Source organism: Eleutherodactylus coqui, chromosome 13 (genome assembly GCF_035609145.1).
Source record: "Eleutherodactylus coqui strain aEleCoq1 chromosome 13, aEleCoq1.hap1, whole genome shotgun sequence".
In the NCBI taxonomy this organism is placed as follows: Eukaryota; Metazoa; Chordata; class Amphibia; order Anura; family Eleutherodactylidae; genus Eleutherodactylus; species Eleutherodactylus coqui.
Genome location: NC_089849.1, coordinates 122298196 through 122370284, shown reverse-complemented (window position 1 = coordinate 122370284; position 72089 = coordinate 122298196). Strand labels below are relative to the sequence as shown.

General features: G+C 46.8%; 1 protein-coding gene across 1 annotated transcript; it reads left to right on the top strand.

The window, feature by feature from the left end:
* Positions 1 to 29211: 29211 nt before the first annotated feature.
* Positions 29212 to 56232, top strand: LOC136588111 (gastrula zinc finger protein XlCGF26.1-like). Its single transcript, XM_066587080.1, has 4 exons — positions 29212 to 29713; positions 40538 to 40635; positions 44099 to 44207; positions 54890 to 56232. Exons 1-4 carry the CDS (start codon positions 29572 to 29574, stop codon positions 55996 to 55998), a joined length of 1458 nt encoding a protein of 485 aa, XP_066443177.1. The 5' UTR covers positions 29212 to 29571; the 3' UTR covers positions 55999 to 56232.
* Positions 56233 to 72089: the final 15857 nt, after the last annotated feature.

Sequence of the window (72089 nt, the reverse complement as noted above, 5' to 3'; positions counted from 1 at the left end):
ACAGAGAAGTTACAAAGCCGTGTGATTGGCAGCACCGCCCATCGGTGGCATATGGGCGCATGCGCCTCTTCGGCTGAGCACTATCCATACAATAGAGCTCAGAACACAAAAAGAGAAGCGTACAGAAGTATACAGCTGCATGAAAACGTTATTGAATCTACAAACTATCACCGCTGGGTACAAGTTCTTATTAGTGGTCATCGTTTCATCTGCGATCGCCCTTCATCAGGCAAGATTTGAACTCCGAGAATGCAAAAAGTGAACGTAAGGAAAAAGAGCACTAGAATTTTTTTATAATTCTTTATTTTTGTTCTGTTCAAAACTTCTGCCGTCGCTTTGTAACCAGTTGATCCCGATGGTCGGTATAATTACGGCTAGGGCACATTTCTAGAATGATTTTGTTGTATTTTACTAGTTTTGATAATGAAAACCTTTTTCATATAATTTTTTTCCTTTTTACATCCCCAGAGATCAGTCACTTTTTTCCCAGCAGTGCGATAAGATGGCGCAGATACCAGCAGTGCTATAAGATGGCGCTGAGCTGGCGCGGATACAAACAGTGCTATAAGATGGTGCTGAGCTGGCGCGGATACAAACAGTGCTATAAGATGGTGCTGAGCTGGCGCGGATACAAACAGTGCTATAAGATGGTGCTGAGCTGGCGCGGATACAAACAGTGCTATAAGATGGCGCTGAGCTGGCGCGGATACAAACAGTGCTATAAGATGGCGCTGAGCTGGCGCGGATACAAACAGTGCTATAAGATGGTGCTGAGCTGGCGCGGATAGCAGCAGTACTATAAGATGGCCCTGAGCTGGCGCAGATACCAGCAGTGCTATAAGATGGCGCTGAGCTGGCACGGATACCAGCAGTGCTATAAGATGGCGCTGAGCTGGCACGGATACCAGCAGTGCTATAAGATGGCGCTGAGCTGGCACGGATACCAGCAGTGCTATAAGATGGCGCTGAGCTGGCGCGGATAGCAGCAGTGCTATAAGATGGCGCTGGGCTGGTGCGGATACAAGCAGTGCTATAAGATGGCGCTGGGCTGGCGCGGATACAAGCAGTGCTATAAGATGGCGCTGAGCTGGCGCGGATACAAGCAGTGCTATAAGATGGTGCTGAGCTGGCGCGGATAGCAACAGTGCTATAAGATGGCGCTGAGCTGGCGCGGATACAAGCAGTGCTATAAGATGGCCCTGAGCTGGCGCGGATACAAGCAGTGCTATAAGATGGCGCTGAGCTGGCGCGGATAGCAGCAGTGCTATAAGATGGTGCTGAGCTGGCGCAGATACCAGCAGTGCTATAAGATGGCGCTGAGCTGGCGCAGATACCAGCAGTGCTATAAGATGGCGCTGAGCTGGCGCAGATACCAGCAGTGCTATAAGATGGCGCTGAGCTGGCGCAGATACCAGCAGTGCTATAAGATGGCGCTTGTTACCATGCAGGGCGGCGCTGGTTCCCACGGCCGGCGCGCGGCGCTCCGATGTCGGCTCCGGCGTCCCAGAGCTCTGCTGTCGGGGCTCTCCCGGCGGCGTGGAGCAGCCAGCGTGCAGCGGCGTGGAGCAGCCAGCGTGCAGCGGCGTGGGCGTGTCCGCCCGTAGGGTGCCGCCCGCTCTCCTCCACCTTCCTTATGCAACAGTGGGAGAGTCGGCTCCTCCCACTCTCCGCCCCTGGGCGGAGGCTTTTAGTTAAAAGGCTGGCAGTGACCTGAGCTCACTGCCAGTTATTGGTTCTGCTAGCCTCTAGTCAGGTCTGTCCCAGTATGTGCTAGTTGCTCGTCAGTAGCCTGTCTGTTTACCTGTGAGCTCCATCTCCAGACTTACTCTGCTTGTAAGTTTTGTTGGTTTGTTCCACCTGCCTCTTCTGTCGGCACTCTGTCCCCTGTTAGTAGTTCCATCTTGGTAGTCGCCAGGTCCCTAGCCAGCGCAGGGACCGCCGCCCAGTTGTCCGCCTGGGGTTAGCCAGGACCGAGGCAATTAGGCAGGGACAGTGGGGTGCGGGAAGATCAGGGCACCCCACCTGGCGCTCTGGGGGGCAGAGTGCCGTAACATAATAACTGGCCACCAGAAGTGTCTGGAACAAAGCTCCAGGGTCCCCTGGAACCCTGGATGCCCGGCGAGAACCGACGAGTGAGACTCATCCATGACTCTAGGGCGTAGGGTCTCAGGCACAAACCATCTGCCCTCCGGCACCCCCGAAGGAGCGTCCTGCTGAGCATCCTGTAGTTGAGGGACGAAGTTAGACTCCACAACTGCCACCACCACGCCGGGGGCTAAGATATTCTCGGGAGTCATGGTCTCACTATCCGGTACCCCGAAACTCCGTGACAGGGCGTCCGCCTTCACGTTCTTCTCTCCTGGGATATATGTCACGACGAAATTAAACCTGGCGAAGAACAGCGCCCACCTGGCTTGACGAGCTGTGAGTCTTTTAGCATTGGCGAGATATACCAGATTCTTGTGATCAGTATATACGGTAATTGGGTGTCTAGCACCCTCAAGATGATGTCGCCACAGATACGCTTCAGGGGGTATGGAAAGAGGTACAGAGGAACTTGGAGGCAGCGGGGGCCCGTATGCAGTTGCGTAGTGGGAAGAGTCTGTCTGTGTCTGAACCTTACAGGGTGGGACAGAAGGTATACCTGTCTTCTAAAAATCTCAAATTGCGGGTTCCGTCCTTGAAGCTGGCGCCACGTTACGTAGGGCCGTTTGCCATCACGCGTGTGGTGAACCCTCTCGCCTACGAGCTGGGGCTGCCACCCACATGGAGGGTTCACAGGGTATTCCATAAGTCGCTATTGAAACCTTTTGTCCCTTCGGTGATGCCAGCGTGCATTTTCACGGCGATGCAAGGTGTTTTCTAGCAAAAACTCCTCCCATCAGTTCTGTGACGTAGCGATCCTCTGGCGCGGCTTTCAGGTGCTTCGGAGGATCAGCAAGTGTTCCTATTGTTTTCATTGGGAAACCTTGCATTGCACTCGCATGCACGCGTTCTGAGGCACACGAAAAGATGGGGCACGCATCGCTCATGTGTACAACCCTATTCAAAAGAATAGGGTTCATATTCGTGCTCCTCACGAGTTTCTCGGCTATGTGAAACTGGTCTTAGATGAATGAATCATTACATTTTAGATTACTCCCAGAGTAATCCATGACCCCACCAAGTGAATCCTCTGACCTGCTGGAGTGCAGAGTGCTCCACCAGATGCAACGATGAACAAGTGGAGCACCAGCAGACAGATCGCATATCATGTGACCAGAAGTGTGAAGCAGATGTAACCTCTTAGGGCTAATGCTAATGCTACTTTGCTTCCATTAGTAGTGGTGGAAATGATCCTGTAATGTCAGGTCCTGCAGCAGCCGCTGCTATCGATGAGGACCTCTACCGTTATTTCCCACACACTTGTAATAAGCTACATGAGAGCAGCGGACAGAGGCAGAGAGGATGATGTTGCACAGTAGAACCAACAGACTGCAATCAGCTACGGTCAGTCTGTGAGGCAGCTTGCAAGTGTGGACATAAACTCCCACTATGAGACCTGTGCTGTTCCATATACTGGGGGTGCATATCAGATATGGTTAATCCGAGCTCAGAGAAGCTAATAAAAGACACACCATCATAGTATGTGAACCATAGGACATCTGGTTTTATTTGGCTGCAAAGAGCTAATATTGTCACTGAAAGGAAGGTGTGACATTCAGGTATATTACAACATATTATGTGCTGATAGGTCATTATCATGGGAGTGGGTATGATGTGATTATAAATATTTAGCTGTTTTGCATACTGATCCCATTTTCACATCTATTCTGTGAAATGGTCACTGGAATATAACAAAGAAAGCCCCGACTATAATCGCCAGTCTGTTCTCTTTTTCAAAATGTATTTATTGAGGTTTTCTTTAACAAATCACATTCCGTACAAAAAGTGAATAAATGAATAAAATTCGTTTATCAAGGTTACAGAAATATGCGCTGTCTTGATGAGTAACGTGTGGAAGGTCACAGTCTATTAACAAACCATAGGTGGATAAAAGTAAGGATTAGATTTAGGGCATTGAGAATGCTGATCCTGGATGCGAACCGTTAACTGGTTAAAGCCTTGAAGACTCAGCAATAAAATTCTAGATTAAGTAGCGGAACATATTATAATAAACATGGGCGTGAGCCATGCGACCTGCGGGCCCCCATCTCTCCGGGAGGCCGTCTGGCGTCCCCTCTAGTGTTAGGCTGTGTGACCCTATGGGTAATTTAAGAGGTAAACCCCGCACCCAGGGAGTCAGAGGGGTATAATTAGGAGCGGGAGCGTATGTATTTATATGGGCCCACCTGTAGCATACCTCTGGACTCTTATAACAAATTACAAAAACAACTTTCGAGCAAAGAGAGGAAGAAGAAATGGAGAAAAGTAGGAAAGAGACAGGAGAAGAGGTTAAATTGAAACCTGAAGGAGGGAGGAGTAGGGTAGGAATTAATTCTCGTCCCGGTCCTACACCTATTAAAGTTGAAATAGGGCCCCGACCCAAGATCAGGGAGGCACACAATGCGAACTCCTATGTTGAGCCGTCAGCAAGCCACCTAGCGAAAGCCGCGGAGCCCTTATAATCTATCTACACAGTTCAGGTGTTGGAGAAGTTGCCTGCCTCCCGGTCTCCCGTGGAGTCGGAGCTCCTGAGCTCCTCCATGTACCTGATATATTTTAGTGACTCTGTCCACATGGCCCTTGTTAACTCTCCTCTGCGCTTCCAGTGTAGGGGGATAATGTGACGCATGGCCATTATAAAATGTCTCAAGAAACCCTTTTTAACTTGAGAGATAGGACCTGGAAACATGGACAGTAGAGCTATCTCAGGCGTGAGGACCAGGGATGACCTACACACCACTTCATACAACCTAGCAACATTGCTCCATTGTGGAGCGATTAGTGAGCAGCTCCACCATTATGATAAATAGTTCCCGTCTCTGAGCCGCACCTCCAACACTCCCCAGGAGTCGTTGGGAAAATTCTGTGTAGTTTGTCCGGGGTCCTGTACCATTGCGTCACTATTTTATCATTTCGTTCCTGCACTTTGCTCAAGATGGACAATTTGTGTAGGAGGGTGTAGGACTTAGTCCAGAGCTCTCCGGAAATACCTCTCCTGAGCGCCTACTCCCATCCCGTCTCCCATCTCAGCGGCACCTCCCTTTTCTCAGAGTCGATCAACAACCCGTACAGCAGAGAGACCACATGAGGGGGGGCCTCAGGGCCACGCATAGTCTTTCAAAAGGTGTAAGTTCCATTCTCAGTAGGTCGGGGGACTTTATTGAACCAAGATAGTCCATCACCTGCAGGTACTGCATCTACGCTCCAGTTTTGTTTCCTGACCTTCTGCAATGTCTCTTAAAACGCGCATCCCCTGTGAGTCCAGGACATTGCGGGCATGTGGCCTGGGTAGATTAGGCAAGAATAACAGTACCTCCGTTGTCGCTGTAGCGCTAGTCTGTTCTCTGACCATATCGGTCTATCAGCCGCCCAGTTCACACATCTGGGGTCATTTATATGTGGACATTCCAGATGTTGGCGTTCAGTTCCGCAGATCTCAGAAACATTTATTTTATGTGTCACCGGCAATTCATATTACACAATACATTACCGTGTATCCCTGGAAATAAGTCCCACTCTGTTTTTTAATTTTTTGGTGTTTGTTTTGGGGGGAGAGGGAAGGGTTTGAAATATAAGCCTTCCCCTGAAAATAAGCTCTAGCTACACTACATGAAGAAAAAAAAGCAATACTCACCTAGTAGGCAACGTCAGGGTCCCTCGCTCTGGTCTCCGGCGCTGCTGCAGGCTTCTGTATACTCCTGAACGCTGACAGAGCATTTCTTCCTCGTAGCGAGGCTTGAATACCCCGCTTCCCTCAAGTGATTGCTCTGATTGGTTCATCGAGCGCCGCATCAGCCAATCAGAGCCGTTTTTCAATTAACCAATCACAGCTAGAGATAAGCGAGTATACTCGCTAAGGGCAATTGCTCGAGCGAGCATTGCCCTTAGCGAGTACCTGCCCGCTCGGGAGGAAAGATTCGGCGGCGGGTGGGGAGCTGCGGGGAGGAACGGAGGGGAGATCTCTCTCTCCCACCCGCTCCCCCCTGCTGACTGCCGCAACTCACCTGTCACCCGCGCCGGTAGCCGAACCTTCTCTGCCAAGCGGGGAGATACTCGCTAAGGACAATGCTCGATCGAGCAATTGTCCTTAGCAAGTATACTCGCTGATCTCTAATAACAGCCATTCATCGAAACAACGGCTCTGATTGGCTGATGCGGCGCTCACCAACATGCGATTTTGCTACAGTGGAGGATCGCAGAGTTACTCCCATTGTAACGCGTGCACCTAACACGTGGCGTGATGCTGCCACCAGCCCCATTAAAAGCAATTGGAAATGTGATGTGAGAGCACTCCCATGGATAGGACGTGCCGCAATGCGGGAAAAAAAATCAGATCTCGCATGATTTTCTCGCCCATGTGAAGACGGCCTAAAGGTTAATTGCCAAGGCTCCCTTTTTTCTGCTCAGTCACATGCTTTCTTGTTTGTTGGTTGTCTGTTTTACACAGTCAGGTGCGCCGTGTTCATACAATTTGACCAAGGCCATTTTCACATGGCCAAGAAAATTGCACAAGATTTGTGCGTTTCAAGATGGACAATTCTTGCACAAATATAAACCCCATTCTTTTGAATGGGGTCAAACACATATCCAAATTTCTTCCTGCAGTGCGGGAAAATAAATTGAGGCTTTGTCTATCTTTGCCTCGGAACGCCTTGCATCACCCATTGTTTTCAATGGGGAAAGCACAGCATTGCCAAGCGTGCGAGGAGCACGTGAATGTAATGCAGGGTGTACCCATTGAAAACAATGGGAAATACTCTGCGATCTTCTGCCACGGATTGTAGGATCGCTACTTCCTTAAAGTGGAAAGGCGGTTTTAACACAAAAATGGCTCGCATCCGTGGGGACATCGCATGTTGGCAAGCACAATATCGGGCTGAGTTTCATGGCCTGATATCGCACTCACCAGTGTGAAACAGCCTAAGAGCTGCTGAGACAGCGTGAAATGCGGCAGTTGGTTGCGCGATTGGATGTCCTTTCTATTTAGATTTTAATATGTGATTTTATGGATGCCGGATCCTTTTTTTTTGCTGTCTTCTGCTCTTTGCATCCTCTCACAATAATAGTGCCCCTCAGTAACTCCTTACAGTACCAATATACCGGTATTATTGTATATTGTCACCAACAGAAGTGTGGGTCTTGAAAAGATACAGGCCGCTTGATAACCTGGCCACGCCCACAGTTTTTAATTGGCTGCAGGACTGCCCCCCTCCCCCCGCTCCGGCTCTTAGGTCCTTTCAGTGACTAACAGAGGCTTCCCCAGGGGCACAGCGACTTCTTCTCTTTATCCAGCGGCGACAGTGGCTTCCCTGGTGGCATCCCTGCACTGGCAGCACACGTGGGAGCAGAGAGTGGGGGCGAACAGTAAGGGAGTGGCATCAGGCAGTCTTACAGCAGTGCCTTCGCTCCCCTCCTGCCTTCCCCACAGCATCTCTGTCCCCCTTCCTCATTCTCACCCAGCGCTGTGGTGTACAGTGCCCGATGCCGCGCCACCGCTCCCTCAGTGTCCGCCGCGGCTTCGTATCCAGCCGTGACAGCGCCTTCCCTGACGGTCTTCCTGCACTGGGAGCACACCTGGGAGCAGAGAGCAGCTGCACGGAATCGGGCCCGCCTGCCCCCTTTCTCACTGTCACCCAGCGCTTTCCGCAGGGGAAGCCGCTATAAGTCACTGCTAGGACCTGAGAGCCGGAGCAGGGGCAGGCAGCCCTGCAGCCAATTAACAACTGGGGGCGTGCCCAGGCTGTCAAGCAGCCTGTATCTTGTCAACACCCACACTCGCAGTGGTGACAAGATACAATAATACCCAATATACCTCTAAATATTAGTGATCACAGGTAACATAGCTGATTTGAGTAGCTAAGTAAATCTTACTACATAGACACAGTAACAGAACCGAACTTAGTACATAAATTTGGTACCTCAACTGACCTTATAACATAGATACAGTACTAGAAATGAGCTTACTACATAGATACAATAACAGAACCAAACTTACTACATGGATATGGTAATAAAACAGACCTTACTACATACGCACTGTACAACAAATAAGCTTATGTTTGCCTCAATTCTCGCAGCGGGATGCGGACCCGTGCCCCTGCAAAGACCTGCGGCTCACCGGCTCCCGTAGTCTCCTCTTCTCTGTGATGTGCCGGCAGCCGCCCAGCCAGCGCATGCGCAGAGCAGAGCCGGCGGGTCTCTACTGACATTTCTGTGCGGGCCTCTCTGAGACCTGCACAGAAATAGAACATGCCACGATTTGTTTTCCGCGTTGGTTTTCACGCGGACAAATCGCGGCTGTGTGCATAGGATTGTATGCAATCCTATGGCAGCGGGCACGGGCGGAAATTCTGCGGGAAATCCCGCTGCGGAATTTCCGCCCGTGTTAGGGGGCCCAAGTTAGGGTGAATGCAGACGGCCGGGTCGGATCCCGCTCCAAGAATTCTGTGCCCCTGCAGTGACCCACGGCTCACCTTCCCCGGCGTCTTTTCTCTACCCTCCAATGTGCCAGTTGGCGGACAGCCGCACATGCGCAGAGCACAGCCGGCGCGTCAGTGGTGACGTTTCTGTGGGGCCTCCGCAAGGCTCGCACAGAAATAGGACATGCCGCAATTTTGTTACCGCGTGAGTTTTCACACAGTCAAATCGCGGCTGTCTGCAAAGGATTGCATAAGCCAATGCAATCCTATGGCAGTGTGCACGGGCGGGAAATCTTGACACGGAATTTCCGCCCATGTGCATTCACCCTTAGACCGCATGCACACGGCCAGGTCGGATTCCGGATCCCACACCAGAATGCAATCCTGTTCCCCGGCGGTGACCCCTGTGTACCTCTCATTTCTTCTCTTCTTCTGTGCTGTGGATGCGCCGGCCGTCGCGCATGTGCAGTACAGGGTTACCCGCGCTGACGCAGATCCCATAACCCTTCTGCAGTGCTCACTGCGGAAGGGCCAGGGACGGACGGCTTCCATTGACTTCAAAGTAGCTGTCCATGCGAGGCCTGCACTAGAATAGAGAATGCCGCAATAGATTTCAACTCGTAGGTAGGAAAAAGCGATTTTGGATAGCATGTAAAATAGCATGGTATTCGCTGCGGAATCCGGGGGTGGACGCCAGCCTCAGATTCTGCACTGCAAATACATCCATGTGCATTGGGCCTTAGGCTGGGTTCTCATGTATTGCTATTTACGTTGTTTGGATTTGTTAAATGAGTCAAACAACGAAAATAAGTGACATGCCTGATACGGCAATTAAAGGGTTTTTCGGGAATTACACTATTGTTGACCTATCCGATCAGGTAATTTAAGAGACAAACATGCTCAGGTGAGCGCCAATGTCACTTCAGTCCATGCCAGGCACAGTGCCATACATTGTATTGTGGCTGTGCCCGGTATTGCAGCTCAGTTCCATTCACTTGAAAAGAACTAAGCTGCTCTCAGACAATGTGAGCTATAAACATGATGTCACTGGCCTGAAGACACATAGGCATACCTTCACGTCCATACATTTCACGTAGATGCATACAAATGCAGAATTCTACACACTCAGGTACATACACACCCACACTCCCTGCATGGATGGCAAAGTGCTCGGGACTGCAGTGGAGTCAGAGCAGAATCAAAGTGGCTCAGATGTAGCATACAGCAGGCAGGGTTAGTGCATCATCGCAGTCTGTGCTCCACATAAAAAAAGAAACAGAGCAAGGCTAACTTCACACTGGCGAGCGCGATATGAGGCCGTGAATCCCGGTCCGATATCGTGCTCCTCACCATGTGTATTTCCAGAGGATGCAAGACGTTTTCATGTTTAAATAGCCTAGTATCACTTTTGGGAAGAAGCAATCCTCTGCCGCGGCTGTCAACCGAGGCAGGAGGATTGCGGAGTTTCTCCCATTGCTTTCAATGGGAGACCTTGTGATGCTGCTGCCGGTCCCATTGAAAACAATGAGTCCTGCGAAGCGAAGGAATGCAGAAAGGTAGAACATGCTGCGATTTGTCTCCTGCGTCACGTTGCCATGCAGGAAAGCATCGCTCATGTGCATGACCCTATTCAAAAGAATGAGGTTCATATTTGTGCGTCTCGCAATGCACACATCTCTCTAAGAGAGAGATGAGCGGACCGTGTAGGAGGACTGTGGCAGCAATGTGATGCTGCAATGTATGACTTATAGTGTAAGGGAGGAATCCGACTAATTGCCACTGCAGTGCCAGCACAGAGCGACAGGACCGCACTAGGCACAGTCTTCATGTCTAAACTGTCTGCTATAATATGGGGCGGGGAAGGGGGATCGTGGACCACGCACAGGGAGAGGGTCGGGAGCTGGCCAGGACATTCAGTAGACCTCCTGGGATAGTGGGATACCAGCTAAACAACAAAACTGCCAGATCCAGGACGGTTGGGATGTACGGATTTGTCAGACTGTTCCGTGTCATAAGGATAATTAATGTAGAAAAACAGTACCCTGTATGGCTATGTTTCCCACAATATGGCTGCATGAAAGGGCTCTAATCAGCTCCAACAACTAAGGCTGTGTTTCCACATGGCACTGGTAGCACTATTTTACTATTTTACTGTGTTTCTTGTTTTGCATGTTAATTGCACTCAGAAATGCTTTCTGAAAACAAGCTTGATATCCCGTTCTTCACCTGTACTGCAATGCATCATCATAGCGATCAGAGCTTTTCTGATTCAAGTCCCTTAGAAGGACATAAAAAATGTATAAGAAAAGTTGTGTAAAAAAACACTTAAGAAAATTCACAACACACACCCTTTTTGCACACTTTCTCCTCTTTGTATGAAAAAGATTAGAACATTTTAAAATACCAACATATTTGGTATTGTGGGGGGTCACAAGGGGACCCGTCAGCTGATGCTGTCTGCTTCCCAATCAGTTGAACATGCGAGTATACTCGGAGGAGATCAATGGACACCACACCGTATGTGCTAACCAAAGAAATGCCTGTTTAATGTACAATGTATTCAATCTTTATACATTTCTACGAAGCGAGTGGCTTTATGCCAGATACAATTAAAATTAATAAGCACATATATTGATTTAAAACATCTCAGCCTCTTATCAGTATGTCCTCCTCAGGTGGGTGTTAATCGGGAGGTACATTCCTATAAGCTTGTTAGTAAATTTCAACAACAATTATCTAAAGATGAGAACAGGACAGAAACCTTGTGATATTCCAATTAATATTTCCAGGTAGGTTATTCAGACTGAGATCTAACATATTTCTAGGTGAAAGTTGAAAACCATACAGATATATATATGTATTAAAGCAGACAAGCAAAGAGGCAAAATGGAGTCTCTGTAGTCTATTTTTAAAGCGTCAGCCCTTACACGTATAAGCTTAAACCTTTAGCAGAAGACGCAAATTATAAACACATAAGTATTCTGTGAAATACACTTATCATTCTCTATTTAAAGGCATAAACCTGAATTAACCCCTCACAGTATCATTGTATCCCTAAGGGCTTATTCAGGTGGGTGTATTTCGGTCGGGTTTTCATGCCCAGCCGTTATACGCTGCCCCTCTCTGCAAGGAAAGGAGGCGGGACGGGAGCTAGTGCACTGAGCTCCTGCCCCCTCTCCACCCTTTGCCACTGTTTGCAATGGGAGGGGTGGGACGGGGGCGAAGCTAAGTTCTGCCCCTGTCCCCTCCCATTGCAAACAGTGGCGAGGGGCGGGAGCTCAGTACCTCACTACCTCCCGTCCCATCCCGCCTCCTCCCCTTGCAGAGAGGGGCAGCGTATATTGGTCAGGCGTGAAAACCCGACCGAAATACACCCACCTGAATAAGCCCTTATACGCCCATCTGAATAAGCCCTAACTTTTTATACAATAAATTGAACACACAATTTATCCTGCATGGCAAAAATAGATTAAAAAATCTGAAAAACTGAGGTAGAATGCTTTTCTTGTTAATTTTGCCTCCCAAAAAAAAGCAATAAAACTGATCAAAAAAGCTGCATGTACCCCAAAATGGTACCAATAAAAACTACAGCTCATCACACAAAAAAACAAGCCCTCACGGAGCTCCATCCATGGAAAAATAAAAAAGTTATGGGACTTTTAATGCAGCGATGAGAAAATCCAAGAAAGGGGTTTATTGTGCAAAAAAGTGAAAAAAAAATTGTGGTATTGTCATAATCATACCAATCCGCAGAAAAAAAAATTGATCATTTAATTAATGCTGCATGATTAACACTGTAAAAAAATGACAGAATTGGTGTTTTTTTTTCTCCCTGTCCTCCCAAAAAATGTAATAAAAGTTTTACAATACGTTATGTAGACTCAAAAATGGTGCCACTAAAAACTACAGTTCGCTATGCAAAAAACAAGCCCTCATACAGCTGCGTTGATGGAAGAGTAAAAAAAAGTTATGGCTTTTGAAATGTGGAGAAGAAAATCCCTCAAAAATTGTTGCGTTCTTATGGTCAAAATAGGCCACATCCTTAAGGGGTTAAAGATGTGCCAATGTCCAAGATCAACCTATGGCTCTTCTCAGATACTTGAAAAGACTTGAACAAGTTTATGGGGTGACCTGGTTATATTTGGAGGACTATCTAGCTAATGGAAGTTAGACATTCAGCCATGCGTGAAGAAGAAATAAATAAAAGGAAGCAGGAGCCTGATGAAGCAGGTGGACGGCAAGTGACGGCGTGGTGGTGACAGGCAAAGGCAGAGGCAGCACAGTTTTATTAAAAAATTACTGAAGAAAAACAGTATTTACATTAGGGTGCTCCATAGGAGGCTTCGTCTACTTAAACACTACGACATAACTCTCGTAATCACTGTCTTTAAGCAACAGTAACGACGTCATTTTCATTACCCGGAATAATGCACTAGCACATACATCGGCTGTACACCCCTGCAGGGGGCAGCAGCAAGGCACATAACTGTCCAGGCCTCTCCCAATTATGCTTCACTGGAGTGCAACACAACCATTAAACTGAGCTTCCTCATCTGTAGACCCAATACCTATAGCTCCGTTTATACTGAACTGTTAGCATTCAGATAATCGTTCAAACAAAACGGAACACTAATTGTTCAGTTTAAACGTGATTCTCGTCGCTCATTCAGTTCCGGTTGGCATGAAAATCAATGCCGACTCGTGCACTGATCATGGCGTTTAAACACTGATTGTTCATAGGAATGTGAAACGCTGAATCATATGTGCCCAAGGACTGAACGATTCTCAACAGAAATCGTGCTGTGTAAACAGGCTGCCCGAGCGTGAATGAGCCGATGATGATGAGGATTGCAGATTTATTCTGGTAAAAAGTAATTGAGCTGATGTAAGTGTCACTGATACGGAGGGGAGAGATGATCGCTCTAACTGTGGATTTGTCACGACAGAGTCCGATCACTCTAACGAGATAGCAAGTGTGGAGTCGCCAGACTGCAGGTGGATTTGCAACCAGCTTTTACAGGGTCCTGCCACATGCAGACCAAATGCACAAATCACCCCCTGATCCAGTCTAACGCACTCTCGCACTCCACAATTCCGCTCATATACACGCTGCCACCACCAACTTTAAAGGTAAACTGGAACCCAGGCTATGAATTATGAACACAATCTCTTCGAAGTTATGGTACATTTTAAAATGGTCAAGGCTCGACTAATAAATTGCATACACACACACAGTGCCTCTGACAGTCTCCTGTGTCTCAGCTTTGCTTTATCTGCCAGGTTATCCATCTGCCTCGGTCTGCTATATTTTCTGTTGGTTTATTCATCTGCCCTTCCTGTCGTTATCCTACCCTGTTCCATCTTGGTACGCCAGCGTCCCTCCTCGGTCCCTAGCGAGTGTAGGGACCGCCGCCCAGTTGCCCGCCTGGGGTTAGCCAGGAGTGGAGGCAAGTAGGCAGGGACAGGGGTTGCGGGTAAGTTCTAGGGCAACCCGGGCTGGCGTATTATCGGGTAGGATACCGTAACAAGTAACATTTCTGTAGCAGAAGTATAGGTAGAACCCAGTAACATTTCTGTAGTAAAAGTCTAGGCGGACCCCAGTACCATTCCTGTAGCAGAAGTATAGGCAGACCCCAGTAACATTCCTGTAGTAAAAGTATAGGCGGACTCCAGTATCATTCCTGTAGCAGAAGTTTAGGCAGATCCCTGTAACATTCCTGTAGCAGAAGTATTGGCAGACCCCAGTAACATTATTGTAGCAGAAATATAGGCAGACCCCAGTAACATTTCTGAAGTAAAAGTATAGGCGGACCCCAGTAACATTTCTGTAGCAGAAGTATAGGCAGACCCCAGTAACATTTCTGTAGTAAACGTATAGGCGGATCCCAGTAACATTTCTGTAGTAAAAGTATAGGCGGACCCTAGTAACATTTCTGTAGCAGAAGTATAGGCAGACCCCAGTAACATTTCTGTAGTAAACGTATAGGCGGATCCCAGTAACATTTCTGTAGTAAACGTATAGGCGGATCCCAGTAACATTTCTGTAGTAAAAGTATAGGCGGACCCAAGTAACATTCCTGTAGCAGAAGTTTAGGCGGACCCCTGTAACATTCCTGTAGCAGAAGTATTGGCAGACCCCAGTAACATTCCTGTAGCAGAAATATAGGCAGACCCCAGTAACATTTCTGTAGTAAAAGTATAGGCGGACCCCAGTAACATTTCTGTAGCAGAAGTATAGGCAGACCCCAGTAACATTTCTGTAGTAAAAGTATAGGCAGACCCCAGTAACATTATTGTAGCAGAAATATAGGCAGACCCCAGTAACATTTCTGAAGTAAAAGTATAGGCGGACCCCAGTAACATTTCTGTAGCAGAAGTATAGGCAGACCCCAGTAACATTTCTGTAGTAAACGTATAGGCGGATCCCAGTAACATTTCTGTAGTAAAAGTATAGGCGGACCCCAGTAACATTTCTGTAGTAAAAGTATAGGCGGACCCCAGTAACATTTCTGTAGCAGAAGTATAGGCAGACCCCAGTAACATTTCTGTAGTAAAAGTATAGGCGGATCCCAGCAACATTTCTGTAGTAAAAGTATAGGCGGACCCCAGTAACATTTCTGTAGTAAAAGTATAGGCGGACCCAAGTAACATTCCTGTAGCAGAAGTTTAGGCAGACCCCTGTAACATTCCTGTAGCAGAAGTATTGGCAGACCCCAGTAACATTCCTGTAGCAGAAATATAGGCAGACCCCAGTAACATTTCTGTAGTAAAAGTATAGGCGGACCCCAGTAACATTCCTGTAGCAGAACTATAGGCGGACCCCAGCAACATTTCTGTAGTAAAAGTATAGGCGGACCCAAGTAACGTTTCTGTAGCAGAAGTATAGGCAGACCCCAGTAACATTTCTGTAGTAAAAGTATAGGCAGACCCCTGTAACATTCCTGTAGCAGAAATATAGGCGGACCCCAGTAACATTTCTGTAGTAAAAGTATAGGCGGATCCCAGCAACATTTCTGTAGTAAAAGCATAGGCGGACCCCAGTAACATTCCTGTAGCAAAAGTATAGGCAGACCCAAGTAACATTCCTGTAGCAGAAGTATTGGCAGACCCCTGTAACATTTCTATAGCAAGAGTATAGGCGAACCCCTGAAACGTTGCTGTACCTTGAGTGTAGGTGAAGGCCGGAAAAATTAGTTAGATAACAGTATAGGCGAGGGCCAGAAAAATTGGTGAACCAAGAGTACAAGTGCACCCCTGAAAAATTGCTCAACCGCGAGGGCAGGTGAAACCCATAAACATTTTTTAAAGAAACAGCTCGCTGTTGCTTAAATTGTAACAGAGCTTGGAGGCAGCCCTGTGAAAACAATTGGTTTCTGTTAAAATATCAATACTTTTGAAACTTTGAAAAATTGTACAAAAAATTATAAACAGAGCCTTTTGGGCCTCAGAAAAATTGACAGTTCAGCGTGATGACATGCTGTTTTAGGAGGAGGAGGAGGAGGAGGAGGAGGAGGAGTAATAATATCCGAGAGTGATTGACAAAGCTAATTCCCCTTTTTTTCTGGTGATAGAGAATGCTTTTTTCTCCTGTTGCAGCGAAAAGACTCATTAGGTTCCGCTGCTTTCCGCCGGTGGAGAAGAGAAGTCTGGGGAAATCCAGCCTTTGTTCATCTTTATGAGTGTAAGCATGTTGACACTGGCAGTTGACAGGTGGGTACGCTTTAGGGTATACACCCAGTAATCCGTGTTGGCCAGAATGCGTCTAACGCGAGAGTCACGAGAAAGGCAGCCTAACATGAAGTCAGCCATGTGTGCCAGGGTACCAGTATGCAACACATCGCTGTTCTCACTAGGAAGATGACTTTCAGGATCCTCCTCCTACTCTACAGCCCATACACGCTGAACAGATGAGAGGCAAGCAGCATGGGTACCCTCTGCAGTGTGTCCAGCTGTCTCTTCCCCCTCCTCCTCTTCCCCCTCCTCCTCATCCTCCAAAACGCGCTGAGAAATAGACATGAGGGTGGTCTGACAATCAAGCGACATACTGTCATTCCCCGATTCCTGTTCCAACCGCAAAGCGTCGATCTTTATGCTTTGCAGCGAACTTCTCAGCAGGCAAAGCAGCGGGATGGTAACGCTAATGATTGCCGCATCACCGCTCACCATCTGGATAGACTCCTCAAAGTTTCCGAGGACCTGGCAGATATCTGCCATCCATGCCCACTCCTCAGTAAAGAATTACGGAGGCTGACTACCACAAAGCCGCCCATGTTGTAGCTGGTATTCCACTATTGCTCTACGCCGCTCGTACAACCTGGCCAACATGTGCAGCGTAAAATTCCAGCGTGTGGGCACGTTGCCCATCAGTCGGTGCTCTGGCAGCTGAAATTGATGTTGCAGGGTCCTCAGGGTGGCAGTGTCTGTGGTGGACTTGCGGAAATGTGCGCAGACGCGACGCACCTTGCCAAGCAGGTCAGACAAGTGGGGGTGGTTTTTCAGAAACCGCTGAACCACCAGATTGAAGATGTGGGCCAGGCATGACACGTGTGTGAGGCTGCCGAGCTGCCACCAGGTTACGGCCATTGTCACACACGACCATGCCCGGTTGGAGGCTCAGTGGCGAAAGCTAGAGGTCGGTCAGCTCTGTCACACCCTGCAACAGCTCGGGGGCCGTGTGCCTCTTGTCACCTAAGCTGATTAATTTTAGCACGGCTTGCTGACGCTTGCCCACCGCTGTGCTGCCGTGCCGCACACTACCAACTGCTGGCGACGTGCCCACACTTCTTAATTGAGAGGTAAAGGTGGCCGAGGAGGAGGAGGGGGAGGGTTTGCAGGAGGTGGCATAAAACACCGCAGATACCAGCACCAAGGCAGGACCCGCTATTCTGGGTGTGGGTAGGACGTGAGCGGTCCCAGCCTCCACCAAATTCACCCAATGGGCCAACAGGGAGATATAGTAGCCCTGCCCGCCAGTACTTGTCTACGTGTCCATGGTTAAGTGGACCTTCTCAGTAACCGTGTTGGTGAGGGCACGATTTATGTTGTGGGAGATGTGCTGGTGTAGGGCGGGGATGGCACACTGGGAAAAATAGTGGCGACTGGGGACCGAGTAGCGCGGGACCGCCACCGCCATCATGTTTTTGAAAGCCTCCGTTTCCACAAGCCTGTACGGCAGCATCTCCAGGCGGATTAATTTGGCAATGAGCACGTTTAAACCATGTGCGTGCGGGTGGGTGGTGGGGTATTTGCGCTTTCGCTCCAATGCTTGTGTTAGCGACAGCTGAACACTGTGCTGAGAGACATTGCTGGATGGAGTGGAGGACGGTGGAGGTGAGGGCGTGGGTGCAGGCCAGGAGGCGCTCGTGCCTGTGTCCTGGGAGGGGGATTGGATCTGTGTGGCAGGTTGGGGCACAAGGGAAGAGGCAGTGGTATGACCCGGAGGCGGTGAATGGCCCTCGTCCCACCTTGTGGGGTGCTTGGCCATCATATGCCTGCGCATGCTGGTGGTGGTGAGGCTGGTAGTGGTGGCTCCCCGGCTGATCTTGGTGCGACACAGGTTGCACACCACTGTTCGTCGGTCGTCCTGCACGGAGGCTTGCCGCGAGGGGGTGCTTTGGAAAACAGTTGGGGGATTCTTCGCTCTGGCCCTGCCTCTACCCCTGGTCACTCCACTGCCTCTTCCAACCTGTCTTGCTGCTGCACTTGCCTCCCCTCTAAAGCCCTGTCCTCAGTAGGCCTAGCAAACCAGGTGGGGTCAGTCACCTCATCGTCCAGCTGATCTTCCTCTGAATCCTCTATACGCTCCTCCCTCGGACTTACTGCCCCTACTACTACCTCGCTGACAGACAACTGTGTATCATCATCATCTTCACCCACAAAAAGCTCTTGAGACAGTTGCCAGAAGTCCCCAGCCTCATCACCTGGACTCTGGGAACTTTCCAAAGGTTGGGCATCGGTCACGACAAACTCCTCAGGTGAGAGAGGAACCATTTTTTCCCACTCATGGCAGGGACCCGAGAACAGTTCCTGAGAGTCTGCCTGCTCATCAGAATATGTCATTTTCATGGAGTGGGGAGGCTTGGAGAAAGGAGGAGCAGCAGCCAGAGGATACAGAGTTGCAGTCCCTAGGCCGGGAGTAGTGGACTGCGTAGAAGTGGAATGCTGGACGCATTTTCTGCCATCCACGACAGGACCTGCTCACACTGCTCTGTTTGCAATAAAGGTCTACCACGTGGACCCGTAAATTGTGATATAAAGCTGGGGACCCGAGAAACTTGCCTCTCTCCTAATCCCGCAGCAACCGGCTGTGATTCACCGCGACCAGGAACTCGGCCTGTGCCCACACCCTCACTTGGACGTCCGCGTCCTCAACCCTTACCCCTACTCCTCATCATGGCGGATTAAGAATAGAGCAGGGCCCAAATAAATTACCCCACTGTACAGCACTGACAACTGGGCCTTAATTCACCGCACACAGAGACTTGTAGATCGCGGAGCCTCTATGCTGTGACTTGGAAAAATTAACCCGCTGTCTGCGCTGATACCTAGGGGTAATTTACTGCTCGCAGAGACTTGTAGATAAAAGAGGCTGTGTGGAGGGGGAGAAGACTCTAAAGCCAGTGGATAGTGCTGGTAACTGCGGCTATCTCAACCCCACCAAGGAAAGGGTGTTGTGAGACGCTCTGCACAGCGGCTGAGCTGAAATACTTTGCAGTGGCCGAGGAGATATTACAGTACTGTTTAGCGGTGAGACCTCTACATAATGCACTGCAGACTGAGAACGGTATAAATGAAGTAGTTCGCAGCAGGCTAGGAAATATTAGAGTGCAGTTTCATGGTGAGAGCTGGTTGTACGGCACTGCAGGCTGAGAACGCTATTACTGAAAGGGTGGGAACAGGCCTAGATGCGTAATAAAAAAATGGATGCACTACAACTCCCCCCAGGCCACAAGTATAATGCACACGGTCAGATGTAGCCCAAAGAAAGAGCTTTGGGATTTTTGCACGGAGGATCCGGACTGTATAGTGTATATAACTTTCCCTATATAAGTCGCTGTGTTCTTACACTCTGTGTTATGCACTGCAGACACAGAATGGTATAAATGAAGTCATTTGCAGTAGGCTAGGAAACATTAGAGTGCAGTTTCACGGTGAGAGCTGGTTGTACGGCACTGCAGCCTGAGAAAACTATTACTGAAAGGCTGGGAACAGGCCTAGATGTGTAATTAAAAAATGGATGCACTACAACTCCCAGCCAGCCCCAACTATAATGCACACGGTCAGATGTAGCCCTAAGAAGGACCGCTGGGGTTCTTGAAGACAGGATCCTACTCTAACACTTTCCCTATATCAGCAGCAGCTCTTTCCCTAAACTCTGCATAATACACTGCAGACTGAGAACGCTATAGATGAAATGGCCTGCACAGCCCGAGATGAAAAAAAAAATGGTGCACTACTGCTCCCAGCCAGCCACAACAGTAATGCACACTATGAAGAGTGAATAGCCCTAAGAAGGACCGTTGGAGTTCTTGAAGACTGGATCCTACTCTAACACTGTCCCTATATCAGCAGCAGCACTTTCCCTAACCTCTGCCAGCATGTGTCTGAGGCGAGCCGCGGGCGAGCCCAGTTTAAGTACTCAGCGGTCACTTGATCGGCCCAGCCACTCACTGCTGTGGGGTGGGATAGGGCTGGCACGTGACAGCAGGAAGTGGTAATGCCTTCCCCACATGTCTATTGGCTAGAAAATGGCGCTAAACATGCAGGGAAGGAAATGCAATTGACTCGAGTACCGCGTGGTGTTCAACTCGAGTAACGAGCATCTCGAGTACCCTAATGCTCAAAAGAGCATCAAGCTCGGACGAGTGTGCTTGCTCATCTCTAATGGTAACGATCTCAGCTATCAGTTAATTCATACATTTTCAGGTGGAACAACAAAGATAAAAAACATGTTGTGTTTAGCCACGCCCCAAACGTCACCACTTTTATCTTGGCCTGTATTTTCTTGAGTAAAAGCGAAGCAAATGAGTGACTAAATTACTTCTAGCCCTTGTTCACCCCTGAAGAAGCCTGTGAAGGGGAAACATGTTGGGGCCTATTGTATCTTTTCTTTTAGCTTTAGGTTGGACGCTGATTCCTATACTTTACCTGGGGGTCCTGCCTGCAGCTCGTCCCCCTAGTGCTAAGTGTCCTCTGTGTACTTGGGGACATTCTGGGACCTTTGTCAAAAACACATATCTATCTAGCTCTGATTTATGAGACTTTTCAGTAGTTGCCCCTTCCTACTTGAAATCTAGTTCTTTACTGCACTTTCCCACAGGATCATCATCAAAGGATACTTTCTTACCCTGGAGCAACTTTTTTGGTTCTTATTACTGTAAGTGGACATGTCTGGGGTAACATTACTAAGAGGCCACTTAGGGAATGCAATTGCCAAGAGACCACATTGGGAGCACTATTACTACAAGGGGACACTAACACTATGTGGGGGCACTATAGGTCACAGTAGGGGCACTATTATCACTATAAGGGGTCACAGTGGAAGCACTGTTACTATGTGGGGGCACTGTTATTACTATAAAGGGTCACAGTGGAAGCACTGTTACTATGTGGGGCACTATTACTACTATAAAGGGTCACAGTGGGGTCACTGTTACTATGTGGGGGCACTTTTATTACTATAAAGGGTCACAGTGGGGTCACTGTTAGTATGTGGGGCACTATTACTACTATAAAGGGTCACAGTGGGGTCACTGTTACTATGTGGAAGCACTGTGGGTCATAGTAGGGGCACTTTTATCACTATAATGTGGGGCACTATTACTACTATAAAGGGTCACAGTGGGGGCACTGTTACTATGTGGGGCACTATTATTACTATAAAGGGTCACAGTGGGGTCACTGTTACTATGTGGAAGCACTGTGGGTCATAGTAGGGGCACTTTTATCACTATAATGTGGGGCACTATTACTACTATAAAGGGTCACAGTGGGGTCACTGTTACTATGTGGAAGCACTGTGGGTCATAGTAGGGGCACTTTTATCACTATAATGTGGGGCACTATTACTACTATAAAGGATCACAGTGGAAGCACTGTTACTATGTGGGGACATTATCATTACTATAGGGATATAGGGAGCCACTATTATAACTATTAAAGGGGTTGTTCGAGTTATACTTTTGTTTTAAATTAATGTTCCCCATGCCTGAAAATAATAGACTATCCTATACTCGCCTCTCCCCGCAGCCCTGTTCCCCCCTATGACAGTGTTCACAGCACCCCACTGTGTGATTGGGTGCTGCAGGCGGTGAGCCCCCTTACGCAGGCGGAGTGTGGCCTGTACACACTGTGATAGGAAGGACTGCAGGAGGTGGTGCTGCAGCTGCAGAGACACAGGAATGCAAAGGATAGGATATTTTATTATTTTCAGGAATGGGGAATATTAATGAAAAAATAATGGTACATTGGACAAAAACAGTAAGGCTGGGTTCACACGGGACGAAATTGCCGTGGAATTGCTGTGCGGCAATTCTGCCCGCGGCTCCTAATCATGGGATTAGCCAGCCATGTTGACGAGATTTTGCAAAAATCTCGTCCGCACGGGGCGGCCAATCTGTTACGGCAAAGCCTGGCGGAAACGAACATGTGGCGCGAAATTTTAATCCACGGCATGCTATTTTTTTTCCACTGTGGCCCCACTCCTCTCTATGGAGAGAGAGAAAGCTACAGCAGAATGCCGGGGCTGAACCTCTCCAAAACCCTCGGCGAAATACCACGGGTTTTGAAGCTGCAGCCGTGATAACCCAGCCTAATACAACACTTATGGTGCTATTATTAGTCACGGTGTGGTAATAGTATCCAGGCACAATTAGCTGGTATTATCCACAGTCGGTCTGTCAGTGATATCTAGTCCAAGTACAGAAGTCTTATTTAGTTACAGTGCGGTGAAACGTGTTCGCAGTGGGGTTGTATATAAGTAATGGTTTACTAGTGGTATCTAGTCCACGTACTGGGGTAATATTTAGTCACGGTGTGGCAGTGTGTAATCGCTGTGTGGTGGTATTATCCAGTGACAGTTTGCTAGTGATATGTAGTCCCAGTACTGGGGTATTATTCAATCACGGTGTGGCGGTATCTATTTGTGGTGTGGTGGTATATCGGTGACAGTCTACTAGTGACATCTAGTCCCAGTACTGGGGTATTATTTATTCACGGTGTGGCGGTATGTTTTCTCGGTGTGGTGGTATATCGGTGACAGACTGATAGTGATAGCTAGTCCCAATACTGGGGTATTAGTTAGTCACGGTGTGTGGTATATGTTCGCGGTGTGGTAGTATATCGGTGAAAGTCTGCTAGTGACAGCTAGTCCCAGTACTGGGGTATTATTTATTCACGGTGTGGCGGTATGTGTTCGCGGTGCTGTGGTATATCGGTGACAGTCTGCTAGTGACAACTAGTCTCAGTACTGGGGTATTCTTTATTCACTGTGTAGCAGTATGTTTTCTCGTTGTGGTGGTATATCGGTGATAGCCTGCTAGTGACAGCTAGTCCCTATACTGGGGTATTAGTTAGTCACGGTGTGCGGTATATGTTCGTGGTGTGGTGGTATATCGGTGACAATCTGCTAGTGACAGCTAGTCCACGTACTGGGGTAATATTTAGTCACGGTGTGGCAGTGTGTAATCGCTGTGTGGTGGTATTATCCTGTGACAGTTTGCTAGTGATATGTAGTCCTAGTACTAGGGTATTATTTAGTCACGGTGTGGCGGTATCTATTCGTGGTATATCGGTGACAGTCTGCTAGTGACAACTTGTCTCAGTACGGGGGTATTCTTTATTCACTGTGTAGCAGTATGTTTTCTCGGTGTGGTGGTATATCAGTGACAGCCTGCTAGTGATAGCTAGTCCCTATACTGGGGTATTAGTTAGTCACGGTGTGCGGTATATGTTCGCGGTGCAGTGGTATATCGGTGACAGTCTACTAGTGACAACTAGTCCCAGTACTGGGGTATTATTTATTCACAGTGTGGCAGTATGTGTTCACAGTGTGGTGGTACATCGGTGACGGTCTGCTAGTTAGCTCTAGTCCCAGCGTATTATTTAGTATGTGTTCTGGGGGGGGTATGTGTCCGCGGTGTGGTGGTATACAAGTAATGATCTGCTAGCTCCAGTACTGGGGTATGTTAGTCACGGTGTGGTGGTATATCAGTAACGATCTGCTTGCTCCAGTACTGGGGTATTATTCAATCACGGTGTGGCGGTATCTATTTGTGGTGTGGTGGTTTATCGGTGACAGTCTACTAGTGACATCTAGTCCCAGTGCTGGGGTATTATTTATTCACGATGTGGCGGTATGTTTTCTCGGTGTGGTGGTATATCGGTGACAGACTGATAGTGATAGCTAGTCCCAATACTGGGGTATTAGTTAGCCACGGTGTGTGGTATATGTTCGCGGTGTGGTAGTATATCGGTGAAAGTCTGCTAGTGACAGCTAGTCCCAGTACTGGGGTATTATTTATTCACGGTGTGGCGGTATGTGTTCGCGGTGCTGTGGTATATCGGTGACAGTCTGCTAGTGACAACTAGTCTCAGTACTGGGGTATTCTTTATTCACTGTGTAGCAGTATGTTTTCTCGTTGTGGTGGTATATCGGTGATAGCCTGCTAGTGACAGCTAGTCCCTATACTGGGGTATTAGTTAGTCACGGTGTGCGGTATATGTTCGTGGTGTGGTGGTATATCGGTGACAGTCTGCTAGTGACAGCTAGTCCACGTACTGGGGTAATATTTAGTCACGGTGTGGCAGTGTGTAATCGCTGTGTGGTGGTATTATCCTGTGACAGTTTGCTAGTGATATGTAGTCCCAGTACTAGGGTATTATTTAGTCACGGTGTGGCGGTATCTATTCGTGGTGTGGTGGTATATCGGTGACAGTCTGCTAGTGACAACTTGTCTCAGTACGGGGGTATTCTTTATTCACTGTGTAGCAGTATGTTTTCTCGGTGTGGTGGTATATCAGTGACAGCCTGCTAGTGATAGCTAGTCCCTATACTTGGGTATTAGTTAGTCACGGTGTGCGGTATATGTTCGCGGTGCGGTGGTATATCGGTGACAGTCTACTAGTGACAACTAGTCCCAGTACTGGGGTATTATTTATTCACAGTGTGGCAGTATGTGTTCACAGTGTGGTGGTATATCGGTGACGGTCTGCTAGTTAGCTCTAGTCCCAGCGTATTATTTAGTATGTGTTCTGGGGGGGGGTGGGGTGGGTGGTATGTGTCCGCGGTATGGTGGTATACCAGTAACGATCTGCTAGCTCCAGTACTGGGGTATGTTAGTCACGGTGTGGTGGTATACCAGTAACGATCTGCTAGCTCCAGTACTGGGGTATGTTAGTCACGGTGTGGCGGTATGTGTTTGCGGTGTGGTGGTATATCGGTGACAGTCTGCTAGTGATGTCTAGTCCCAGTACTGGGGTATTATTTAGTCACGGTGTGGATGTCTGTGTTCGCGGTGTGCTGGTATATCAGTAATGATCTGTTAGCTCCAGTACTGGGGTACGTTAATCACGGTGTGGCGGTATGTGTTTGCGGTGTGGTGGCATATCGGTGACAGTCTGCTAGTGACAGCTAGTCCCAGTACTGGGGTATTATTTAGTCACAGTGTAGATGTCTGTGTTCGCGGTGTGCTAGTATATCAGTGATGATCCACTTATGACATCTAGTGCCAGTACTGGGGTATTATTTAGTCAAAGTGTGGATGTCTGTGTTCCCGGTGTGCTGGTATATCAGTAACGATCTGCTAGTTCTAGTACTGGGGTATGTTAGTCACGGTGTGGCGGTATTGGTTTGCGGTGTGGTGGTATATTGATGACAGTCTGCTAGTGACATCTAGTGCCAGTACTGGGGTATATCGGTGATGATCTGCTGGTGACGTCTAGCTCCAGTACTGGGGTGTTATTTTGTCACGGTGTGGCGGTATGTGTTTGCGGTGTGGTGGCATATCGGTGACAGTCTGCTAGTGACAGCTAGTCCCAGTACTGGGGTATTATTTAGTCACAGTGTAGATGTCTGTGTTCGCGGTGTGCTAGTATATCAGTGATGATCCACTAATGACATCTAGTGCCAGTACTGGGGTATTATTTAGTCAAAGTGTGGATGTCTGTGTTCCCGGTGTGCTGGTATATCAGTAACGATCTGCTAGTTCTAGTACTGGGGTATGTTAGTCACGGTGTGGCGGTATTGGTTTGTGGTGTGGTGGTATATTGATGACAGTCTGCTAGTGACATCTAGTGCCAGTACTGGGGTATATCGGTGATGATCTGCTGGTGACATCTACCTCCAGTACTGGGGTGTTATTCAGTCACGGTGTGGCAATATGTGTCCACAGTGCGGTGGTATATCGGTTATGGTCTGCTAGTGACATCTACTCCGAGCACTGGGGTATTATGTAGTCATGTAGTCACGGTGTGGTAGTATGTGTTCTCGGTGTGGCGGTATGTGTCCGTGGTGCTGTGGTATATCAGTAACAATCTGCTAGCTCTAGTACTGGGGTATGTTAGTCACGGTGTGGCGGTATGTGTTTAGGTGTGGTGGTATATCGGTGACAGTCCGCTAGTGACAGCTAGTCCCAGTACTGGGGTATTATTTAGTCAGTGTGGATGTCTATGTTCGCGGTGTGCTGGTATATCAGTAACGATCTGCTAGCTCTAGTACTGGGGTATGTTAGTCACGGTGTGGCGGCATGTGTTTGCGGTGTGGTGGTATATTGGTGACAGTCTGCTAGTGACATCTAGTGCCAGTACTGGGGTACTATTTAGTCATGGTGTGGATGTCTGTGTTCACGGTGTGCTGGTATATCAGTGATGATCCGCTAGTGACATCTAGTGCCAGTACTGGGGTATTATTTAGTCACAAGGTGGCAGTATGTTTGCCGTGTGGTGGTATATCAGTGACGGTCTGCTAGCTCCAGTACTGGGGTATGTTAGTTACGGTGCCGTGGTATGTGTCCGCGGTATATCAGTGTCTGTGCTAGCTCCAGTACTGGGGTACGTTAGTCATGGTGTGGCGGTATGTATCCGCAGTGCGGTGGTATATCAGTGGCGGTCTGCCAGCTCCAGTACTGGGGTATGTTAAGTCACAGTGTGGCGGTATATGTCCGCAGTGTGGTGGTATATCAGTGACAGTCTGCCAGCTCCAGTACTGGGGTATGTTAATCACGGTGTGGCGGTATGTGTCCGCGGTATATCAGTGTCTGTGCTAGCTCCAGTACTGGGGTATGTTAGTCATGGTGTGGCGGTATGTATCCGCAGTGCGGTGGTATATCAGTGGCGGTCTGCCAGCTCCAGTACTGGGGTATGTTAAGTCATGGTGTGGCGGTATGCGTCCGCAGTGCGGTGGTATATCAGTGGCGGTCTGCCAGCTCCAGTACTGGGGTATGTTAGTCATGGTGTGGCAGTATATCAGTGTCTGTGCTAGCTCCAGTACTGGGGTACGTTAGTCATGGTGTGGCGGCATGTATCCGCAGTGCGGTGGTATATCAGTGGCGGTCTGCCAGCTCCAGTACTGGGGTATGTTAAGTCACAGTGTGGCGGTATATGTCCGCAGTGTGGTGGTATATCAGTGACAGTCTGCCAGCTCCAGTACTGGGGTATGTTAATCACGGTGTGGCGGTATGTGTCCGCGGTATATCAGTGTCTGTGCTAGCTCCAGTACTGGGGTATGTTAGTCATGGTGTGGCGGTATGTATCCGCAGTGCGGTGGTATATCAGTGGCGGTCTGCCAGCTCCAGTACTGGGGTATGTTAAGTCATGGTGTGGCGGTATGCGTCCGCAGTGCGGTGGTATATCAGTGGCGGTCTGCCAGCTCCAGTACTGGGGTATGTTAGTCATGGTGTGGCAGTATATCAGTGTCTGTGCTAGCTCCAGTACTGGGGTATGTTAGTCATGGTGTGGCGGTATGTATCCGCAGTGCGGTGGTATATCAGTGGCGGTCTGCCAGCTCCAGTACTGGGGTATGTTAGTCATGGTGTGGCGGTATGTATCCGCAGTGCGGTGGTATATCAGTGTCTGTGCTAGCTTCAGTACTGGGGTATATTAGTTATGGTGTGGCGGTATGTATCCGCAGTGGGGTGGTATATCGGTGTCTGTGCCAGCTCCAGTACTGGGGTATGTTAGTCATGATGTGGCGGTATGTGTTCGCGGTGTGGCAGTATATCAGTGTCTGTGCTAGCTCCAGTACTGGGGTATGTTAGTCATGGTGTGGCAGTATATCAGTGTCTGTGCTAGCTCCAGTACTGGGGTATGTTAGTCATGGTGTGGCGGTATGTGTCCGCAGTGCGGTGGTATATCAGTGGCGGTCTGCCAGCTCCAGTACTGCGGTATGTTAGTCATGGTGTGGCGGTATGTGTTCGCGGTGTGGCAGTATATCAGTGTCTGTGCTAGCTCCAGTACTGGGGTATGTTAGTCATGGTGTGGCGGTATGTATCCGCAGTGCGGTGGTATATCAGTGGCGGTCTGCCAGCTCCAGTACTGGGGTATGTTAGTCATGGTGTGGCGGTATGTGTTCGCGGTGTGGCAGTATATCAGTGTCTGTGCTAGCTCCAGTACTGGGGTATGTTAGTCATGGTGTGGCGGTATGTATCCGCAGTGCGGTGGTATATCAGTGTCTGTGCTAGCTTCAGTACTGGGGTATGTTAGTCATGGTGTGGCGGTATGTGTCCGCAGTGCGGTGGTATATCAGTGGCGGTCTGCCAGCTCCAGTACTGCGGTATGTTAGTCATGGTGTGGCGGTATGTGTTCGCGGTGTGGCAGTATATCAGTGTCTGTGCTAGCTCCAGTACTGGGGTATGTTAGTCATGGTGTGGCGGTATGTATCCGCAGTGCGGTGGTATATCAGTGGCGGTCTGCCAGCTCCAGTACTGGGGTATGTTAGTCATGGTGTGGCGGTATGTGTTCGCGGTGTGGCAGTATATCAGTGTCTGTGCTAGCTCCAGTACTGGGGTATGTTAGTCATGGTGTGGCGGTATGTATCCGCAGTGCGGTGGTATATCAGTGTCTGTGCTAGCTTCAGTACTGGGGTATGTTAGTCATGGTGTGGCGGTATGTGTCCGCAGTGCGGTGGTATATCAGTGTCTGTGCTAGCTCCAGTACTGGGGTATGTTAGTCATGATGTGGCGGTATGTGTTCGCGGTGTGGCAGTATATCAGTGTCTGTGCTAGCTCCAGTACTGGGGTATGTTAGTCATGGTGTGGCGGTATGTGTTCGCGCTGTGGCAGTATATCAGTGTCTGTGCTAGCTTCAGTACTGGGGTATGCTAGTCACGGTGCGGTGGTATTATCTAGCAGAGGACCGAGCAGCAGGGCCCGAGCCTGTTACTACACCCTGGTGAAGCTTTCCACAGGGAGAGGCGGCACCCGAAGCCGCCAGGTAAACTTAGAGAAGACAGCGAACACCTCATAGTGGGTCATCAACAAGTCGGAGGAGCGCCCAGTCCGTGGGAACAACCTGCCCGCCGCACTCGCCTCACAGCGGTTTTGTCTGAGGGGGAGGAGCTTCTTCAGCTTCCCGCCGTTTAGCCGGTGACGTCACTCTGCGTTGCGAGGAAGAGGAAGGTGCTATTTGCGGGTCACACGCCGGAAGTGACGCACGGCGCCGCACCCGGAAGTCGAACCGTCAGCAGCGGCTTGTGTGTTTGCTCGGTTTCCTGATGGCCAAGCACCGCGCCTCATGCTGCAGCTCTCCGTAAACGTCCTTGCTGCACGGAGCGCACACACTACACATGGGTCACTCGTCATCTAGGGAACCCATGTCCTGTCCCTCCATTACTCCTCATGTCACGTGACTGTCTGCCATCGACATCCTATTGCTTGTGGAGATCATGTCAGATGTGTGTGGGGATCGTATCTCCCTGCAGTAGAGCCCCCATTACTTGTCATGCTGTACATTCTCTAGCAGCGCCACCTACAGGCTAGGGGCGGCCATCATGTCTGGGGTAGCGTAACCCTCCATGTCTGGGAGATCCCAACATCACTTGACTGCTGTTCCTCTACAGACGGTGATCATGGAGGAGGGCCGGACGCACCTGAAGAGTGAGGCCATGGAGGGGGACTCCACGGAGCTGAAGGACGAGCGCCCTGCTGTCTGTACAGGTGCGTAGTGACCTCTAGGGCATCGGTGAGCGACCGCTCTGAAGGCCAATGCAGCAGCGTATGGGGGATGCAGGACCTGACAATAGGACGAGGGGGAGATGGCAGCGGTCCCTCATGCCGGGGGACCACAGCAAACGTACAGTGCTACCTGAAAGACACCCCGCAGCGTTTAATTACTGCTGTCAGAATTGGCAGTGCATTTAAAGAGTTAACAGCTGGCAGCGGGTTGGCTGATTCCCCTCCCCCCCCATATTGTAACTAGGTGGCGGATCGTTGAGGGGAGAACGGACCCCCTTCTTGCCCTGAGCGCTCTCGGAGCAGCGGGTAGCTCTTACTTCAGAGTTCCTCCAATACCTCCATCTCTACACCATGACTTTGCCTGATGTCCCACGTCTTTCGGAAGTATCCCACTCGTCTGAAAGCCCCCGGGATGTTTTAGGGTGCATCCTGGTATTGTTTTGTTTTTAAATATTTTTTTTTTTGTAATACCTGTATTAAAGGGATCTTCCCATGGAATAAGCGGAGCAGGCCGCGGGGGTCCGGAGCAGGCCGCGGGGGTCCGGCTCTGTCCTTTCACTTCCCTGGGAGTCGTCTTATCCAATGGTTGGGATCACGGAAACTGGCTGCTCCATGCCGATTCTGAAAAGTCTGTATAGGTGAATGTGAGTTACAGAAGCGGCCGGCACAACAGTGTGTTAGCCTGAAGGGAGACAATGTCCATCTAGTTCAGCCTTGTTGATCCAGAGGAAGGCCAAAAAAAAACCCCAATGAGGCAGAAGCCAATTAGCCCTTTTGGGGAAAGGAATTCCTTTCTGACTCCATAATGGCAGCCAGAATAATCCCTGGATCAACCTCTGATAGATCCTACCTGTCTGTAAGACCCGGAACTACAACCCCGCTGATCCCCCAAATGTCTATATCCTGTAATATCCCAGCGCTCTAGAAAGACATCTAGTCCCCCTAAAACTCCTCAATGGATTGTGCCATCACAGTAATAGACAAACTAAAACTACAATACCTTATTAATATAATGGCCTACACAAACAGAATCACATATATCACACACAAAGAAAAGAGATCTCTCACCCCGATGGTTAAACTGACATCTCAAGGAGTCTTGGAGCGATTTCAGATATTATTGGTCCAAGCACATGAGGGGAACAGCTGTTAAATAGAAGCTATGGCCATCATGAGTATACGAGAGTCTGATTAGAACTGTCATTATCCGTACAGAGATTGATCAAAGCTCTGCCAGATATAAGAGCCGGAGAGCGTATTGCTCAATCACCAACTACAGGGTGATGGTCGGTAGATGATTGACCCGATCACTCCTACACAGTGATGGTCGGTAGATGATTGACCCGATCACTCCTACACAGTGATGGTCGGTAGATGATTGACCCGATCACTCCTACACAGTGATGGTCGGTAGATGATTGACCCGATCACTCCTACACAGTGATGGTCGGTAGATGATTGACCCGATCACTCAGAGTGGGTATAGCTTGATAAAACACTGTTCCTCCGGATATTTCATTTAAGTGAATACTCCCCCTCAGTGGTAAGACAGGATGTTCACTCAGTACAACTATGGAGGGGGTCTATTCACAATGTTCTAGATGATAGGTCACACATCATGAATGATGACTTCATTTAGGTTCATGGTTCTTAGTCTAGGTTCGACGCGTTTCCATTTCTGATGTTGACATTTCATCAGGAACCTCACAGTAATGATGTCAGTGTTGGATCTGGATATTGACAGCTACAGTATGAGGGGGTAGGAACTGAGATGGCGATTAGTAATTAAATACGGACTGACAGAAGTACTTGCCAGAATTCGATAGATTGGCACATAGATGGCAACTGGATGCTGATACCTAACACCACCAGAGCCAGATGTGTTTTATGTTAGCAGTGCCTGTAGGTGGCATAATCTGGGCATGTAGTCCCAGAGTGGTCCAAATCTCAGTGCTGAAAACTCTAAATTAAGTGCACTGTTATTGATAATGACTGACATAGTCCAGGCACATAGTCCCAGAGCGGTCAGGGCTCAGAGAGATCCTTGTATCGTCCCCTCATGTATTTATACATAGTTATCTGATCGCCTGTTAAAGGGGTTGTCCCGCGCCGAAACGTTTTTTTTTTTTTTTCAATAGCCCCCCCGTTCGGCGCGAGACAAACCCGATACAGGGGTTTAAAAACAAACAAACCGGATAGTACTTACCCGAATCCCCGCGCTCCGGTGACTTCTTACTTTCCTTGCGAAGATGGCCGCCGGGATCTTCACCCACAGTGGACCGCAGGTCTTCTCCCATGGTGCACCGTGGGCTCTGTGCGTTCCATTGCCGATTCCAGCCTCCTGATTGGCTGGAATCGGCACACGTGACGGGGCGGAGCTACGAGGAGCAGCTCTCCGACACGAGCGGCCCCATTCAGAAGGGAGAAGACCGGACTGCGCAAGCGCGTCTAATTGGGCGATTAGACGCTGAAATTAGACGGCTCCATGGAGACGAGGACGCTAGCGACGGAGCAGGTAAGTGAATAACTTCTGTATGGCTCATAATTAATGCACGATGTACATTACAAAGTGCATTAATATGGCCATACAGAAGTGTATAACCCCACTTGCTTTCGCGGGACAACCCCTTTAACCGTCTTTTTTCCAGGGTAAATAATCCCAGTTTTGGTGCCTCTCTGGGTATTCCAGTCCCTTCATTTCATGTATTAGTTTAGTCGCTCTTCTTTGAACCCCCTCATGCACTGTAACATCTTTCCTGAGCACCAGTGACCAGAACTGTACACAGTATTCCATGTGAGGCCTGACAAGTGCCTTATATAGTGGTAGGATAATGTTCTCATCCTTCGCCCCTATGCCTCTTTTAATGCACCCCAAGACTTGATTAGCTTTTGCAGCAGCTGACTGGCATTGATTACTCCAGTTAAATCTACAGTCCACTAGTACCCCCAGGTCTTTTTCCATATCACTTTTCTCTAGCAGTACCCCATATAGTGTGTATTGGTAAAATCCGTTTCTCCCGCCCATGTGCATAACCTTACATTTATTAATATTGAACTTCATTTGCCATTTTTCTGCCCAAGTCCCCAGCTTATCTAGGTCCGTTCGTAGCCGCACATTGTCCGCCGTTGTATTAATTGTTTTGTATAATTTTGTATCGTCTGCAAATATTGATATGTTACTGTGCAGCCCCTCTATCAGGTCGTTGATAAATATATTGAACAGAATGGGGCCTAGTACTGAGCCCTGTGGCCCCCCACTAGCACTGGTGGCCCAATCAGAGTACAGGTATTATTGTACCTTGTCACCACCGGTAAGCTAAGGGTTTGACAGGGCTTGCATTGAGTAATGCCCCTGTCACACCCCTAGCTCCCGATTGGCTGAATGCCGAAAGAACCTTGAAGGTGCTACTGGAAAAATTATGCGTAACTGTCCATGCCAGGCAAAAAGCGCAGTATACTTTGGCCGGGGAATATACATCACTGCCAACACTTTGCTTTACCATGCTGCGGCTGTCAGCAGTGTGCGTGCTGCAATGGCGCTCACATGTCACGACCGATGGATCTCTCAGCTGCCTTCTCCCCCACGGAATTAGGAGCCGGATGGCCGACAACGGCCCAGGAAGTGGGAGACTACAGGTGGCGGGGACAGTTACAGCGCGGCCAGTAAATGGGACATGGTAAGGGGAGATGGCCGCCAATAGTGACAGCAGGCGCCGACGGTAACACTCAGAGTGGCAGGGGAGATGGCAGCGGGACTCTCACATGGTATTATGCGCAACTCTGTGTCTGGCACCACTCCCAGCCTCCCCGCTGTCTTCAGTGCCCCGTGTCCTCCGACTCTGCCTCTGGCTGCTCTGCCTGCGCCGCCGCTCCGTGCCTCGCCACTGTCCTCCTTCCCTGTCAGAATTTAGTAATGGCCCCCAGCCAATCCGAAGCTGAGGACGTTACTAAATTGTTTGATATATGGTACCTTGTCACCACCCCTAACTTCCGGTGGTGACAAGGTACAATAATACCCAGAGTACGAACCATTTATTACCACCCTCTGTTTTCTATCTCTGAGTCACTTCTCTACCCTCTGATACACACGTTTTTGCCCAGTCCGAGCTGTCTCATTTTATATATCAGCCTATTATGCGTCACGGTGTCAAATGCTTTAGAAAAATCCAGATATATAAGATCAATAGACTCTCCCAGGTCCAGCCTAGAAATTACTTCACTGTAGAAGCTGATCAGATTGGTCTGACATGATCAACCCCTCATGAACCCATGCTGATAAGGAGTTATACCGTTTTCCTTGAGGTATTCCAGGATGGCATCTCTCAGAAACCCCTTGAATATTTTCCCAATCATTGAAGTGAGACTTACCGGCCTGTAGTTACCTGGCTCCCTTTTTGTATATTGGAACCACATTGACAATACGGCAGTCCAGTGGTACAACCCCAGTCTCAATAGAGTCCCCAAATATAAGAAATGGGGGTCTATCTATGACGTCAGTTAGGACTAGAGATGAGCGAACGTACTCGGATAGGCACTACTCGTCCGAGTAATGTGCCTTATCCGAGTACCGCTGTACTCGTGCTCAAAGATTCGGGGCGCTCCGCTGCTGACAGGTGAGTCGGAGCGGGGAGCGGGGCAGAGCGGCCGGGAGAGAAGGAGAGAAAGATCTCCCCTCCGTTCCTCCCCGCTCTCCCCTGCAGCTCCCCGCTCCGCAGCGCGTCCCGAATCTTTGAGCACGAGCAGAGAGGTACTCGGATAAGGCACATTACTCGGACGAGTAGTGCCTATCCGAGTACGTTCGCTCATCTCTAGTTAGGACCCTTGGATGTATTCCATCTAAACCCGGTGGGTTTTTTTTTTGCACCTCTGCACCTCCTCCTGAGTTAGGCAGGTGATATTTAGCAGAGGGTTCATTTTATCCCCCTGCATTTGATGTGACATTTCTTTTTCCTTCGTGAATACACTTGAGAAAAAAAACTAATAGATTCGCCTTAGGGTTATTTTTGCTCTCTTTGGCAATCAGTCTTTCTGCCTCCTCCTTGGCAGTTTTGATCTTTTCCTTTTATAGTTTGTTTTTTTCCCCTGTACGTTTTCAGCGCTTCTTCGCTGCCTTCCTGTTTTAATAATATAAATGCTTTCTTTTTTTTCACTTATTGCTCCCCTTACAGTTTTATCGAGCCATACTGGTTTCCTTCTACTTGTAGTTCTTTTGTTTTTGCAGGGTATAAACTGCTCACAATGGACGCACTGTTCTACAACTTCTACTTCATAGAATGGTAGAGTTGGAAGGGACCTCCAGGGTTATCGGGTCCAACCCCCCTGCTCTGTGCAGGATTCACTAAATCATCCCAGACAGCTATGTCCAGCCTTTGTTTGAACACTTCCATTGAAGGAGAACTTACCACCTCCCGTGGTAACCTGTTCCACTCATTGATCCCCCTCACTGTCTAATATCTAATTTGTGTCTTCTCCCTCGCGATTTTATAAGAGTTCTGGGTAGCACCTCAAGAGTTCTGAAGAAAACTCTGAATGCTCGAAGCTCTGGAACCAATATTTACAAAGTTCTCGCTGATTTTCAAATGCCAGATCCAAAAATTTCAGTTATGTATAAAAAAAATTTGGGGAAATCCCGCAATTTTATAAGAGTTCTGGGTAGCACCTCAAGAGTTCTGAAGAAAACTCTTAATGCTCGAAGGTCTAGAACCCATATTTAGAAAGTTCTCGCTAATTTTTAGATGCCTGATCCAAAAATTTCAGTTATGTGTAAATAATTTTTTAGGAAATTCTGCGATTTTATAAGAGTTCTGGGTAGCACCTCAAGAGTTCTGAAGAAAACTCTTAATGCTCGAAGCTCTAGAACCAATATTTACAAAGTTCTCGCTGATTTTTAGATGCCGGATCAAAAGAATTTCAGTTATTATGTGTAAATATTTTTGGGGAAAATCCCGCGATTTTATAAGAGTTCTGGGTAGCACCTCAAGAGTTCTGAAGAAAACTCTTAATGCTCGAAGCTCTAGAACCAATATTTACAAAGTTCTCGCTGATTTTTAGATGCCAGATCAAAACAATTTCAGTTATTATGTGTAAATAATTTTTTGGGAAATCCTGCAATTTTATAAGAGTTCTGGGTAGCACCTCAAGAGTTCTGAAGAAAACTCTTAATGCTCGAAGCTCTAGAACCAATATTTACAAAGTTCTTGCTGATTTTTAGATGCCGGATCAAAAGAATTTCAGTTATTATGTGTAAATATTTTGGGGGGAAATCCCGCGATTTTATAAGAGTTCTGGGTAGCACCTCAAGAGTTCTGAAGAAAACTCTTAATGCTCGAAGCTCTAGAACCAATATTTACAAAGTTCTCGCTGATTTTTAGATGCCAGATCAAAACAATTTCAGTTATTATGTGTAAATAATTTTTTGGGAAATCCTGCAATTTTATAAGAGTTCTGGGTAGCACCTCAAGAGTTCTGAAGAAAACTCTTAATGCTCAAAGCTCTAGAACCTATATTTACAAAGTTCTCTCTGATTTTCAAATGCTGGATCCAAAAATTTCAGTTATGTGTAAAAAAAAAAAATTTTGGGAAATCCCACAATTTTATAAGAGTTCTGGTTAGCACCTCAAGAGTTCTGAAGAAAACTCTTAATGCTCGGAGCTCTAGAACAAATATTTACAAAGTTCTCGCTGATTTTTAGATGCCAGATCAAAACAATTTCAGTTATTATGTGTAAATAATTTTTGGGGAAATCCTGCGATTTTATTAGAGTTCTGGGTAGCACCTCAAGAGTTCTGAAGAAAACTCTAAATGCTCGAAGCTCTAGAACCAATATTTACAAAGTTCTCGCTGATTTAGTAATATCATTTTTGGAAGTTAGCACCGCAGAGATACATTTGTTGATTTTTTTTGCCTAATTTGCTAGAACTATTTTTAAAATTAATTGGGAACTCTAGAACTCTTTGGGGTGCATCCAGAACTTATAAAAAAATTAACTTTTTTGAAAGATGGGGTGCTGACTTCACAGAGGTTAGGTGTTTACATCATTCAATAGTCTGCCACATGTTTGATCAAAGTCCATTTCATAATACCTAATATTTTCTATTCTTCAGCGGTTTTTGCTTTATTCTTATGAGAGACTAAATATTTAACATTTAGCATTTCATAATGATTCAGCATAACTATTTATCAATACATGTTTATCTTTTATGGCTTTATTTTAAGGTAAATTTATTGCTTATACCTGTTACAACCTGGTACATTTAGCCTTTATCAGCTTATATCTGTACTTCACCCATCTCCTGACTAGTCACCAGTTATGGTTTATTGCTGGTTAAGTCAAGCTGACATTCTAGCAAGGCCTAAGGCTAATACAAGAAATTATTTCTCTGAAACAGTAGAATCTAAAATAATATCACAAAAGCTGGGGTCCTGGGTAATTTCCCCCACAGGATGTAATTCATCTGGACCTTGAGATCAGTTGATGTTCCATCTACTTTCTGAGAGAAAGCAGATACAAAATAGGAATTTAGAAGTTCATCCTTCTAAACATCATTCTTAACCAATTCACCATTTTCATCTTGTAAGCATCTAATAGCATCTTTGACTTTTCTTTTGCTTTTGATATACCCCCAAAAACCTTTTTTAAAGCTATTGGCCTCTGTTGCAAGCCTTCATTATTGGCTTTAGCTTTTCTGACGCTTGCCCTACAGTTTCTGCAGACCACATTATATTTTTCTTTAGATATGCCCCCTCTTTCCATTTGATAAACATATTTTTCTTCCTTTTTAGCATATATTTTTTTTCCTTCTGCGTTCATCCATCCTGGTCTCTTTAAATGCTTCCCATTCTTCCTTCTTTTAGAGATTAACGATTGTGCTTTGAGAATCTCATTTCGCAATATTTCCCAACCTTCTTGAACATTTCTGTCCTTAAAGGGGTTGTCCCGCGAAAGCAAGTGGGGGTATACACTTCTGTATGGCCATATTAATGCACTTTGTAATGTACATTGTGCATTAATTATGAGCCATACAGAAGTTATTCACTTACCTGTTCCGTTGCTAGCGTCCCCGTCTCCATGGTGCCGTCTAATCTTCAGCGTCTAATCGCCCGATTAGATGCGCTTGCGCAGTCCGGTCTTCTCTCTTCTGAATGGGGCCGCTCGTGCCAGAGAGCGGCTCCTCGTAGCTCCGCCCCATCACGTGTGCCGATTCCAGCCAATCAGGAGGCTGGAATCGGCAATGGACCACACAGAAGACCTGCGGTCCACCGAGGGTGAAGATCCCGGCGGCCATCTTCACAAGGTAAGTAAGAAGTCACCGGAGCGCGGGGATTCGGGTAAGTACTACCCGGTTTGTTTTTTTTATCCCTGCATCGGGTTTGTCTCGCGCCGAACGGGGGGGCTATTGAAAAAAAAAAAAAAATGTTTCGGCGCGGGACAACCCCTTTAAGAACATCCTGCCATTGGATTCTTCCTATCCTCTTTCTGAGTTCATTGAAATCTGCCTTTCTGAAATCCAACCTTGAGGTCTGAGTTTTCTCAGGTCTTCCTCCCCTTTGTATCCAAAATTCAAGGATAGCATGATCACTGCCTCCTAAGGTCCCAGCCACCATTACTTCCTCAACCATTAACTCCCTGTTGGTAAGAATTAGGTCCAAGATAGCAGATCTCCTTGTTTTCTCTTCTACCTTTTGGAAGATAAAGTTGTCAGCAAGAGCAGATAAGAATTTGTTGGATGCATTACTTTTACCTGAGAGATTCTCAACAAATGTCTGGATAGGTAAAATCTCCCATGATCACTATGTTGGGCTTTTTTTGAGAGCTTGGCCCTCTGATGTAGAAAGAGTTCATCCATATCTTCTGCTTGTCCAGGTGGCCTATAGTAAATGCCTACAATGGTGTCCTCTCTGTTCTCTCCTTGTATTCTTACCCAAACAGTTTCTACAGAACTACCAGCTCTGAAGCTTGAATCTTGGAGATTAATGATTTCCTAAGATACATTAAAATCACAGAAATGAGAGCAAAAAGCAAAAACATGCACTGAAAAAGCAAAAAAATGCAATATCTGATATGCTGCGAGCAGGCGCAATCGCCGTAAACCCTAGTGGAATGCATTCAGCTAGACTATGATATGGAGGAGCAAATTGTTCATTGCCGACTAATGCCCTATGCCGAGTGTGCCTGCCCTATGGCAATTGTGCCTGTGGCGACTGTGCCTGCTCTGCAGCTTATCAGGTATTGCATTTTTTTTGTTTTTTTTTTAGTGAATGTTTTGATGTTTAGTTTCTTTTGCTCTCACCTCTGTTATTTTAATGTAGTTAATAGTGAGATAGCGTAGGCATTGAAGGATGCGTGATGGCCTTGACGTGGCCTGTCAGCCTATGCTTTTTGGCCAAAATGCAGAACACCTGCATTTATTAGTATGTATCAGTATTTTTTGTATGCAGTTTGCTGAAGATTTTGGGGGAGCCCAAGATGTCAGCTAGTGTGGCCCACTTTGTAGATGCAGGGCAACCCACTGCTTGTCCGTGAGAGTTGCTTTCCTGTATGATGGGGCACACCCATCTTTGGCCGGCTTCTTTGGTATAGTTCACATTGCAGACTAGGTTTGTTTGCAGTCACTCCTCCCCAATCTGGGCTGGGTTGAGTGGGTGACTGCACATTAGTCGTCATTGAGCAATTTGCTCCTCCATATCATAGTCTAGCTGACTGCATGCTACTAGGGTTTATGGCGACTGTGCCTACTCTGCATCAGGTATAGCATTTTTTGGCTTTTTCAGTGAATGATTTCCTAACGTACAATACCTCCACCCCTTTTCTTAGGTCTGTTTCTAATAGATAAGTTGTATCCTCAAGCCTTGTATTCCACTCATATGTATCATTCCACCATGTTTCCGTGATGCCTATGACATCATTTTTCTCTTCCTGTGTTAGGAGCTCCAATTCTCCTTGTTTCCCATGCTCTGTGCATTTGTGTAAAACATGTTAGTTTGTGATCGGGGTCTCTTGCTACTCCACTTTCCTTCTGAATTTTTTGTCTTTGTACTTTCTTTCCACTTCTAAGAACAAGGTTCTCAAATGTGTTAATTAGCTGTATATTTTTACCTGGCCTTTCACTTCCCTTCCCATATTGTTCTCGTTTAAAGCTCTCCTAATGAGTGAAGCAAGGCACCCACCAAATATATACCTGGTTTTATAAGGTGCAACCTTACAAAAACGTACTTGTATGGGCGCTACAGAATCGGCGGGGCACAACAGACCGCACTTTTCTGCAACTGCCACTCGCTTGTATGGGTGCTATGGAAGAGGCTACTTCTGTAGTCTAGGCCCTCGGTGCCCGTGGTATACAGGCGCGTTTCTGTGTAGACATGATTGACTTTAAGAAAAGAAGCAGTTGGCCCATAGATTGTAGTCCTACGTCTGCCCGGACATCTGCCCTGTGACTGCTGCTCAGCAGATGGGGAATGCTGGGAATTTGGCATTTAGAAAGTAAATAACTGAACAAACCAAGATGATGATCAGCGCCGCTATCAGCCCTACAGCCGTGACCACGGTATTATGCCGTCTGGTCAACTGAAGACGTCTTTTATGACTTCTGTGGAGCAGGACCCTCACCCCTGTTGTTTCCATCAATTGATTACTATGTAACCGTGGTTCTGTAATTTTAGTATTTTTTGTCTGTCTGTATCCCCTGTCTATGTAAGCGCGGCAGAACATGTTGGCGCTATACAAATAAAGATTATTATATTATCATCTGTGACCTTGTGCCGTATCTGCCATGTTGGAGCTGTTGAGCCTTTGTGTGTTCTCTACAGATGGATCCAGTAACAGAAGTACTCCGGAGAGATGCTCCAGCCCTCAGTATTCCTGGGACAGTTCGGACGAGAACCACGACACCCTGCAGGATCCGGAGGTAGACAATCTACTTGTTCCACCGCAGAGCTGTGGGAGTCACACGTAATACACACTGCTTAAAGCCCATGCATTTACCTTTGGCTCCTCACAGCTATGATGTCCTATTTTGGCATATTACACATATCATAGGCTATGGGAGCTGGAAATATACATGTTTACTGCTTATGTAAATAATAAAAACATATTAAAGGGGTTGTCCCGCGCCGAAACGGGTTTTTTTTTTTTTCAACCCCCCCCCCCGTTCGGCGCGAGACAACCCCGATGCAGGGACGTACAGACAGCTTACCGGAGCGCTTACCTTGATCCCCGCGCTCCGGTGACTTCTATACTTACCTGTGAAGATGGCCGCCGGGAACCTCTTGCTTCGTGGACCGCAGCTCTTCTGTGCGGTCCACTGCCGATTCCAGCCTCCTGATTGGCTGGAATCGGCACGTGACGGGGCGGAGCTACACGGAGCCGCTCTCTGGCACGAGCGGCTCCATAGAAGACTACAGAAGACCCGGACTGCGCAAGCGCGGCTAATTTGGCCATCGGAGGGCGAAAATTAGTCGGCACCATGGGAACGAGGACGCTAACAACGGAGCAGGTAAGTAAAAAACTTTTTATAACTTCTGTATGGCTCATAATTAATGCACAATGTATATTACAAAGTGCATTATTATGGCCATACAGAAGTGTATAGACCCACTTGCTGCCTCGGGACAACCCCTTTAAGTATCGCTGCGTCTGTAAAAGTCCAATGTACCAAAGTAACACATTATTTACCCGCACGGTGAACGTCGTCTGGAAAAAAAAAAAACGCCAGAATTGCACTTTTTTGGTCTCCAAGAAAGAATGTAATAAAAGCGATTAAAAAGTTGTTTGTATTTCAAAATGGTACCAATAGAAACTGCAGGACGTACCACAAAAAATAAAACTACTCCTGAATTGCGCTTTTTTTGGTCCCCTCATCTCCAAGGAAAAATGTATTAAGCGAATCAAAAAGTCACATGTACTCCAAAATGGTCCAGATAGAAACTACAGGATGTCCCGCAAAAACAGCGGTCAGAAGATGGCGATAAAATATATATATTTTTCCAAAGATGATTTTTTTGTTTAAGTAGCACGGCGAAACAGAATGATATAAATGTGTTATCGCTGTAGTCCTACTGACCCACAGGATAAAGTTATGTTGTTTTTGCCGCAGTGTGTACACCATTAAATAGTTAACGCGCGCTACCACAAAGATAATGGCATTTTTTTTGTTTTCTATTTTACTCAATTTTTAAGTGTGTCAGTGCATTATATGCTACATGAAATAGTACCATATAAAAAAATACAACTCGGACCCTTCACAAGGAGAATCGGCGGCCGAGAGGATGAGATTTTCAAAGTATGTGGGAAAAAACCTGCAAAATCTGTGCAGAAATTAAATCAGCAGGTCAATTTGATCACCCTTTACTCTTGTGGAGTCCACCTCTTCTCAATGAGGGGGGGAATTCCGTACCAAAATCCATATTTAAATCCGCACCAAATGATGCGGGTTTTGATGCAGACTTTCATTTGAGGACCTGGTGCAGCAAAACCGCCCAGTGTGAACATAACCCAAAGGCTATGAAAACCTATGTGCACATATTTACCTAAGTTCATGCGAAAAATATGATGCACTTATGGTTTAGGCATTGAGCTTTCTTCTCATGCATTTAGAAAGCCTCATACTTGGATTGCCTTATGTCCCTACATTCACGTAGCTGGGCACTCATCAGCTGGTCTCAGTACTACACAATGCTATCTCTCATCTACTGTATTTTGTTTACTATTCACTAGTGGGGTGGATTGGTGGAACAGATGAGCATGAAGGCCCATTTAGATGCAACGATCATCGCTCAAAATTTGTTAAAAATGTCGCAATTGAGCGATAATTGTTACGTGTAAACGCGCGCCCATCGTGCACTATTCATTAGTCATTCGTACATCATTGTCTTTCAGTCCACTTAAAATCCATCGTTTGGTTTAAATGAAAATGGTTCAGTCCTTTAACCTCATTTTTTACGTCCCTGGTGCACTTCATTCAAACTATCGTTCAGTTATCGTTTATTGTCCATTTTTCAATGATAATCGTTACCTTTAAACGGTCGTCTTTAAAAGCAAAACCATCGCTCACTTTCAACACTTTTAACGAATTTTGAGCGATAATCGTTGCGTCTGAATGGCCCTTGAGAGAAGCGCAGTTGATTACAATGCAGGGCTATCTCTAGATCAAATGACAAAGACAGTGGGAGATGAGCTGGAGTAAAAGCAGAGGCTAGTTGTACTATGGTAGGGGCAGATGATCGGGATGACTAGCCGAGCATGCCTGTACACTACTACATGGTGCAGCATGCTATGGCATGGGGGCTGGTGACATGATCAGCATCCCCTCCCAACACTGTCATACAACCCTCTGTAATAATAGTTTTCTCTCACCAGATGTATCATAGTTTTTTACGACTTATGACTGCACTTCCCTGCATGGAAGACACACGTTAACATACACATGACAATGTCCTTAAAGCATCCGATTTGATGTTTGGGGGTCCTGAACGCCCCTCCCATGTTGAGATCGCAGGGGCCCATGCAGTTGCCATTTTCAGTACATTAAATATTACCACTGAAAAATACAACTCCTCCGGCAACTCGTCACATTTTTCCACTGCAGCTGGGGCATCCATAGGTCTGTTGGGACCCTGCAGCTCTGCTGTGCCAGGGGGCACCTTGCGGACATGTGATCGCCAACTCCCGTGGTGGAAATAATACTTCCACTTTCTGTCTTCGTACACAGCGCTCATTGAGCGCTATATAGCCTGGAAAGGAGGAGGCAGAAGAGGTTTTCAGCAGCTTCTCCCTTCTCCTCTGGGTCTTCTGCTGCGTCTGACAGCTGAGAACCTGACCTCCTCCTGCTTGATTTGCAGAATCTTTAATCCCATGTCGTACATCTGTTAGCGGCCGGGAATAAAGCCCTAAATTTGCTGCACTTGGTCCTTGAGGGGTTAAGAGGCAGTCATTCAGTTGTGAATGGCTGCTTCTTACTTTGACTGGAGGTGTGTGGGCCGGAACGATTCCCGGCCCTTACTCCTCTTCCTCTCCATTCATTGTTCCTGTGTAAAAGCAGAAGGCGGCTTATTGCTGGGACTTCCTGTCGGGCATCTGCGCTTGACTGATGGTCCCATGTAAAAGGGCCCTTAGTAGCTCAGTCAGGACAGGGGGAGGGGCTGTAGACAAGCTCACTGATTGATTTGCTAATCAACAGTTTTTTTTGCGGATTGTTATATAGTAACAGCCGCGGCCAAATTCTGCAGAATTTTTAATAAAACTGGAAAAAGTGCTTTTCAGCCAAAATTACATGCATTTAAGTTAAAAACAAAAATTTCCCCCAAAAATGTACATTTCCTTTTTGTTTCTTTATCTTATTCTGGGATATTGTGTTGTATTTGTCCCTTTAGTGTAAGGACTTGGTTATTGTTAAAGTGGAAGACATAGATGACGATGAGGAGTACATGAGGGAAGATCTGCTATGGAAGGAAGAAGAAATGCCTTCAGATATAAATGCAGGTGAGTCTAAGCCAAACCCCTTCAGAAAACCTGTATATGGCCTGAAATCTCTGAATGTCCAACTGCTCTCAGACTCGTGTCTGTCTAGTTTTAGGCAATGTGTTACGAGCTGAACAGCCTGTACTACAAACTGTAGTTTGTGCTGCTGATGTATATAGGTCACTATAGAGCATTGCCCAGACTGGAGATCATTCATTCTTTCAATTTCTCATCTGAGCAAGAATAGATATACAAAGCTTTGTAATATAGTAAACCCCTTTAAGGGGTCCGACAGTATATACAAAGAATGACTACAGCTCACTGTTTTCGTAGTAGTCCGGTATGACCGGGTTTAATATGTGAATGCAGAAAATAAGATGTACTTTAATAGTAAAGTATTGCAAAATCAAAAAAAAGTTGCAAGTTCAAGTCCCTTAAAGGGACTAAAAATAAAGAAAAACTTTTTAAGGGTTTTTCTCGTCTGTATCATTGGGGGGACACAGCTGAAGACTGTGGGCATAGCTACTGCCACTAGGAGGCAGACATGAAGTAGAAAAGTGTTAGCTCCTCCTACCAGCTATACCCCTTCTTCAGGCACTAATCTAACCAGTTTTAGCTTAGTGTCCGTAGGAGGCAGACCTGTTGATTGCCAGCCTTCAACAACCTCTTGGATTAAGGGAATACTGGAAGGCTGGATTATCCCTATTACCTCACCAACTAGTGCAAACGGCATGGAGTTGACCACTCTGTTTGCCCTCACCTCAGAAGAAAAGGATCCACGTCCAAGCGCTAACATGGATGTGACGCACCAGCTATAGTGTCCCCCTTTCCTTTCACCGGATTACTCCCTTCCTCCTCAAAGGCAGGTGAGTACAGTTGCATGCATTGCCGGAGTTATAAAACCCACTCCTTTCTCGCCAAAAGGGTATCTACAGTTAGGCAGGTGCAGATCTATTTCCTTGCCTTAGGAAGGGGTTCCCCGGGCCGATACCCAATGATAGGGGGCCTTCATTTCAAGGTAACGGTCCCTTCACTACTCTCCCACCAATTCTTTTCCACCGCTCCACTTCATGGGAAGCACATTTGGGGCTCCTTAGGTCGACTGCAGGCAGGAAGCCTCTTCTCCAGCCCCCTGCAGCTATCTGAAGGCTCTTTCCTTGCTAGTCACAGCTTTCTACAGCGGACAATCTATGTTGAGGGACCACTGCTGCCTTGCCCTGCAGAGCTTCCCCTTTGCATTGGGTGCATAAAACAGACCATGGTTTCTTTGCACCCGGTATTACACTCGTTTTGTAGGCTGCCGGCATCTTCTTCCCCATAGCCAGCAGTCCGCCAGCCAGGGTTTCAAATCTAGCCCCTGGCTTCAGGCTCAGTCAGGCCACTCCCACGCCACGGGCACGCCGGTATTGTATACCAGAGGATGTGGAAGGAGGGCTTCCTGTCCTCTCCCCAATCCCTGTACAGCGTGCCTTTCTTCCTAGGATATCATTGGCTCTCGGGTTGCTACTTAACAAGGCCCACCCACACATCCTCTCTACCTGTACCTCAGTCTCAGTTTCTTCATGCTTGCTGGAACCTGTGGTACCTTCCATATGGAATTCCAGGACTTCTCATAAGAAGCTTCAAGCCATCCAGTGAGGATCCTTGGGTTTATTGCTTCCCAGCTCTGTCTGGCAGCTAGCCCCCCTGCTCTATTGCACCTTCTGCAGTACCAATTTGCAGTAGGCATATATACAGTGGTATCATATTAATTACTGGCAACGGCTGTTTTAGCATCATGTCTGACTCCATAGCAGAAGACTCCAGACATGGGCTGGCCAGAGCCACCTAATATGCTCTATCTGCAATACTAAATTTGCATGTGGCCAGTTTGAACTGTTTTGTTCTAACCGCATTTGATCACGGAAGGTAGCTGTAGAACAGACTGCTGGCATCCCTCCTGCTTAGCCCCTACAAACCACCAAACCTGAATGGGCATGCTCATTGTCATAGGCGGTCTTGGACCTTACTAGGGTGTCTACCGCAAGTTTCGTATGGCTGGACTGTTCAACCAGTCAACAGTTTCAAAACTTGTCAGACAGAATCATAGAATGTTAGAGTTGGAAGGGACCTCCAGGGTCATCTGGTCCAACCCCCTGCTCAGTGCAGGATTCACTAAATCATCCCAGACTGATATTTGTCCAGCCTTTGTTTGAATACTTCCATTGAAAGTGAACTCACAACCTCCCTTGGTAACCTGTTCCATTCATTGATCACCCTCACTGTCAGAAAGTTTTTTTCTAATATCTAATCTGTGTCTCCTCCCTTTCAGTTTCATCCCATTGCTTCTAGTCTTTCCTTGTGCAAATGAGAATAGGGCTGATCCCTCTTTTTCACACAGGACTCTTCCCGTGGTATACCACGGAAGAGAACTAGGCCTTTCCACTTAAGGCCATCATCTCTTCCAGCCCACCCTGAAACGCGCTCTGAACCTCCCTCCAGGGAAAATAGTCAGTTCGCCCTCTGACTGAGTCCCCCTCTGATTCTATTCTGGATGAAGCACAGGCTTCAAAACTCTCCACTATGGTTGATAGTCTGATAGTAGCAGTAAGGGATACTTCTCAGGTCACAGATTAGACTCCTCTACTACGCCAGCAGCGACTTTTTCATTCAGACAAACTCTTCACTAAACCTAAGAGTTTAGATCTCATGTATCCCTTTTTGGATGACTTAGTAAAAAAGAAAGTGGTCATCTTCACCAGCATTAGATCCTCTAGTGTCCCGCTTTGTCTTTTCAAGATGTTCCTGACAGGAAAATTGAGTCACTAGCCAAAACTTCTTTTGAGGCAGAAGGGTTTGCACTTATGCTGGTGCTCGCCTCTACTTGGGTCAGCAGGGTCTCTACTGATTGGGCTAAACAACTATGCCAAGGCAAAAAAAAATTGGCTTTCCTCCAGAAGAATTAGTAGACATAGTGCAAAAGATGGCCCAGGCAGAGAAGTGTTTTATATGCGAAACTTCACTCAATACTTGGTTCACACATCAGCGGCTTCCATAACCACACACTGAACCCTGTGGCTATTACCCTTGGATGCAGATGCCTCTTCCAAGAAGTCCTTAACAGGCCTTCCTTCTGTTGGCTCAAGACTTTTCAGAGTCAGACTTGATGAGATCATTTGGGAGGCTACTGGTGGCAAGAGTTCCCACCTACTACAAAACAGACTTAGACGTGCAAAGGCTCTTCAAATGAAAAGACCTAATTTTTGTGCTTTTTGCCATTCCAGTCCCCAGAACTGATAGTAAAAAGACCTCACAGGAACAAAAGCGAATGTCTTCATTCAAACTGAGGCCCTCCTGACGACCTGGTTCCCAGCCCTCCAAGTCCTCTTCTGCTGAATCTTCCGCATGAACGGCGGCCTCCACCCAATCTATCCAGGGTGGGGATGTGCGACTCTCCCTATTCAGGGAAACTTGGTTCACCCATGTCTCAGACATCTGGGTTTGGGAGGTCGTGTCTTCGGGCTACGTCATAGAATTTTCTGCCCCACCTCCAGATTGCTTCTTCAGCTCCAGAATTCCGAAGTTCCCTTCAACGGCCAACGCTTTCATTTGAGCGATAGACAATCTGTCCTCTCAAGGTGTCATTATTCCAGTTCCCCCTTCTAATATTTTGCAAGTTTCTATTCCAATCTGTTCGTAGTACCTAAGAAGGATCGCACTGTCAGGCCTGTTCTGGACCTAAAGGGGTTGAATCAGTATGTCAAAGTCCAACATTTCCACGTGGAGTCACTGAGATCTGTCATTGCATTTATGGAACCACAGGAGTTTGTAATTCATCGAAATTAAGGATGCCTATCTTTATGTATCCATCTGCCCAGCACATCAGTGATTTTTTTTTTCTCCACTTCAACATCTATTAGAATCCCTATCAATTCATGGCCCTTTCATTTGGGTTGGCCACAGCCCCCGAGTCTTCACAAAAGTTCTGGCGTCTATGATAGCTATCCCCCACTCCAAGGTGATAGTGGCAATTCTCTTTCCTGATAACATAGTAAAAGCCCCGACCCTCTTAGCTAACCTGGAGAGTCTCCACATCACTCTGGACATCCTGCCCATGTTCGGATGGATCATCCACCATCCCAAGTTTTCCCTCACATTATTGCAGTACTACTGTTGACACCAAAACTAAATAAATAAATCTTGGTATTTGTATAGTGCCAACTTATTGCGCAGCGCTTTCAGGTAATTATTATTTATTACCCCCACCAAGCTGGGTTCTCATTTTACCGACCTCGGAAGGATGGAAGGCTGAGTCAACCTTGAGCCGGCTACCTGAATCATGTGGGGATTGAACTTGCAACCTTCAGGTCGTAGGCGAGAGCTTACACTCTGCGCCACCCGAGGCTCATACTTCTCCAAAAGCATGTACGCTCTATGCAAACTCCGAATTCTGCGACCATTCACATGATGATCTCCTCCTTTTTTGAGGCAAGTCCTTTCTGCCAATTTCACTCTTGGCCTCTCCACTGGAGCATTGTCTCGAAGTGGGACAAACCCATGGCATCTCTTCGGAGGATCCAAATACTTCTACAGATCTACTCGCTTTATCACATAGGGTACAAGCCGACAACGTGATGACTGTCGTGTACATAAATCAACAAGTCGGGACCTGCAGTACGAAGATTATGGCAAAAGCAGCAAAGATCTTGACATGGGCAGAGTATAATCTTCCAGCACTCTGTGGTCTTACATACCAGTGGTGGATAATTGCATAGCTGACTTCTTCAGCAGTGAAACAGTTGCCCCTGGAGAATGGGAGCTACACCCCAAAGTCTGTCAAGCACTTTGAAATCTGGACCACATGAGGTTGAGGTCTGCTTGATCCTTTGACAATCGCCAGCTGCCAATGTTTGTGTCCGGGTCTCAAGACCCCCAAGCTTGAGCAGTGAATGTACTAGTAATTCCATGGACAGACTTCAGATTCCTGGGAGGGGTATGTCTATACCCGTTAAATCGTACTTCGTGCCGAGGCTAAGGGAGGACATAAGGGCAGGAGGTGAACATGTGGAATCTCTATGGTTAGAAATACAGGGGAAAAAAAATAACAAAATACTGATGGGGGTTTCTATAGACCACCAAAAGCAATAGAAGAAGCCAAAACCTTACTATTAAGGCAGATAGAAGAGGTGTCAAACCGCAACGAAGTAATTATCATGGGGGACTTTAATTATCCGGATATAACATGGGAAAACGAAACCTGCAACAACAACAAATAATGCAGGGGAAATCATTGAAGATGATGGAGGGAAGGCAAACCTATTAAAGTTTCTTTTCAAGCGTATTCACAAACGAAAAGGAAATGCCATATGAGATGTAGGGGAATAAAATGAAGCCCTCACAAAATATCTCACCCCTAACGCAGGAGGAGGTGCGGAACAGGTTAAAAAAGACTAAAATCGATAAATGGCCAGGCCCAGATGGAATACACCCAAGGGTACTAAAGGAACTTAGTGATGTGATTAGGTAGGCCACTTTATCTAATATTTATGGATGCTATCAAGACCGGGGTTGTACCATTGGATTGGCGCATTGGCAATGTGGTTCCAATTTACAAAAAGGGGTCCAAAAGTGAGCCTGGTAACTACAGGCCGGTAAGTCTCACTTCAGTAACTGGAAAAATATTCGAGGGGTTTCTGAGAGACGCCATCAAAGAATACCTCAAGGAGAACAATGGAATAACTCCTCACCAACATGGGTTCATGAAGGGTCGATCATGTCAGACCAATCTGATCAGCTTCTACGATGAAGTAAGTTCTAGGCTGGACCTGGGAGAGTCTATTGATCTCGTGTATCTGGATTTCTCTAAAGCATTTGACACCGTGCCGCATAATAGGCTGATATATAAAATGAGACAACTCGGATTGGGTGAAAACGTGTGTATCTGGGTAAAGAACTGGCTCAGAGATAGAAAGCAGAGGGTGGTAATAAATGGTTCGTACTCTGATTGGGCCACCATTGCTAGCGGGGTGCCACAGGGTTCAGTATTGGGCCCCATTCCATTCAATATATTTATCAACGACCTGATAGAGGGGCTGCACAGTAATATATCGATATTTGCAGATGACACAAAATTATACAATATAATCAATGCAGCGAAGGACAAGGTACGGCTACAAACGGACCGAGATAAGTCGGGGGCTTGGGAAGAAAAATGGCAAATTAAGTTTACTGTGGATAAATGTAAGGTTCTGCACATGGGCAGGAGAAATTGATGTCACCAATATACACTAAATGGGGTACAGCTAGGGAAAAGTGATATGGAAAAAGACCTGGGGGTACTAGTGGATTGTAAACTAAACTGGAGTAACCAATGCCAGTCAGCTGCTGCATAAGATAATAGAGTTTTGGGGTGCATTAAAAGAGGTATAGGGGCGAAGGACGGGAACATTATCCTCCCGCTATATAAGGCAGTTGTCAGGCCTCACATGGCATACTGCGCACAGTTCTGGTCACCGGTGCTCAGGAAGGATGTTACAGTGCTGGAGGGGGTTCAAAGAAGGGCAACTAAACTAATACATGGAATAAGGGGACTGGAATACCCGGAGAGGCACCAAAACTGGGATTATTTACCCTGGAAAAAAGACGGCTAAGGCATGATCAAATAACTATGTATAAATACATGAGGGGACAATACAAGGATCTCTCCCATGATCTGTTTATACCCAGGACTACGACGGTAACCAGAGGGCATCCGCTACGTCTAGAAGAAAGCAGGTTTCATCGCTAACACAGAAAAGGGTTCTTTACTGTAAGAGCAGTGAGACTGTGGAACTCTCTGCCTGAGGATGTCGTGATGGCAAAATCCATAGAAGAGTTTAAAAGGGGACTTGATGTCTTTCTAGAGGGGAAGGATATTGCAGGATATAAATCTTAGGTTAATTGTTAATCCGGGTATACAGACAGGTAGGAACTATTAGGGGTTGATCCAGGGATTAGTCTGATTGCCATTAGGGAGTCAGGAAGGAATTTTCCCCCAAAAGGGCTAATTGGCTCCTGCTCTTGAGGTTTTTGCCTTCCTCTGGATCAACAACATTGGAGGATTAATAGGCTGAACTAGATGGGCATTGTCTTTATTCGGCCTTACAAACTATGTTACTATGTTCTCTCTAATCCAACAACTTCTCAAGAAGATCAAGATGGAAGGCCTCCCATTAATTCTCATTATCCTAGATTGGCCCTGCAGCGCATGATACATGGATCAACCTGCTCGTTGAGTCCTCGTGGTGCCTTCCTCTTCAAGGAGATCTTCTCTTACAGGGGCCCTTCTTCCAGCTGAGTTTGTCCACGCTTCATTTAAAGGTCTTGAGAGCCCATAGATTTTTGGAATCTGTCATTCAAATCATAATTAGGGCTTAGGAAATCCTTCTCTTGGGTTTATCATTGCATTTGGAAAAATGTATTTCTCTGGTGCAAACAATGCAACTTGAAGCCTACATGTTTCTTCTTTATACTTATCCTATCCTTCCTACAAGAGGGTCTGGGGTCTAGATATGGGTGTCTGCTTTAGTCCCTTGAAGGGTCGGGTATCCGCACTATCCATACTCTTCCAACATCCTCTGGCCTCAAAGTCGGCTGTTCTGTACTTTTCTACAGGGAGTTGCTTACTCCATCGCTCTATACCATTCTCCTGTCCCACCTTGGGACTTTAATCTAATACTGAATATGTTAGTCTCATCCCTTTGAGCCGTTGAGTGAAGTTCCAGTTCGCCTTTTAGCCTAGAAGGTGACCACCTTGGTTGCAATTTCCTCCATTTGCGGGGTTTCTGAGCCCGCAGCCTTATTTCCCAAGCCTCAATTTGCAGGAAAAAAGGGTCCTACGTCCTATCTCCTCTCTTCTACCTAAAGAGGTGTCGTCATTCCACCTCAATGAGGACATCCTGCCTTCATTTTTCCCTTCTGCAGTTAATGCGCTCTTCACAAACTGGACCTAGTTCGAGCTCTGCGGACTAGTGCCTCTCAAATGGCCGCCTTCAGATCCTCTGACTCTGTTCGTGATCCCCGATGGCCAAAGACGTGGCCTGTGGCTTCCACGGTGGTAGTCCTCTTTTGCTGGGTTCAATCAATGGGGATAGAGGCCTACCATGCCAAGGGCAGAATGCTTCCCTTCTGTGTTTCGGCGCATTCTACTCAGGCAGTGGGTGCCTCGTGTATGCAACGGGGCTCCCATTATGCAAGGACTTCCTTGCACACCTTTTTAAAGTTTTACAGAGTGCATACTTTTGCATCTGCAGAAGCCTCCTTCGGGCAAAGGGTTCTACAGAAGGCTATAAACTGACTGCATAGGTCCTGGAATTTTTTTTGCTGCCTCCAAGAGACACTTGTGGAATCTCCCATGGGTTTTGAGCCGTGTTCTCCAATGACATAGACAAGAAAACAAGATTATTGTACTTATCGTAATTTTTTTTTTTTTTGTCTCGTTCATTGGGGGGGGACAGCGCCCACCCAGTCATTTTCTTCACATATATTCCTCCTTGTTGGAGCATCTTTATAAGTAACTTACTTATAAAAGTAACTTATGCGCCGCTGAGTGGGGCCCGCGATGAAAAGGAGGGGGTAACCCGCTGAGCACCCATAGTCCAGAGCGGCTTGTAATAAATCCAAAGGTTGGGAGAACCCCAACACTTAAAAGTGGAGGGTAGTGATTCAATGTAAAATGAAGAACTGCCAGGGCAGTTAAACTCCTGCTCAGATACTTCTTATAGATTTATTTAATGTCCCACCAGGGGAGAAAAGGAAATCAATTATCACAAGGATGGCTGGTCTATGGGCAGAGAGGACTCTCACTCGTTACCAAGCTAAAGGTACAGTGAAAGCAACGCGTTTCTGTGCCTAAAGCACCTTTTTCAAACAAATACAACCTTGTTCACTATCATACACACTACACAAAAATGCTTATTAGCTGCACCCTCCGGTCTGGAGTCTGACCGGGTGTGCGTCGCCAAGGTGGCCGGTGCCGGAGTGTAACGTCACGGAGCGGCGACTTGCAGCGTGCCGGCCCCGTCGCTCTATGGAGAGCAATGTGCGCTCCACGGCTCTGTATAATTCACAGTGGCATCAGCGCAGCACTGCATGCAACGCAACGTGCGCTCCACGATCTGCACATGTGCAGTGAACGGCCATAGTGATGATACAGCGGGATATAGAGGCGCCGTATTTCATCAATATATACTCCGTGTATTATAGAATTGGACCCCAATATATTATGATATTAGAGGCCCCAAAACAGAGATGGCATAAAATATACATTAAAATGGAAAGCGATCCCTCATACATCAATACTAACCCAAGTCAATTGGCATCATATATATAATAACAATCAGTTATACATAAATAGCTAAAAATAACAAATATAATTCATGAAAATTATCTAAAAGCTGACAAATAAATAATGAATATTTAATAGGGGGATCAATGGTAAATAACATAATACTGTCTCAATTAAAACAAGACCAATCATACAAAATAAACCAAATGTATAGATCATAAAATATTTAAATCTATATTACAATATAACAAGGTGGTATTTGCTGGAAAAGGCGCTTTAGGGGCAGAAACGTGTTGCTTTCACTGTACCTTGAGCTGGGTAACGGGTGAGAGTCCTCTCTGCCCATAGACCAGCCAGCTTTGTGATAATGGATTTCGTTCAGTGTAAATCTGGGAATTTCAAAAACTGCGTAGCACAATGAGCGATGCCGGCTCTGCGTGTCTAAAGTTACGGACACCATATAGTTCCCGGATTCACTGGGGATGTCACCTCTATGTTGGAGCCAGGGCAATCCTCTGCAGTCACAGCAGCATGAGCGGGCTCCTGAGACCCCGTTTGTATCTTCGGACCCCGTCCGTGTAAAACTACCAAAGCATAAAAAAATACATGTTGGTTAAAGGGGTTGTCCCGCGCCGAAACAGGTTTTTCTTTTTTCAATAGCCCCCCCGTTCGGTGCGAGACAAACCCGATGCAGGGGTTAAAAAAGAAAAACGGATAGTGCTTACCTGAATCCCCGCGCTCCGGTGATTTCTTACTTACCTGGTGAAGATGGCCGCCGGGATCTTCACCCTCAGTGGACCGCAGGGCTTCTGTGCGGTCCATTGCCGATTCCAGCCTCCTGATTGGCTGGAATCGGCACGTGACGGGGCGGAGCTACGAGGAGCCGCTCTCCGGCACGAGCGGCCCCATTCAGAAAAAAAGAAGACCGGACTGCGCAAGCGCGTCTAATCTGGCGATTAGACGCTGAAAATTAGACGGCTCCATGGAAACGAGGACGCCAGCAACGGAGCAGGTAAGTGAATAACTTCTATATGGCTCATAATTAATGTACATTACAAAGTGCATTAATATGGCCATACAGAAGTGTATAACCCCACTTGCTTTCGCGGGACAACCCCTTTAACTTAAGTTTTAGTTCAGTAAAACCAAAGACAATTGTGGGCTTGATGTTTTGTTTTGCTGCTCCTAAAATAAATGCTAGTCAATAAATTATGTGAACCCTGAAATGGTGCCATAGAAAAACGCCGTTATTACAGCTACAGTGCTTGAGGGAGAAAAACAGTTCAGGTTAATGAATAATGGTAGTGATCAAAATACAGAAAATATATAAGTAGGGGAAGACTAGAAGAAGTTTTTGTCCCTTTTTTGTTTCATTTCTCTGTTTTTATGTAACTTTCAGGTGAACACGATGAGCTCTCGGAGCAGCACCCAAGTTTATATCATGATATGGAATATGATGACCTCCAACACTATTCCTGTGCGGAACACACCATAATCCATCACCCATCTGATCCCTCCAACCGCAAGAACTTGGATCATGACAAAATGTATCCTTGCTCTGAATGTGGGAAAAGGTTCAAGCAGAAATCGCACCTCCTCAGACATCAGTTAATTCACACTGGAGAGAAGCCATTTTCCTGCCCAGATTGTGGAAAAAGTTTTCCACAGAAAGCCAAACTCATTTTACATCAGAGAACTCACACGGGGGAGAAGCCGTTCCCATGTCCGGTGTGTGGGAAATGTTTTACAATTAAATCCAATCTCGATGCCCATCAGATCGTCCACACGGGGGAGAAGCCGTTCCCTTGCTTGGAGTGTGGGAAATGCTTTACCAAAAAATCCAATCTTATAAGTCACCAGAGAATCCACACGGGCGAGCAGCCGTTCTCCTGCTCAGAATGCAGGAAAAGCTTTACCCAGAAAACAGCTCTTCTCAAGCACCAGAGAATCCACACGGGTGAGCTGCCCTTCTTCTGTTCTCACTGCGGGAAGTACTTCAGAAATAAATCCAACCTGGATAACCATCTGAAGGTTCACGCCGGCGAGCATCCTTACTCATGCTCTGAGTGTGGGAAAGGCTTTGTCCAAAGAGCTAAACTTGTCCAACATCTGAGAGTCCATACAGGGGAAAAGCCATTCACTTGTCTGGTGTGCGGGAAGTGCTTCACAATGAAGTCCAGCCTGGATGTGCATCAGGAGGTTCATAACAGCCAAGATATGTTGTCTTGTCCGGACTGTGGGAAATACTTCAAGCGCAAGTCTAATCTGTTAATACACCAGCGAATCCACACGGGTGAAGAACTCTTCTCATGTACAGAATGTGGAAAGAGTTTCACCCGCAAAGAGACTCTTGCTAAACACCAGAGGACTCACACGGGCGAGCGGCCCTTCCCTTGCACCGAATGCGGGCGATGCTTCACTCAGAAATCTCACCTCATTAAACATCAACAACTTCACTTGTATCCGAACATAGTCGGCGGTGAGACCGCAAGAGACAAGCAGCGTTAAGATCCATTACTAGCTGCAGACACTCAAATCTGCCACATCCATTCACACAGGCAGATTTGTTGCAGAAATGTCTGCGACTGTCCTGTTCGTACGCACAGATCCTGGTGCTTTCTGCACACAACCATTCATAGGAACTAGAGATGAGTGAGGCGATTCGGTAAGGCAGTTACTTGAGCGAGCATCGCTCTTCTCGAGTAACTGCTTAGTGATTCGAGCAGGCTCTGGCGGGGGGGGGGGGGGGTTGGGGGGGAGAGAGATCTCTCTCACTCTTCCTCCTGCTCCGCTCTGCTGCCCCCCTCAGCCCCACCCGAGCCTGCTCATCTCTAATAGGAACCAACTGATTTTCTGCTGCAGAGATTTTTCCAGCAAATCTGCTGTGTGAATTCACCTTAGAGGCACAAACATTTATCGTTCGGCTGCCGTTCTGCCGCCGTAGACTTTCCTTTTGCTTGATGCTGTTGAGTACTGGGTCACAGCGCTGGCTGCAGCCCGTAGTATAGAAAATATGCAGGCAAACCTCAGACCAGTGAAGGTGGGGCTTGGGCCATGTATTGAGATGTATAGAAGCCTCCTTTGTATCTTCTGCTTACGATTCCTCCCTTCTAACTGTTTTAGGTATTTTACCGCTGAGGACCTTAAGGGTGAATGCTCACGGGCAGATTTGACTTGCGGAATCTGGAGCGTGCGTCCACCTCCGGATTCAGCAGCAAATACCTGCAATACCCTGCTATGCAGAAATGATTCTTCATCACACAAGCGGAAACCAATTGCGGTTTCCACTTGCGGATGAAAAATCTCAGTATGCTCCATTTTCCTGACGTTCAACGCGTCGACTTCCATTGTAGTCAATGGAAGCCATCCGACCCGCGGCTCGTCCGCGGGAAAAGCAGGCATTTAAAAAGAAGTCTGTACTGCCCATGTCTGACCGGACCATCTGCTGTACAGACGAAGTTTCAAGAAAGCAGGTACATGCGGACACCACTGCTGTCAGGGCAGGATCCCGCATGCAGAATCTGGCTCTGCCATGTACATGCGGCCTAATTGTGTGCAATTAATGGAAACCAAAACCTTGGAAAAGAGGTAAACCAATAAGGAATGTATTACAAAGTAAGTGTCTGACTTGTCCAATGTCTCACCATTCTCTTATGAATGAGAGAATTTTTACTTTGGTCTAACCAGCAAGATGCTGTGATACAATTAATGTTTCCCAACTCTCGTCCTCAGGGCACTTCAACGGGTCATGTTTTCAGGATATACTATACTGTGGTAATTCTGAAAACATGACCTGTTGGGGTTCCCGGAGGACTGGAGTTAGGGTCTCCTTTCTGTGTCTAATTCAGATTTCCTATCTGTCACCTGAAAGACCACTGCTGCAGCAGAGTTGTGGAGGGCCAAGTGGTTATTGCAACTCAGGGGCCTAACAGTACCCTCCAGGCCTGAACGAAAGTCTGGCAAGGCTTAATAGACCAACACTACTGGCCATAATACTTTGTAGTGCATAAGTATTGCAGTGCATTATAAAAACAAAGCGTAGGTTTTTTCTTTAAAAAACATAAGAAAAAATTGTATTGTCACTTCTGTAAAAGTCTGAAATATTAACCCCTTAGTGACCAAGCCTGTTTGTGCCCAAATAACCAGGCCAAATTTTGGAAATCTGACATGTCACTTTAACATATTATAACTCCGTAAAGGCTTTGCATATCCCAGTGATTCTAACATTGTTTTTTCGCCACATGTTGTACTTCATTCAGGTGGTAAAAAGAGTCCGATAGAACTTGTATATATTTATTAAAAGTGCCAAAATTGGGAAAATTTTGAAAAAAGTATCTCACATTTTCAGCTGCAATATGTACAAATTTTTGATAAGATATATATTTCCATCTGTTTACTTTATTCTGGACGCCCGTTTGAAAAACTTCACTTTTTTTTAAACCATTTAGGAGGCGTACAAATTTAACATTAACATTTTGTTTTTCTTCACCAAGCCAAGATTGCAAAGGCTCATAGGTGTCAGAATGATACCCCCATTTAAAAAAATATCCCAGCTGTGAGCCTGGCCGTGATACTGCTTACAGCCAGGTAATGTACTGCACATAACTGCGTACTCACGCAGGTGGTCATGCGCAGTACACCTTTTATGCATTGTTTATATTTCCCCCGCTGTCGCTTAGTGATAATATGAGTACCCACTGCCCGTGCGTAATGTAATTGCATATGGCCTGGAGTATATTCACAACCATATAGCACAATAGGCCCTATGTCATGGATATTCGCAGTAAACTAGAACCTGCTGCATTCTGTTTTGTGCGAGTGGATTACGTAATTCCGACCTGCTAACGTGAGCGGAATTGTGTAATCCAATGCATTTGATTGATCTGCGTATTATTGCAGATCAAACGCTTGCAGAATCCACAATTCTGATCTGGTCACATGAGACTGACCTATCTGGTAGATCGCTACCTTTTTTATCACATGACCAGGGATCGCTCAACAGGGCCACCGGTCACTGCTTTAGGCTCTCTGCTACCTTTGGTAGCCATGAACAAGAAGATTTTGAATTTCCCGGGCTCCCCGGCTTCTGCACATTTGTCCATTTTGCTGGCTGGCCAAATCGGGAAACAAATGCGGAGGCCCCCGGTAAGAAATTTCATCCGGTGAGGGGAGATTAAACTTTAACCTTTTTTTTTTTTTTCAAGTTTTACATGATTGCTATTACCCATTGGATACCCACGGTGGGGGACCGCTCAACGAGGCCTCAGATCACAGGCTCTCGGCTATCTTTGGTAGCCAGCAGCAGGAAGAGCTTACATTTCCTGTGTCCTGCCCTGTGCTTGCGGTCGCCATTTGGCTGATGAGCACATGTGCAGAAGCCGGGGAAAGGTTCGCGGATAATCCTGTCGGGCAATAAATCCAAGGGCCTCTCTTCACGGATCCGATCCGTTAGGGGAGATGAAACTAACTTTTTAAACTTTTTTTCAACTTTACATAATTCAAGAAATAATAGTGATCACAGGACCAAGGACCGCATACCGCAGCCCCCGGTGACGACATCTTGTTCTCGGCTACCTTTAGCTAGCAGAAAGATTTTACATTTTCGAGTCTCCACCCTTATCTATACACCCGAAATTAAATTTTTGGCATGCATGGGCAGAAGCCGGTGGCAGGTCCTTGCAAGACCAGATTGCCACGAGACATCGTGGAGGCCGGAGGTAAGTGGTTTCAGCTCTCCTGAAACGTCCCATTTTCAGCTGTTGTGGATGTACATGAAGAAATCTTAGATGCTAAAAACAGCTTTTTTGGTTAAGACTAGTTTTGGGGATTTGTGACAACGAACAAATCTCCTTGTGGACCCCAACAGTCCCGTATATTTACAATTAGAGATGAGCGAGTAGTGCCTTAGCCGAGTATCTCCCCCTCGTCTCTAAAGATTCGGGGGGCGGGGAGAGCGGGGAGGAACAGAGGGGAGATCTCTCTCTCCCCCGCTCCCCGCCGCAACTTCCCTGTCGCCGGCCCCCGAATCATTAGAGACGAGCGGGGAGATACTCGGCTAAGGCACTACTCACTCCAGTAATGTGCCTTAGCGAGTATACTCGCTCATCTCTATTTACAATATTAGGTTTTCTCTGTATAAGAGACATAGGTAACACCAGGTACAAGTATTCTGCAACGCTATGGAAAGCTTCAGCCTGCGTGATTCGCCGGCGCATTTACGGTTGTGGATGGGGCCTTAAACAACTTGAACCCTTGCAACATGGACTTCAGAATGCCTCTGAAGATGTCCGGTGGTATCTGCCACCATGTTGTTAGCAGATTATTTAGAGGGGCTGTCCGAGGTAAAAAAAAAACGCTCGTCAGCGGGTCCTGCATACATTAACATAATAAATTAGTGGAGACGGAGCCTAGCAGAGGTTGTAGCGGGTAGTGTGTGGCCAGAGCTCTGATCAACTATCCTGACAGTGGGATAACAAACCCTATAAGTGCTATAACAGCTTCTGAGGTGTCTGGTAGTAAAGCAGTGCAGACCCTGAGGGCTGAAGAGTGACATGGCACATCATAAACAGCAGTGGAGAGCATGTGGAGCTGTTGGCCGGGAGGCTCAAGATGGTGCCGACGCCCGTGGAGAAGAGGAGCGGAGACATAAACTGGAGCGCAGCAAGAAGACAGCAGACAGGTTGGCGAAATTTACAAGGGCTGAAGGGCAGGAACAAAGGCAAAAAACCCTGATAGAGGACACAACAGGACAAAGCAGAGCAAAGCAGATAGTCATCCCCAGCAGGAGGAAGAGGGGGGAAGCAGAAACCTGCACACAACAGAGGACAGTGGGTCACAACATGAAAGTGCATCTGGCAGAGCTGCCATAGCCAGTGAGCCCTCACTGAAGGACATACTGGGAGCAATTACCAAATGCAACTGCTCTCTAAGCTCACTGCAGCAGCGAATAGGATCCCTGCAAGAGAACGTGGGAATCATAAGGAATGACATGCAAAAAGTTACCGAGCGCATGACAGCAGTGGAGGAGTCAATGAGGTGGAAGACTGTAAAAGAGTGGGTTCATCCCATCACACTCCATGGCTGTCAACATCCGTAGGCTGTTTCTTTATTTACAACTACCAGCGGACAATGAAGGGCAGAGGATTATATGCTCGCTAGATGCAGCCAAGGCTTTTGACAGCGTGGAATGGCCCTTCATATGGGAGGTGTTGGGGAGGATGGGATTCGGGGACACCTTTATAAAATGGGTGTAAGTCCTGGACAAAGATGTCAGAGCCTGCGTGACTGTGAATGGAGGTAATACACATACCTTTTCCTTGCATAGAGGCAGGGGTGTCCATTGTCCCCTCTGTTGTTTGCAATAGCATTGGAACCATTAGCGAGTGTCATAAGACAGCATACAGGGATAATAGGATTTAGGATAAGAGGTATAGAAGAGAATAGCATTGTATGCGGATGGCATTTTCCTGTATCTGGGTGACGCCAAGTCCTCCCTACGTAATGCAATAACGGCGACAGAAGAGTTTGGCAAAAACTCCAGCCTAAAAATTAATTGGGACAAGTCGACAGTACTATCAGTGGATGAGCCAGAGCTGATCATTGAGAAGGAAGGGGCCCCCCTCCTTTGCACCCCGGTCTTTATACACTTAGGTATTAATATCTCAAGAGACATTGGAAACTATGGTAAGCTTAATCTAGACCCTTTGCTCCCTAAATTTAAGCAAAAAATAGAGGTATGGAACAAACTCCCACTGTCGGTAGTAGGAAGAGTAAACTTGATAAAAATGATATGGATGCCGCAGTTACTAGACGTGCCGCATAGTTCGCCATCTTGGATTGTGCAGCGGGTACTTTACAGGGTCCAAAAATTGTTCAAGGAGCTGATATGGTGCAAAAAGGGAGCACGCATCAAGCTAGAAACACTCTGCAGACCTAAAGAAGAGGGAGGGTTAGCACTGCCCAACCCATGTTTGTACTTTTTGGCCTCCCAGATGCAGCATCTCGGATGGTGGGAGCTGGAGGAGGTGAAGCGTCCAAATCACAGACTGCTGACAGCATATTTTGAGAAACTCAAGTTATTTGAGACCTTAGAGGTGAGAAGATTCACAGTAGGTACTCGAAGACTTCCAACAATACTCATGATACACAAGGTGTGGTGGAAGGTAAAAGGGCTCCTGGAAATACAGGGCTGTACTAAATATACTACTATTTTAGATAAGCCTGGACTGACCGAGATATATAAGCTAAGTGAGTTTGAGCAATGGATAGATAAGGGTATGGCCGCATTCCCCATAGATGGGACCATGATTAAAACATTTGCACAATTGAGGGCCGAATACGATCTACCACACTGTGTACTAGGTGCAAGATACAACCTGCAGGTCTCATTCACATGATGTGGAGATGTCCTAAACTAAACAGATATTGGGAGGAGGTGTCGACCAAATAGAAAAAGTGCACTTGGAACGATCCCTGATGGTATGCGTACTAGGATATGTGGAAGATCTGCCGTGGACAGGCAGGAACAGCTGGCGGTGGCGAGACTACTGTACATAGCCAGGAAACGTCTAGCGCAACATTGGCTAGATAAGAATCCTCCCACACTGAGGGAATTTCAGAGAAAAATAAACCAGATACTGCCATGTGAAAAAGGTATATATTTCAAGCACAAAGCTAGTAAGAAATACTGCAAAATATGGCTTAAGTGGCTTCATGCATTTGGCCTGACAGTCTTGGACCTCTTCCAAGCAAGATAGAGGGGAGTTGGTTTGCCGCCGGCTGTCCTGCTAGTCGACCGAAAATACAAAAAAAAAATATCTGTGTGCAGTATACGGTTGAATAGCAGGGAGGAGAAGGGGTAGAAGTACGATGTCTAAATGGAAGATGCAGATGGGAAGTTGTGGAGGCTATGGACTTACAGAGATATAAAGGAGAAGCTGTTACAAATGAACACTGACTGAGGACTGCAGCAACGGAAATTGAATCCGAAAGGATATTCTGTGCAGGCAATAGAGCCATACTTTGCTAGGTTGACTCTTTGCATGTTATGTAAAGGTATGTTTTGTGTTGTGATGGTGGAAAAAAACAGAAAATGGAGAGAAAGTTCAAGAAAAAGATTTAATAAAACAAAAAATTAGCAGTTACTAATGTCTCCCTGCTCCCCCATTCATCTGCCGCTGCTGGTCTCGCTGTGAGGTCTACAAACAAGCTGTGAACTGGATCATATTTTCCTCCAGCAGGTTTCGGGGTACTCTGTAGCTTCCGAATTGTATAGTGTGTACACATCATCGACCAGATCAGACACAAGTGCTGGTCTAAGCTGGGAGAGTCTCTTCACAAATGTGTAGAGCCTCAGGCTTTTATTGTAACATATGATAACTGCCCTTTTATGGGCGTGCAACAGATTACATCAGTAACATATAGGATTCTCATTTGTCGTATCATATAGAATCCCCACCTCCCCACACCTCTCTCAAGTCCAATGTACATAGGAGCCTTTGTCTTAACATGCGGTCGAAACTGAAAGTATCTCTTTGTTGGAGAAGTTTCTGTGTGGGGGATGGGAAAGGGCTGGAAAAACACTCAGTATTGAATACAGGTATTCATGTAATACTATGACTTTTAACTCTCAGAGGCTGTTTGTGCAACTTATGTAATAAGCTTATTAAGCTAACATTATACCACACATCTCTCACCATGCCATTGTCCAGCAACTACCATAATGAAATTATGCAGTCATTAGCCTCTTAAAGAGTTAAAGTCACTACAGCTGCGTAATACATCTAGTTTAGTACAAATCAATAGGCATTTTATACTGACTAATCATCATGTCTATCACAATCCCCCCTTAAAATGTCTATCCTCTAACTCTTTCCGTCAAATTTTCACAGTTCTCTGCGCGTGAGCCTATAATCGGAGTGCGTTGAAGGTTCGATTTAGGGTCTTCAAGGGGGTGTAGGACTTGTGCACTCCTTCTGGGGATGCATCCAGCAAACTCATTGTGGGAGCGGTTTTTCCAGCATCCGTTTCACATTTCTCTCTGACACAGGGGATAACACAGCAGACTAGAACGAAAAAGATAATCAGTTCATATACAACAGCGACGTCCATCTGTGCCAGGATCCTTTACCACCCGCTCATCCATGGCGAGTACTGGTCCCAAAGGTTAGCTCTTTTTAGTTAGTGCGGTCAGCTTCTTTAATGGCAACTGCGTCTTTACCCGCGGGTCACGTGTCGTCTGGGATGTAGGTACAACAAGTCTCCCCTATCATCTTACAGACACTCCCCTTTTTAGCTAAAATCATATCTAAGGCCATTCTATTTTGAAAAGTCATAGTCGAGGTAGGTCCTATTGGTCGACTAGTCCCTATAAGGCGTCTCTAGTATAATTTATAAACCGCTGCTAATTATAATAAACATAATTAATCCAGTCAACATTTTATTTACCATAATGGTCAGAAAAATGGATTCGAATCTAGTTTTAACTTGGTCTCTAATTTTTAAAACTCGTCAGGTACCACCCTTTGGCTATCCTATGACGTCAATGTACGCGTGTAGATCAAAACTACCACCCGGAGTCTCTCTTCTCGCTCCTGGAGATAGCCCCGAAGGTGGACACGTCCAGGCCGCCGACACTGACCCTACACTACCTAGTGACAAGACTGGAAGGAACCGTCGTACCTATGCAGAAAACAAGGATAGACCAACATGACAGGATAACCACAAAACACAGACAGAGTTGGATCGAGATAAAGTAACTATTGGGGGTAACCTCATTATCCTCGATGCTGTCTGACAGGATGCGGAGGAGCATAAGGGCTTTACTAAGGCACACTCCCCTGTCCAATTACCCTCCAGGCGGGTCCTCTACCTCATGTCTCCACAAAGCCAGTAAACGTCTCCTAAGGACTGGACCTGATTCTGCATCCATTCCCCTCCTATCGTACCGTAGGAGGAGCAATACCCGTTAGTGAGTTCGCCAAAAATCTCCCTCCACCCTGCCTATTTGCCTGGCAGGTGTAGTTTCCAGGGTAGTCAGTAATACTCTCTCCGGTACAAAACACTTAAGTAGTTATAGAGTATTCCTTCTTCCACTTCTCACGAACAGTGTAATTAGCGGAAATGTTCGTGAAGAGACTAAGAAACCACTCTTCAGCATCTACCGGGAGATTTAGGGGGACCATCCCCGAGTGTAGTCGGGCACTACCGCACACGCAACAGTTAGACTTGTTGCTCCTGTTAGCATTGTACCTCATCAATTCCAACCAGAGATTCTGGTCAGAGTAGCCAGTCGCTATTGTCAAGGTGTCCTCAAAGGTAGGGTTGGCTATGATCATCATGTTCGTCAAGGTCTTTATCTCACGGCGGAGGAGGTTAATTATTGGCACGGGACTAAGTGAAGGCTTCCATTCGGGTGCATCTACCATACCCCTTATTTTAAACTTCCCTAAGGGATCTGTCCTCCCGTACCGGTATGTCCCCAAACTGTAAGTCCCCCCGTCCCCCGGGCTTGGATCTCCCATGGTTAGTGTAAAAACCGCATTAAAACCAAGCAACATACTAAGTTCAGCCTTCCAATACCTGCTGTCCTTATTATTCTCAAGGAGGGTTATACGACTAATTAGGGATTTCCCGCTCTTATCTTTCTGATTTAAGGCACTTTGAGGTTTATAGGACTAATCTGTTCCTGCGTTCCATCCCACTAATCCCCAATAACGGCAGTCTTCTCCCCAGACATTATCAGTGGCGCAAACATATTGTATTCTCCGGGTATATAAGTCATATAACCAGCTGGACTGAGCTAAATCTGGCCTGTGGTGGGATCTTGCGCCTAGACACGGGACCACAGTACAATAGTCGAAGGGATATGCGGCTACTTGAGTATTGGACGAGTTATACCAGAAGATAACCATACCCTCATATTCTTCCGACTAAGGATTCCAGTTGCCACCCTCCTCTCTCACTAGCCCTAACCAGAGTAATGTCCTTGGCACAACTAAGACTGGTCTCCCGGATCTGAAGCTTTCTTACAGTATAAAGCATGGATCCATGTAAGTCTTTCGGCTAGTTTCACAGCTGTGGCAGTAGTCAGAAGCACCTGGTAGGGGCCATCAAATCGGGGCTCAAGAGGGTGCTTCCTGAGGAACTTCTTGACGCACACCCAATCCCCAGGCTGCAAGATATGTGTCCCAGTGTCTGCCTCTGAGTCTGGAAGAGAACACCTGTGCATAGGCTTTGGTTAGTGCTTTAACAACGGAAATCACATACTTAGTCAACACATCAGATTGTAATTGTAACTACTGAGGATAGTAGCAACCTAGCCTTGGGGCTAGCCCAAACAATCTCGTAGGGAGATAATGCATGATCCCCCCTGGGTTCATATCTAACACTGACTAGGGCTATTGGATGACAGTCTTTTCAGAGTGGCGTCATTTTTAAGTATCTTACTTTTTAGCGTGCCACTAAGTCTCTCCACCTTTCCACTACTCTAAAGGTGGTAGAGTATGTAAAAGGCCTGGGATACACCCAGAGCAGACATGACATGTTACATTCACCTGCGAAGTTTATACCTCTGTCTGACTCTGAATCACTTCCGGTACCCCATATTCACAGTTTACCTCGTTCATGAGCTTCTTTGCGGTTACCTACTTGTTTGCCTTGGTAACAGGGTCGGCCTCCAACCTGCAAAGACATCAACAACAACAAGCACGTATTCATACTTCCCAACAAGTGGGAGCTGAACGTAGTCAATTTGCAATCCCTGAAATGGGTAGAGTGGTCCCGGCCAGTGTGATGTGGCAAATTAACTTCTGCCCTGACTTACCTATGGCATAGATCATGCTAAACTGGACAAATGATGCAGCAACTACAGAGGACCCAGAAGTCGCCCGTCCTCTTTAAAGCGTCGTCATCATTGCTGCTTTACTAGGTGGGTCTTTCTGTGCGTCAGCTGGGCCATCATGGGATACAGGAACTGTGGTGGGCAAGTGCTGTTGACTGTTCACCATACGCTGTCCTGTTTCTGCTGCTCCCATATTAGTCCATTTATTCTTTCCTTCCTTGCTGGCTTGTAACTGTAAAAGTCTTTAGCATATCAAAGTCCAAATTTTGTCAATGTCCAAAGTTTTTACCACTGACTCATGCTGTCAGTATCTTTCTTCTTTCTTCCACGGCTTGACGGCCGCTGCTTTTGCTGTGCTGTCGGCGAGGGTGTCGTCTCTCGCTTCTCCAGTGTAGGAATCGGTGCGAACTCTCAACTTTGTCAGGTAGAAATAGGGCCTCCATGAGACTCTGCACCGCTGCACCATTCTCAATTGGTTGTCCTGCTAAGGTAAAAAAAACTGTCTGACCTTCCATATTGGGCCATAATCATGAGCTATGCCAAATGCATACCAGGAGTCAGTGTAAAGGGTTGCCGTCTTACCTTTCGCCACTCTACTCGCCTCAGTGAGGGCCTTCAGTTCTGCTTCTTGTGCTGAGACATGCTGAGGCAGAGCTTCTGCTTCTAGGACATCTTGTTGTGTGACCACTGCATATCCGATGTGGAGTCATCAATCCTCAACCTGGTACCATCTGCAAAAAGCTCAACATATGCATCGTCAACAGAGGTTCCGGTAACTGTTTGCATACCTGCAGTTTCTTACTGTATTAGTACTAAATAATCGTGTTGATGTTCTATTTCACATGGCTCGGAATCTTGTAGCACAAAATCATTTATTTCCTTTTTATCTTATTTCATTTATTTATTTATTTTTTTTTTTTAAACCCAATAGCTGATCTACAACATCTAGATCATCTATGACCCAGATCACCTATGCCTCCCCAGCTTTTTAACCGGAATACTCAATGGAAAAAGAGTAATCACGTTCAAACTAGTACAACGTTGAAAAAGGAAACCAAGAGGCACAAAAACAAGCACTTTGTAGGTCAAGGTGGCATTGTATGCAGCGAAGTCTAAGTGACAATATCCTTTAGATTTTTTTTTTTTTTTCAGGTCGCAGTTAGCATTTTTTAACACAAGGGGGCGCAACAGAAGCAAAATTTACAATCACCCAGTGTAATAGTATTTCAAGGAACGTCAATGTTTAACTTTCACTCTCCTGTCGGAATATAATGATAGCTTCAGTGTAGACTGACACTAGAATATACAAAAGACTGGAATCGGCACATGTGACGGGGGCGGAGCTACGTGATGATGCGTATAAGGGGGCGGAGCCAAAACGCCGCTGCTGCCAAGCCGAGCCAAAGGGAGAAGACCCATCTGCGCAAGCGAGTCTAAAAAAGCAAGAAGACACCGAAATTAAACGAAGCCATGGAGACGGGGACGCCAGCAACGGAGCAGGTAAGTGAATAACTTCTGTATGGCTCATATTTAATGCACGATGTATATTACAAAGTGCATTAATATGGCCATACAGAAGTACTTAACCCCACTTGCTTTCGCGAGAGAACCCCTTTAAGGAAAAAACTAAAGAATACGGATGAATTGACATCCTACTCTGAGCAATTCAGTCCCTCTTTTTCACATAAAAAGTAAAATTACTTCATCAAATTGCGTGAAAAAGTTTGCTGGGTGACTATAGGGAAATTATTCCATCTGTAGGAGCCTTCCTGTAGGAGCCTTCCTGTAGCCATCTGTAGGAGCCTCTGTCCCCCATGCATCAACTCCAATCTTCCATACACTATAAACCAGCTTAGTCATCTACTATGTCCCAAGCTGCATCTTCACAAAGGTTTGTTTCCCTGAACTTATCACACATCCAAGGTGGCCACATTTTGGAGTGTAACAAAGTCTGGTCAAACAAAACCTTACTTCAGACAATTGTGATGTTAGCACTGGATACAGTGGCATTGGGGAATGTAGGCCTCCCAAGTGCAGCAAAATGCCCACCAGAGGCAGAAAGCGGCGGGGCTACAAATCTCCCAGGTGAGGCAAGATGGCTGCTGGAGGAGGAAGGGGCGGGGCTTAGTCCTATCCCGGATTGGAATGGCCAGAAGTAACATCACACACCCTGAAAGTGAGCACATGGGGGGGAAGTAATTTCAGGGTGGGGGCAGAGCTCACCACACTTGCTGCAGAAACATTGCAAGTGCAGCCGCCATTATAGGGAGGGGCTGTAGTCAACACAAAGGCATTACATTGTTCATGATTCTCATCTTGAATCTCTTTCCTACATTATACCTCCTCCTAGCAATCTAAAAACACCTTTCTTTCTGCTTATCTGTCCATAACCCGACATTTCTTTCTGCAACTTTTCCTGATCCTTTTCTTTGTAAAACGTTTCTACATGTTTTGCATATTCCAAAACATCCTGCACTGATCCCGTATTCTATTCTGCCTGCTTATTCTATCCTATTTGAAATTTCTGGACACAGTAAAACTCCTTTACCAAATTCCACCTCTTCTTATATCCCTCGTAAATCACAATGCACATTAACACTACAAAACACTAGACAAAGGGAACAAACGGGTTAACTGGGAAATGCTTTCAGTAGCTTAACTTCAGCCCACTCTCTTATCAGTAACCCTTCCCCCATTAACCAACACTGCACATTCTTTAAACTAAACGTCTGAAACACACAAAGACTGATGATTATTTTCAATGACCAAGAGCTTCTGGAGCCTATAATTCTCCGCGTATATACCTTTTCACATATGAGAACATAACACGCTTAATCATACAGGTAAATACACCTTTTTTTTTAAACCCTGCGTATCTTTTCACATATGAGAGCACATAACACGCTCAATCATACAAGTGCATACGCGTATCATAAATTTTCCTGACCTCACACTAGTTACCTAGGAGTAAGTGTCTCTGGCGTGCTCCCTCAGACTTAAACAGCCAAGTCCGCCCTTCTGACACATTAACCCTCACAGAATTTATATCTTGGTCTTGTATACACAATCTTTAACCGTCTCAGACATATCATACCCAGCATACAGAATACCCCTTAGGCAGGATAAAACGGTGTTTTTTTTCCAAGCAGAAAGGACTATATTACCTGCCTTTCATTGATTTATCACTCTGGATTAGACATATGCAGATTAACAGTTAGAAATCAGCTCACATCGGTAGATTTACATAAAGCAATCTTACCGTGTTCTGTAGATTTTCGGGCCCCTGAGTTCTATGTGTTATCTGCCGATCTCTGTATTTTTCCAGAATGAAAGAAATCAAAAATCTCTACTCCGCCCACCACAGGGACACCAAATTGAACTGGATCATATTTTCCTCCAGCAGGTTTCCGGGTATTCTGTAGCTTCCGAATTGTATAGTGTGTACACATCATCGACCAAATCAGACACAAGTGCTAGTCTAAGCTGGGAGAGCCTCTTCACAAATGTGTAGAGCCTCAGGCTTTTATTGTAACACATGATAACTGCCCTTTTATGGGCGTGCAACAGATTACATCAGTAACATATAGGATTCTCATTTGTTGGATCATATAGAATCCCCACCTCCCCCTCCCCACACCTCTCTCAAGTCCAATGTACATAGGAGCCTTTGTCTTAACATGCGGTCGAAACTGAAAGTATCTCTTTGTTGGAGAAGTTTCTGTGTGGGGGATGGGAAAGGGCTGGAAAAACACTCAGTATTGAATACAGGTATTCATGTAATACTATGACTTTTAACTCTCAGACGCTGTTTGTGCAACTTATGTAATAAGCTTATTAAGCTAACATTATACCACACATCTCTCACCATGCCATTGTCCAGCAACTACCATAATGAAATTATGCAGTCATTAGCCTCTTAAAGAGTTAAAGTCACTACAGCTGCGTAATACATCTAGTTTAGTACAAATCGATAGACATTTTACACTGACTAATCATCATGTCTATCACAGCTGCAGCAGCCAATAACAGCACTCAGCAATCATGGCTGCTACAGCAGGTTTATGGGACCTTAACTGCTTGGAGCTCAGATAGTAGAGCCAGCAGCGGGGGACGAATAGTAAAGAGGACCTGGTAACATGGGTTAACTTGGACAATCCCTTTAAATCCTATAAACTTAACAGTATGGCCTCCATATATCAAATGTTTTTCCAGCACACCCCACAGATGTTCGATAGGACTGAGGTCTGGTGAATTTGAGGCTAAGTCAACACCTTGAACTGTTTTTCACATTCATCAAAAAATTCCTGAACTTTTTTTGCAGTTTCACATCTGAGAGGAGACTTAATAGTTGTCTACAAATATCTGCAGGGCTGTTACAGTGCAGAGGGATCAGCCCTATTCTCATCTGCACAAGGAAAGACTAGAAGCAATGGGATGAAACTGAAAGGGAGGAGACACAGATTAGATATTAGAAAAAACTTTCTGACAGCAAGGGGGATCAATGAGTGGCACAGGTTACCACGGGAGGTGGTGAGTTCTCCTTCAATGGAAATGTTCAAACAAAGCTGGACAAATATCTGTCTGGGATGATTTAGTGATCCTGCATTGAGCAGGGGGTTGGACCAGATGACCCTGGAGGTCCCTTCCAACTCACACCATTTTCTTGCTGAAAGACGCCATTGAGTGCTGTTGTGTTACCATGCAGCGCGGCACGGGGTCCCGCGGTCGGCGCGCGTCGCTCCGGCGGCCTGGAGCCTTGTGTCGGGGTTATCCCAGCGGCTTGGGGCGGCCGGTGGGCGGCGGCGTGGGCGTGTCCGCCCGTAGGGTGCCGCCTGCACTCCTCCGTTCTTCTTATACAGCAGTGGGTGGAGTGGCCTCCTCCCACTCTCCGCCCCTGGGCGGAGCCTTGTGGTAAAAGAGACTGGCAGTGAATTGAGCTCACTGCCAGTTATTGGTTCTGCTTTCATCTAGTCAGTCTATCTGCAGTTTACCTCAGCCAGTCCCTAGTTGTCTGTCAGCTCCTTCTTGCTATCCTTTGCTCAGTCTGTTTCTGTTGGTTCTGTTAGCCTCTAGTCAGGTCTGTCTCAGTCAGCACTAGTTGCTATTCAGTGTCCTGTCAGTTTGCCTGTGAGCTCCATCTCCAGCCCTGCTTGTACTTGTAAGTTCTGTTGGTTCGTTCCACCTGCCTCTTCTGTCGGCACAGAGTTTCCATCTAGGTAGTCGCCAGGTCCCTAGCCAGTACAGGGACCGCCGCCCAGTTGTCCGCCTGGGGTTAGCCAGGGCCGAGGCAAGTAGGCAGGGACAGTGGGGTGCGGGAAGATCAGGGCACCCCACCTGGCGCCGGGGGGCAAAGTGCCGTAACATAATAACTGGCCCTTAAAATACTGTTTTTCTTTTCATGGTGGCGATCAGCGCCCTGGCAAACCAGCTGCAAGACCTGGTGCCGGTGATCCGGGACTTGTCAGCTCGCATGGTGGCCCAGGAGCAGTGGGCGTTGTCGCAGGGGCAGAACGCCTTTACCAGTCCCGAACCCAAGTGCCCTCTTCCCGAGGTGTTCTCCGGGGAGAGGAACAAGTTTTTCGTTTTTCAACAGGCGTGTCGCCTGTTTTTTCGGATGCATCCCCGTTCTTCCGGCTCGGAGGCCCAGAGGGTCGGGCTTATAATGTCCCTGCTGCGGGGCTCTGCCCAGACCTGGGCCTTTTCCATTCCCGAGGGTTCCCCCTCCCTGCAGTCGGTGGACTCCTTTTTTCAGGAACTC

Bases quoted from the DNA above. Each gene is read 5' to 3' on its own strand.
- LOC136588111 (XM_066587080.1), top strand. From the start codon at position 29,572: ATGTCTGGGAGATCCCAACATCACTTGACTGCTGTTCCTCTACAGACG. The intron at 29,714-40,537 runs GTGCGTAGTGAC...TGTTCTCTACAG, and splicing joins GCGCCCTGCTGTCTGTACAG to ATGGATCCAGTAACAGAAGT. The intron at 40,636-44,098 runs GTAGACAATCTA...TTGTCCCTTTAG, and splicing joins ACACCCTGCAGGATCCGGAG to TGTAAGGACTTGGTTATTGT.